Source organism: Cervus elaphus, chromosome 29, assembly GCF_910594005.1.
Source record: "Cervus elaphus chromosome 29, mCerEla1.1, whole genome shotgun sequence".
In the NCBI taxonomy this organism is placed as follows: Eukaryota; Metazoa; Chordata; class Mammalia; order Artiodactyla; family Cervidae; genus Cervus; species Cervus elaphus.
The window spans coordinates 58,821,367-58,882,314 of NC_057843.1; the positions used below are offsets into that span (position 1 = coordinate 58,821,367).

Consider the following 60,948-nt stretch of genomic DNA (forward strand, 5'->3'; position numbering starts at 1 on the left):
CACGACATGTGTATTTACTGTCTAGACCTTTACTCCCCCTGCACTAAATTCATGCTCCTCCTATTATAAGGAGCTGGTGGGATGGCCCTTCCTCAGCTGTTGACTGTATAGCGGGTGTGGGGGGTGCCTACTGGCTGGTCGTACACATTTCCCCTTTTCTCTCCCTTGTTGTAGTCACTGCTCCTCTGTCATAGAAGCACTGAAGTCTTTGCCATCAAATGAGGAGAGCCGAGACCGCCAGGCGCGGTGCATTTGGTACCTGGACACCCTCATCAAATTTCGAGCACAGAAGGTGATTAAGCGGAAAAGTAAGTCCATGATAGACTTTTTTTTTTAATTGAAATACAGTTGATTTACAATATGTTTGTTTCAAGTATGCAGCAAAGTGATTCAGTTACATGTGCAATTATACATATATATATTCTTTACCAGATTTTTTTTCCATTATAGACTATTACTGTATATAGTTCCTTGTGCTATACTGTAGGTCCTTGTTATTTTATATATAGCAGTGTGTATCTGTTAGTCCCAAACTCCTAATTTATCCCTCCCTCCCTTGCTTTTCCCCTTTGGTGACCATACGTTTATTTTCTATGTCGAGTCTGATTTGTATAATTTTCTTTAGATTCCACATAAAAGTGATATTATATTTGTCTCTCTCTGTCTGGCTTAACTCATGATAATCTCTAGGTCCATCCATGTTGCTGCAAAGGGCATCATTTCATGCTTTTTCACAGCTGAGTAATATTCCATAGAAATATATATACTACATCTTTATTCATTCATCTGCTGATGGACATTTAGGTTGCTTCTGTGCCTTGGCTATTGTAAGCAGGGCTACAATGAACATTGGGGTTTATATATCATTCGCGACAACATTGGCATTTTATTCTCATTATTTCCAGTCTGTTATCTGTCTGTAATTATTAGACTAGCGCTAGTGAGAGAAGAAATGGACATGTCTTTCCAGGCCTTCATTTATAACTGTGTAACAGTGGGGTACTGCTGACGTGCTGAGGGGACTCGCCAAGCTCTTTCCTCTGAAAATAAGGTCGAGTTGGATTATACGATTGCTCAGAGCTAACATTCACTGCTTCTGTTCTGTGTTAGGTAAAGTCTAACATCCAGTCCGATCAAGTGAATGTTCCAGGGGATGGTTAGAAATAGCTGTATGGGGAGAAAGGTTGGCCTTGCTTGTGAAGGCCTGTCCACGCCGTTGGGTCAGCTCCTTCTGGCTCGGAGGGAAGTCAGTTTCTGCTGGTAACCCGTGTCGCCTGTCACCGGGGCATGGGTGTCTGCCACACACTCAGAGCCACCCAGAGTTGGAAATCCAGAGAGACACCTGTGATTGGAGGCCTAAGGTGTGTCCAGTCGTGTTCCTGTGACTGGGCACCTGGGGTCTTGGAACACCTCATTCCGCCATGCTTCACAGATACCACGGTCTTTACAAATTGGAGGTTTGCAGCAACCCTGGGTTGACCAAGTCAGCACCATTTTTCCAACAGTCTGCTTACTTTGTGTCTATGTGTCATGTCTCACTGTGAATATTTTCAACTTTTACATTGTTATATTTATTATGATACTCTATGATCAGTGATCTTTGATGTCACTGCTACAACACACTGAAGGTTCAGATGATGGCTAGCAATTTTTTTAGCAGTAAGGTATCTTTTAATTGAAGTATGGACATTGGTTTTTAATTTTAATTATTGGACACTTTTTAAAAAAACGTGATACGCCTGCACACTTAGGAGACGCCAGTGTACTGTGAACCTAACTTCAGGCATTGGGGAACCAGGCAGTCCATGTGACTTGCTTGATTGTGGTGGTCGCGAACCAAGCGTGCATGACTCTGAGCCGTGCCTGCTCTCATGTTTTTCAGAATCTGCTTAGTTCTTGTTTCACATTCCAGTCTCCCCTCCTATCCCTCTCCCTCAGCTTCCTCCACAGTCTGTTTCGCTTTCTAACATCTTTGAATCATGTGTCTCTAGGCCTCACTGGAGTCTGGTTTTCTTGTCACTGCCCCGTCATGAACATCTCTTGCGCACATATGGTCTGCAGGCGAAACACGCCTGAGCCTGTGTTGATTTGCGGCTGTTCTGTTTCATGGGCCCCTTTTTTGTCTTCCTGCATGCCTCTGTTTAGTCCAGGGGCCCACTGTTACCCTTGTCTCCCAGCTCATAGGTGAGGCATGGCCTGAGAGTTTTGAAAGAAAATGATCAAACTCCACTTTGTCTTGTAGGTGCCCTGGGACCTGGAGTCCCCCACATCATCAACACCAAACTACTAAAGCAATTCACCTGCCTGACCTACAACAACGGCAGGTCAGGGGGCTTGACTTCTTGGCTTTCGCCTATAAAGGAGAGAGCAAGATTGCGGGGGAGGGGGGCTTGGATCGCTGTCCATGTTCAGAGACACTGCTGAGGTGGGCACTGCTGCTTGGCGGGGTCTTGGGTGAGTGAGTTTAGGCAGCACTGTAGAGCAGACGGTCCCTCTGGGAGAAGTTCACACCAAGGCTCTGGGAAGTCCTGCAGCAAAGACTACCCCAAACACTTTTTCCAGGGACACCTTCCCAGTGTCCCCAGAACCAGTGTTGTATGGAGAGGTGGTGATGCAGGCAGGGGCAGGCCAGGGGGATGACTTTGGGGAAAGCTCCCTAAGCAGCACACCTGGGCTTCCTTCCTGCTGTTTGCTTGCTGCGTGTGTCCTGCTTGGACTGCTTGAAGAATCATGGGCAGCCAGGTGTGGAATGACTGTTTTCCCAGCAGCCCTGCTGAGCAGGCTGGGAGGATGGGGATGGTCTGTGCCAGTGCAGGCTCCAGCTGTGCCTGGGGAAGGTGGAGATGCAACCTTTTTGTCCTCCCTGGAGGGACACTGGGATTGGCTCCACTGTGTGTGAAGGATAGGGCAGAGCAACAGGACGAGGGATGTTGCTTGGATTCCTTTTCCTCTCCCCGAGATGAGAAGACAGTTGAACCCATATGGGAATAGGCTTGGATGTTTTCCTTTCCTTTTGGAGAAATCATCTTGGAGTTTAATTTTGTCTCTCTGTTTCTACCACTGATTTGCAGTTTGCGGAACTTAATTTCAGACTCTATGAAGGCAAAGGTCACCGCCTATGTGATCGTACTGGCCTTGCACATCAACGACTTCCAGATTGATCTGACAATGTTACAGAGGGACCTGAAGCTCAGTGAGAAAAGGTGAGCAGGACAGAAGAGAAAGCTCTCCTAGGGAGCCTTGATGTAGTTCTGGTACTGCTAGAAAGCATGAGACACAATCAAGGGACCTGGGGGCAATCTTTAGATGAATGAATGATTGACTAAATGGATAGGCAGCCAGACATTACTGTGTCTTCACTATGCTAGGCACAGTGTCAAATCTGCCATGATCTCCCAGTGATTTCTCTTAAGAATCAGTGGAAGAATCTTTGGTTCAGAGAAAGCAGTGACTTTCTCAGGGTCACCCAGTCAAGGGGAATAGTTGGGCTTCAGACCTGAGCCTTCCATTCCCTTGTAACTGAGCAGCCTCCAGTCTCCAAGTTGCTGTCCCTGGAAAGAGGGATTCTGTATGATTCTGATGGGGTAACCTGGGGGTGGAGGTTGCATAAGAGAACCCCAGTTTCAGCTTAGCAGAAAGCACTCTCAGAGTCAGATGGAAGGAGCTGCCAGGGGAGGTGTCTAAGGCAAGGCAGGGCGGGAGTTTGGCAGGGCTGCCACGTTCACTCTTCTCTGACCGAACTCTGACCGAACTGGGAAGGTTGGCGGAAGTGGCGGCCTTTTCAGGCCCTCTCTAGCCTTGGTAGAAGGGATTCAGACTGAGTAGGGAGCACAACCTCCAGGGCGCTGAACCGCAGGGTGTGTTGGCCTCTGTCAGTGATTAAGGAGTATCTGACATCCAAGGACCCTGGTGGTGGTCCAAGAGCGCCTTGAAAAACACCTTCATCTGGACTCTTCCAGTCCGGAGCGGGATTATTCTGAGGGCTGTCCACACATGGCCTTCTCACGGATAGTGAGGTTGACCATACAAGAGAAATAGATTCTTGGAGCCTGTAAAGTTCTGTTAAGTGCTTGATCCTTGTTATAGGAAGTAAACAGTTTATCAATAGGAGCCAGATAACCTGGTTTTCTATCACGTGTATAGGCATTTTCTAACTGCTACACATTGACACGGGAGTCTGATGGCCTTCAGCGATCTTGTCGGTCTCCGCTGGGAGCTTTGCTCCTGCGTCCACCTCTGGGATTCTGTCTTTGAGGCATGGAGCACAAATGTGCCTCCCACTCCTGCCTGCTAAGCTTCTCGGAGCATCACATTGAGGAGACTCTCCCTTGTTTTGTGTGTTTGTTCCTTAGGATGATGGAGATAGCTAAAGCCATGAGGCTGAAGATCTCCAAAAGAAAGGTTTCCCTGGCAGCAGGCGGGGAGGAGGAGCACAGACTGGGCACTCTGTCCATCCCGCTGCCTCCAGCCCAGACCTTGGACCGTCAGTCAAAGCGAAGGAAAATCACCTAGAGGCGTGCTTTCCAGACACAACAATTTGGCCATTCCTTCTGTTCATTTGCATTTTTATTTTTAAAGAAAGAGGATTAAAGAAGCCGCCTTGCTTTGGCATGGGTATGAAGCCAGACGCCAGCCCCTCAGTTGTGCTGGTCTGAAGCGGAAGCATAAAGCAAGGCCCTGTTGGACTCCACCTCTCTGCTTTGGTGTCACCATGACTATAAATGGCAGATGGTTCATGTGTGGGATGTGGGAGGGTCGGAGGCAAAAGATCTCACAGGCTGAACCGTGGGCCACATCTAATGGATAAAGGCTAACATTAAGAGAAATGTGAGGTGCTATGCTTAGGTCTAGAAGGGCCGGGGGCGTCCGTGGTGAGGACAAAGCCCAGCAGGGCTGGGAGAGGAGGCTTCAGGTCACCAGTGTGATGGGGTTGCCCAAACAGGCTAATTTAGTTCTGGGCTGCTGAAACAGAGCAGACCCAAGTCAGAGGAAGTGATTAAATCGGTTGTTCAGCTTGGCTCAGGCCACACACAGGGCAGGGGTGAGCCCTGAAAGCCAGTGAATTGGTCAGAGCCCAGTACAGAAAACAAATGGTCCTAGATGTTCTTAAGGAGAAAGGTGTTTAATGGTACAAAATTGTTAAAAAGTTGCAGGAGCCGGTATTAGGAAGTTGCTGCTAGAACTGCTGAGTTCAAGAACACAGCTTGGGTGGCCAGCCAGGCATGAAGAAGCCACTTGAATTCATGAAGCTTCTTGAATTCAGCTGCTTCCTGAATTCATGGAGCTGGTAACTTGACACTGGAATGCTGGTTCAGCCACCCATGCTTTCAGTATCCAGGCTTCCACCTCCTGGCTTGTCAGCATGGACAGCCCAAAGATCAAGAGGCTGACCTCCATCTTGCTTCCTTCCTCTGTGAGTACACACGTAGGGATCTCATTTCATCCAGGATCCTCGCAGCGAGGGTGTCTTAGAAATAGGTTTCAGCTCTCCAGCCTCTAGTTACAGGAAGCCATACCAGAAGCAGATGGGAAGGGCTGCTTCCTGCCACCCATCTTATCTGCCAGGGGACTGTGGAGAATGGTGTCCAGAGGGTTGTTGTGAGGAACACGACTGTGACGCAGACTCAGGTATATGGCTGATGCTCAGACTCAGCTCTGCAAGGATCTCCTGAGGCGGCGGGAGCAGTGCAGTATGGGGGGCTCATGCTGGGGGCCGGGGACAGTGGAAGAAGGAAGAGAGAACCCCGCTCTCTCTGGAAATGAGAAAGGAAGACATTTACACAGCAGCTAGGCCATCTGTTAGGGAAGACATGGTAGAAATGGGCCTCGGATGATTCATTCAGGGCATGTGATCCTTGTATTTCTTCGAGTACCAGGGTGCGCTTGTCAGAGCCACTTCTAACGCACGGCCAGGCCTGAAGTGCCCATTTTCCGTGTTCTTGTCTGGTTTGTCCCCGTTTGTGTCTGGCCCTGGGAAGCGGGCACTTCCCTCTAGCAGAGGTGTGAGCAGGAAGTCTAAATGCCTGTTGTTTTTCTTTATCTAAGCTGTTGCAAAAATCAGGTAATGTGACTTTGCATCAGAAAAAATAATAATCCTGATCTGACTCTGGGAAAAGAATCCCTAGTGTGTTTGCGGGTGTCATCATGAATACTTTTAGACTCTGATGGTTTTGACACCTTGAAGCTTAATTTCCAGCAGTGATTAGATCACGGCACATGACCTGGCCTCTGAACAGCCTCTGTCCTCATGGGGAAGCAGTCACCGTGTGGGTCACTTCTGTCACTCTCACTGAGGGGCGGTGTGGATGGGGAAAGGCCTCGAGTGGTAAGTATACCGCTGACCTTTGGAAACGTGGATCTGAACTGCCTGGGTTCACTTAGAAATGGAGTTTTTTCAGTAGTAAACACTGCAGCACCACATGAGTGGTTGGTTGAACCTGCAGATGCAGAACCACAGATATAGGGAGCTGGCCTGAATCATGAGGATTTTGCATCTGTGTGGAGGGTCGGTGCCCCTACCTGTTGCATTGTTCAGGGGTCAGCTGTATACTTGTCCTGGGTGACAACAGGTGTACTTTACTAAGTGTAGGCGATGCAAGTTTTTGTACATCAAGGGGTTTGTGGATCACAAGGCTCAAAAGAGGGCCCTTTCCAACAAGTCTCGAGAGAGGGCGCCTAGCAGTGCCCAGTATACAAACAGCAGTGTCTGGAGCGAGCCAGAGCCTTCTTTCCTTGGTAGATCTGTCCGGCAGTCCACACATTATTGTAGAATAATGGATTGCACTAGGTTTTTTCTGGCTCTAAAACCCCATTTATTTACTAGTGCATTCACAGAGGATCCTTGATCTCACCAAGTTATTTGTCATAATGTCACTTGATGATCTCTCTGAATAAAGACAGTCTGTGTGGGCTAGAGGCTTATACCCTTAATAAGGTTTGCCGTTTGTGGAATAACTTATAGAATGTTAACAGAATGAAGTCCGTTCCCTGGAGGGAAGTTTCTGTGGCCCTGACCTGTTGACACTGTTAACAGTAATGAGATCAAAGAAGGAATATTTAACATCCTTGCAGAGGACTCAACCTGGAAATAGCTAATTAGGTAAAATTTTTTAAAGCATCTTCTTTTAAGAACTTCATTTTGATATAATGTCATACTTAGAAAGTAGTTGCAAGAATAAGGATAGTAGTGTTTCCTTTACCCAGGTGCTCCAATGGTTTCTGCATTATCCTATCTATTACTTGCTTTATACACATATATTTCTTTTTGAACCATTTGGGACAGTTTGAGAAAAGCACCCTTTTTATCTTAAGTACTTCAGTGTGCATATCCTAAGAATAATGAGAACTTTCTCTTCCATAAGCGCATTATACTTACCAAAAGCAGGAACTAGAGCAGTGATACTAGGATCTGGCCCACAGCTCATATTCACATCTTGTCCATCACACTTCATTGGTCTTATTTCATCTGAAACAATTCCTCAGTCTTTGCCTTTCCTAACCTTGACATTTTGAAGAATAAATTAGCTATCTTGCAGAGTATCCCTCAACTTGGGTTTGTCTGGCATCTCCTTTATGATTAGATTCAGGATACACATTTTTGGCAGGGAATTCAGAGAAGTGTTGCTCTGCCCCATACGCATCAGTCGCAGCATGTGATGTCGGTTTGTCTTTAAGGTTATAATCTCTCCACTTTGGAGTTACTACTTTTATTTTTGTAGTTAATTTTTGGAGAAGTACTTTAAGTCTCTAAAATATCCTGTTCCCCATATAATTATTACCCATGAGTTTTAGCCTGGATTGATCATTTTTGCTGAATCAATTCCTGTGATGGCTACGAAATGGTGAGTGATTTTCTCACTCTGATAGTTTCTTACACATTTATTGTTGGCATTCTGTTGTTAAGGAGCTTTCTTTTCTCTTACATTAAAATTTTTTGTTCATTTAGTATGGACGCATAGATTCTTATCCTGTGAATAGTTACCAATTATTTTGATAGATTGTACCACATTTGGCCAATCTGAGTTCCTTCAAACTAGCTCCTGTATCCCTGTCTTTTTAAGGATGCTTCCTTATTTTCTGGCACAAGATACTCTAGCCACCTTGTACTTTCCTGCTCTGGCCCTGGAGTCAGCCTGTTATCCAAGGAGCCTGGGTGGATGACGTGACTGATGGGCCCAGACCAAGAAGTGAAATACTGTTCTGACAATCAAGACAGACAGCACAGTCAGGCAAGAACTGGTTTCTAAGCAGGGGTGACAGGTGTGAGTCATTCAGACTGCACTAGAAGGTCATGTTAGGCTTGACTTCCATTTAAAAGGATGATCACAGTGAATGGGCCCAGTGCAGTGGCCATAACTGCACCCTGTGAAAGTTCTGGACAGGAAGGGAGAAGGTACTAGCAGAATGAAGATGTTCCTACTGGGAGACTACTCAGGTTTGGAATAAGCCCAGCAGGCCCCAGGTGAGTCCACCATGAGGACCGTTCAGGGAAGAGAAGGAAGGAGAGGGAAGAAGGTGGGCCCGGGGATGTTGCTGGACAGGTGTCCGCTCATGTGCTGCTCCAAGACCCAACTCTGGCTCTTGTCTGGTCTGGCCACAGCGTGCCCACCATTCACTATAGCCAGGCCCGCCTCTGGCTACAGGGGGCAGTGGCCTCGACCGGACTGGGAGGCCTTGGTGATGAAGCTGTACTGGGTTTTCTAAAGTATAATTGATCTACAGTGTTTTAGGTGTACAGCAGAGTGATTCAGTTATACATATATATCTAGCTGTCTGTTTTTCTGATTCTTCTGCTATAGGTTATAGTTATTCAAGATACTGAAAACTGTTTCCTGTGCTGTTCAGTAGGTCCTGTTCTTCATTTTATATGTCATAGTGTGTATCTGTTATTCCAAAATTCCTCATTTTCCCCCTCCCCCCATATTGGTCTTTGTTGTGCTTATACACTCCCATCAGCAGGCATCAGTATTGGGCCTGACTGGCCAGCAGGGAAGGCTAGGGAGGCCGCAGGGTAAGCTGCTTGGGTGGGGAACAGCCAGGACCTGTGAGGTCCACACAAGGGTTAAACCTTCATCTGTGGCAAGGCACCCTCGGGAGGGGGCTTAGCTGCTGCAGAGAAGCAAGCAACCCCAGGAAAGCACAGCTTCCTTAGAGAACCCTACCTTCTGATCCATGATTTCTGCACATAAGAGCTGGGACATACCTCCTGAGGTGAGAGAGAGGACTCCTAAACTCTCTTCCTTGAGCTTTCCAAGACCCGCCCAGGCCACTGGAGTGGATCTAGAAAAATGACCAGATCGTGAGGAGACAGTCTGCAAACGGCATGCATGAACTGAGGGCAGGAGAAAGTGGACCCGAGGGGGATAAAGATGCTGTCCATAAACCTCTGGAGAGGCGCCACAGAGGGAAGAGAGATCCTTTGGGGGCTCCAGAAGGTAAAAGTAAAGATACTGGGAATGGGGTCAGGCTTGTTTCCTTGTCCATCTATCCATGTGTCCAACGCTTAGGGAGTTTGCTTGGAGTTGGGTATAAAGGACCAGCAGGGCATGACCACACAGCTTGAGAGGGGGAATCATACATATCCGCAGAGTCTTTGAATGCAGAGGATTCAGTGTTACCGTGGGGATAACGTGGGCGGGTAGGAGAGCCTGGAGGAGGGGCAGGTAACTAGGATTTGAAGGGGCCAGGGAATGATGATGAAGTAAGGGTGTGGGTAGGATTTAGCCAGGGTGATAGATTTTGGCTCGTATAAGGAAAAAATACCCAGATAGAATGGGTTCTCTTGGGCAGGTCTGGCCTGTGTGGGAGAGCAAGCCATGCACTTGACCAATGCTAGCTACTCGGAGCAGTCTCCTTCCAGATGCCTCCCCAGCCACGGAAGAGCCAAGACAGGATGGGTGGCCGGTGTCCGCTCATGCCTCCAGACGACTTGGCAGAACATGGGCACTGTCCGTGTGTGTGTCCTGGTTGTTCCTGTTAGGGAAGCCCTAGGTTAACAGCCTTCCCCACGCCTCTCCTCCTTACAGCCGCTTAACACTGGTAGGGAGCCTACTGGGCCTTAACGGGCACCGCCACGCAGAGCACAGGTCCCCGGGGAGAGCAGTCAGGATGGTGAAGTAGCACGACGGGAAGCTCGCCTCCTCCCACAGACACATCAGAATACATCCACATGTGGGATGGTTCTCACCAAACACCTACTGGGCCCTGGCAGAAGACCTCAGACCCCTGAAAGAGTGAGAATCTCCACATAACTGGGTAGGATGAAAGAAAAAAGGGGGGAGGGGAAGGAGTCCGGATGGGACCTGTGCTCTTGGAAGGAAGCTGTGAGAGAGGAAAGGTTCCCGCGCCCTGAAGTCCCTTCATCAGCAGGGACCAGCCAGGATGTAAGGGAGCTTCAGGGCCTCGGAGGAGAGCACAGCCGTCAGTTGGCAGCTGCTGGGACAGATGGAGACCCTACAGACAGACAGTGCCATGGCTGCTCCCCCCAGCCTGACGTGCCCGGGGGCCACAGCCCGGGGGCCGGGTGCAGAAGCCTGGGCTTCGGAGGTCAGACTCCATGAGAGGACTGAGGTGAACTTCGTGGAAACGGCCTGAAGGGGTTGGGGTCTGTTGGCACCGCACCTGAGGGTGTGCTCAGGACGCCTGGGCCACCTTCGAGGGCAGGCACCACTGTGGGCAGTGCGCGAGGGGAGGGGCGGAACCCACCGTTAGAGCCTTTCTCACTGCGTCAGCTCTCAGGCAGCAGGACACCATCTAAAACAGCAGGGTCTGTCACAGACTTCGAAAGCTGCTGCCCCCTTGGATGCGGGAGTCACCTCTAGCTGCTGACTTCCGCCCTTCTGGGCTCCAGGAGACATTTCTCCAAAGAAGAAATGGCCAATAGGCATGTGAAAAGATGCTCAACATTGCTAATTACTAGGGAAATACAGATTAAAGCTATGAGGTACCACCTCACACTGGTCAGTATTCCATTCTTCATAAAACTAAAAACAAGTACCATATGACCCAGCAATCCCATTCCTGGGTAAATATCCAGACAACACTAACCCAAAAAGATCCGTGCACCCTTCTGTTCACAGCAGCACAATTCATGATAACCAAGACATGCAAACAGCCTGAATGTCCAGTGACAGATGAATGGATAAAGATGTGCATATATACAATGGAATACTATTCAGCCATCAAAGAGAACAAAACAATGCCATTTGCAGCAACATGAATGGACCCTGAGATTATAAAGTGAAGTCAGAGACAAATACCCTAAGACATCACTTACACGTGGAAGTTAAAATATGACAAACGAAGGCTGTAGGTCCCTCAGTCGTATCCAACTCTTTTCAGCCCCACGGGCTGTAGCCCACCAGGTTCCTGGGTCCATGGCATTCTCCAGACAAGAGTAATGGAGCGGTTAGACACTCCCTACTCCAGGGGAGCTTCCCCACCCAGGGACTGAACCTGGGTCTCCTGCATCGCAGGCGGATTCTTTACCGTCTGAGCCACCAGGGAAACACCTTATGAGAGAACGAACCAACCTACAAAACAGAAACAGACTCGTGGACATAAACTCAGCCGTAAAAATGAAATTTTGCCGTTTGTAACAAGGATGAATTTGGAGGGCATCATGCTTAATGAAGTAAGTCAGAGAAAGACAAAGGTATGATAGCACTTATATGTGGAACCTAAAAAATAAACTAGTGAATGTAACAGCAAACATACTCTTAGATCTAGAGAATGAATTAGTGGTTACCAGTGGGAGATGGTGAAGGACAGGGAAGCCTGGCGTGCCGCAGTCCATGGGGTCACAGAGAGTCTGACATGACTGAGCGACTGAACAACAAGTGGGGGAGGTAAGGCTAGGAGTTTAAGAGGCGCCAACTACTGTTAATAAACTGCAAGGAGAATAAATGACAGGATTGTGTCCAGCGCAGGGAATACAGCTGATATTCTACAAGTGAAGTGTAACCTTTAAAAATTATGAACCACTATGCTGTTCACTTGAAACATACATCCACTATACCTCAGTTAAAAATATTTAAGAAAAAAAATAAAAATATTTGAGAAAAATTCTAAAACTATCCTAAAAAATAAAAGTCTTTTAATTAAAAGTGCACTTAAATACTAAGTCCTAGCTTTCTACTTAAGTGACGTGTAGATGCTAAATGAGTAAAGCTGAAGAAGACGTGGTCATGGTTCTGAAATCCCCTTGCAGACCATCAGGTCATCCACACCAGGGACCTCACTGTTGCTCTTCAGAAAGCCCATGGGGCAGGCAGGCCTGCACCACGGTCCCTGACCTATGAGGACACAGACCTTAAAACCTGGGATCCTGCGGAAACAAGCTGAATGGACAAGATGGCCCTGGGTCTCCCGCCTCCTTCAGTGGAAGCTGTGGTACCTCTGGGAGGCAGAGAGGTGATGGGCCTGCATCCAGCGCTCAGGACCCCCAGTAGATACCCAGGCCAAGGAAAGGACCCCCCAAAGCGCCTCTTAAAATATAGAACTTTATTTTGGTTGCTGAGATTTTCATAAGCACTTGGTTCACAGAAAAGTCATTTGTTACAAAATAATAAAAGGCAGCATTCTGTACAGCGACTCACAACGGGGCCACAGGTTAAGTGCAAAGAGCAGTGCTGGGGAATGCAGGGACCCACGCCCTGTGCCCCCCGTCCTCAGGGAGACCGAGCCCCTGGCTCCCTCCAGCCTCGCCCTACCACACCCGGGAGAACAGCACCAGGGGCCTGCAGAACCTCCCTGGGACGCCAGCTGCGGGCACACAACCATGACCTCAGCAGGCTGGCGAGGCGCCGCGTGAAGGGCCAGGTTGGCGGGGCACTGTCCAGGCTGAGCCGAGCCTGCGTCAGGCCCCCTTCCTTGAATAGTGGGTCTGAGACCGCCTGGCTCTGGAACCTTCACACAGTCACAGCTGAGCTTAGCAAAGGCTTCCTCCCTTTCCTCAGGCTCCTTACCCTCCCCGTACCCTGGGCTGGGACACAGGCGGTGACCTTCGTGGAGCTTACAGCTGAGTCAGTGGACAGGGACAGACCTGGGCAATTTCTAAGCAAGACAGAGTGCCCCCTGTGGGGCAGAGCAGGCTCAGAGGGCAGAGCGCTGCCATCCGCATGGCGTACTGAGCCTGAAGAACGGGTGGGGCCTGGGCGTGCATAGCTGGCGAGGAGGGCGCGCCCGGAGGGGAGGAGAGCGTGAGCCAAGGCACAGAGTGGGAAACCACAGTAGGGTCTGTAAAGGCAGGTGGTCAGTCATCCATGAGAATGTGGACACAGACAGGGCCCCAGGCACCTCCATCTCCACCTGTCTGGCGCCCAGCGGGGGCGGCTGGTCTGGGTGTGCTTGTGGGATTCGGATCCTCCCTATGCCGCAGGCCCTGAGTCAGCCTTGTCCTCCTGAGTCTGGGGGCAGCTGGAGGGGGGAGCAGTCACGTGAGTCCTTGCACGGCCCGGCCCTCACCTGCACACCTAGCCATTTGGGGGAAGCCTTCTCCACACGCCCCTCCTGCTTTCTGGGGTGTCCCGGGGCAGCCTGCCAAGAGAGGCTCCTTACCTCAAGTCCCTCCTCGCTCAGAGGTCCACGTCCAACTGTGTCCTTGAGGAAACCAGACCTCCAGCCTCCCCCACAGCAGGGTGCGTGTGGCAGTATCCGCGGAGAGTCAAAGTGAGGTCCAGGAGAGGGGATGACTCTGGGGCTCTTTCCCTCTCACTGGAACCACTTCTGTCCCTTAAAAGTACATTCGTCCTTCCCTGAGAAGATTCTGGGTTTGGTGCGTATAGTTCCCTGTAACTCAAACAGAAAACCCTGGCCAAGGTTTCAGAATCAATTTCCCCAACTCTTCATCATCTCTACAAGAGCTCGAGGGACTAGAAACCCACCGACTTCTGTTCCCTTTTTCTCCTTGAAAAATAATTCCATGGTTGGGGAACTAAGATCCTGCAAGCAGCACGCATGGCAGAGCCAAAAACACCAACCAGCCAAACCAACACAGAATCCAAGCTCCTTCCCGCTGAGGGCTGTGGAGCCAAAGGGCTTTGGAGGTACCTAGTTCTCAGCGCCCAGAGGACTCGAGAGCCTGCTTTTCAGGGAGGAGACGAGATGAGCAGGAGCCTTCACAAGCACAGCTTCTTCCATCCGTGAAGGCTGCAACCTCTTAGCTCGGCCCGGCCGGCCCTGAGCCTGACAGCGGGGTATGTGCCTGCCTCCTGGGGTCTTCGGACGCCCCCAGCTGCCTCCTCCCGCAGCTCTGCGTTCTTACAGGATGGTGCAGAAGATGCTGCGTTTGCTGTGGTAACCACCTTCCACGTGGGCTGTGATCCTGGTCGCCATGGCTGTCACCTTCTGCCCACTGTGGGCAGCGGAGGGGCCTCGGAGAGAGTTTTCAAGGTGAGGCCGTGCTGGTGGGTTCGCCAGGCGCCACGTGTCAGACCTGAAGGGGCAAAATGAGAATGCACTCTTTGAGGGTCTAGAGCATTTGCTGAATGCCCCGCACAACCTTACCTTTGGCTCAAGATCCAGGTGTTTAAATTGGGGTATAGGTTGTGTCTTCCTAGTTAAGTGATAGCAAAAGGGGGTGGCATATGCATGCAGCTAAATCTGGTTCCAGCTCTGCCTTCAGTTCTGATGCAACCCTGGACATGTTCCCTCTCGTCCTCTATTCCTCCATCTTTAAACAAGGATCTAGATAAGACCAGTGACTTTCTCTTTTTTCTTTCATTCCCCCAGGCCCCATTTTTTCCCCATTATGTACGACCATGAATGTCATGCAAGCTTTAGTCATTCATTTACTTTGAGTTTTTGGCCGTACCCTGCAGCATGTGGGGGCCTTAGTTCCCTGACCAGGGACTGGATCTGCACCCCCTGCGTTGGAAGGCGGACTCTTAACCACTGAACTGCCGGAGAAGTCCCATACAAGCTTTATTAATCATCAGCAAAAATTAGAAACTACCTAAATATTCCTCAGCTGATGAACAGATGAACCAAGTGGTTTGTACATATTCTGTGGCAAAAAGAATGAGTAACAGATGCGACACCACAGGGGAATCCGGGATACACTGGGCCAAGTCTAAGAAGCTAGGCTCAAAAGACGACACACTATTTTATTTCTTTAGATGACACTCTGGAAAATGCAAATCTACGGAGGGCAGAAACTGATGGGTTTCCAATCTCGTAAGCTTTTGTGGAGGTTATGAAGGGTTAGGGAAAATCAAATGATAGTGATGGTTTGATCAGGACTTTCTGACCTAAGTTACAAGGAATCACCTCTAATACATATCAGATCCTAAACTGCTTAAACCAGCAACACTGTCTTGTATTTTTAATGACAGTATTACAAGTAGGGCTGGCAAGGTGTGGGCAGTGTCAGAGGCTGGCTACCGTGGGGTGAGTAAAAGCCCAGGAGTATTTGTTCAAGGGGCAGCAGCGGCCACAGCAATAAACACTCACGTGATACCTCAGATATGCTACGAGGTCACAGGACCTTATTTTATCTTAAGTTGGTGCTACGGACATTATCAAGTGGATTTTACTAAGGTTCAGAGATGCTGAGTAAATTGCCCAAGGGCACATAGCCAGTAACTGGCAGAGGTGAGATTTGAAACCACATACCCCTGACTCTTTGAAAGCTTATCCCCTCCTAGGGAGTCAGGCTCAGGTCCTCTACCCAGGCCCAACACAAAGGCCAAGCACAGGCCTTTATCTGACCAGAGCTGAAAGCTGGCATGACTAGGGAGCGAGGGTTGCCACAATCACTGGGCCTGGCTTCCCCAGTGACCTCGCTGTGGTTCTAGAAGATTGGTTTAGGCACCCCATGCACTTACTTCTTGAAGACCAAGAACCTGTTGTTCTGTATAACGCATTCTTGGTTGCTCAAGCTCTGCTGGAAGATGGTCTTGTTGGTCTTGCCCTGGAAGATGGTGTTCTCCTGCACCAGGGCCTTGGCGTGGCCCTGCACTGCAATGCCGGAGGCCCGGAATGAATGGATTCGGTTCTTTATTACCTGGGAGAGGCAGCCAGAGCTTGTCACACCTTGGGGACTGGTGCGGAGCCAGGGGACTGAATCACCAATTATAAAACTGAGGGGTACAAGCACGCTGGGTGGGTCAGCACTGAGCCGGGGGAGCTCATGGAAAGGCTGTCAGGCCAGCCAGAGAACCAGAGGCGCTTCCTGGGAAAAGTACTGGGTAAGCTGTGGGAGTTTCTCAGGCACAGAGCAGGGGAGGGTTGTTCCAGGAAGCAGGAACAATGTGAAAAGGGCCCTCAGACTGAGGGGGTGGTGCCAGAAGCAAGGGCCATTGATGACCCACTGAGGCGACAGTGAGCCCTCCTCTGCCTTCCGAGTGCTCGGATGCAGAGCCAAGTTCTTTACTCCTTGCCGACGTCAGGGACTCACGAAGCCACAAAGCCAGAAAGAGGCTCTGGGACCATAATTTCACAAGGGCAGGGACTGGGTCTGCTTGGCTCAACCATGAAACCCTAGCACCCGACCCAGTGCTTTGCATAAAAGTGGAGCTCAGGGCTCAAGGTCCTGTGCGGAAGGAAACCAGGTGAAGGGAGAGAGCACTGAGGGAAGTGCCCTGTGAGGCAGGGGTGGGCACAAACCGTAGAAGTCAAAAAGGGGCACCTCCCTCAGCCTGCGGGATCAGGGAGGGCTTCCAGAAGACAGTGACAGCCAACGGGGACAAGGCTACTCTGGGTAACGGGACAGCGTTGCAAGGCCCCAGGGCAAGACCTCATTAAGCACCCACTGCAATCCAGGTCCTGAGTGAGATTATTCCTCTAGGAGAAGAAAGCTGAAATAGCCCTGATCTTGACCTGAAGACTGTGAAGATACCTCAGGGGGCACCTCCCCCAGCTTCCTGCCAGTACCCCTCCTGTGTGAAGTGCCCCCTGGATCTTGCAGGCAGGGTTTAGGTGGCACCCTTGCAGAGTGCTGAGGGTTTGTGGTTCTGTTTCTCAGCAGAGAGGGCACGAGAGCTCCCCTAGGACTGGCGTAGGCACGCACATCTCACACACACACACACACACACACACACACAGCTCTCCTAGGACTGGTGTAGGCATGCATGTCACACACACACACACACACACACACACACACACGGCTCTCCTAGGACTGGTGTAGGCATGCATGTCACACACACAGACACACACACACACACGGCTCTCCTAGGACTGGTGTAGGCATGCATGTCACACACACAGACACACACACGGCTCTCCTAGGACTGGTGTAGGCATGCATGTCACACACAGACACACACACACACACACGGCTCTCCTAGGACTGGCGTAGGCACGCACATCTCACACACACACACACACACGGCTCTCCTAGGACTGGTGTAGGCATGCATGTCACACACAGACACACACACACACGGCTCTCCTAGGACTGGCGTAGGCACGCACATCTCACACACACACACACACACATGGCTCTCGTAGGACTGGTGTAGGCATGCATGTCACACACAGACACACACAGACACACACACACACGGCTCTCCTAGGACTGGCGTAGGCATGCACATCTCACACACACACACACGGCTCTCCTAGGACTGGTGTAGGCATGCATGTCACACACAGACACACACACACGGCTCTCCTAGGACTGGCATAGGCACGCACATCTCACACACACACACACACACGGCTCTCCTAGGACTGGCGTAGGCATGCACATCTCACACACACACACACACACGGCTCTCCTAGGACTGGTGTAGGCATGCATGTCACACACACACACACACACACACACACACACACGGCTCTCCTAGGACTGGTGTAGGCATGCATGTCACACACAGACACACACACACACACACGGCTCTCCTAGGACTGGCGTAGGCACGCACATCTCACACACACACACACACGGCTCTCCTAGTACTGGTGTAGGCATGCATGTCACACACAGACACACACACACACACACGGCTCTCCTAGGACTGGCGTAGGCACGCACATCTCACATACACACACACGGCTCTCCTAGGACTGGTGTAGGCATGCATGTCACACACAGACACACACACACACGGCTCTCCTAGGACTGGCATAGGCACGCACATCTCACACACACACACACACACACACACACACACGGCTCTCCTAGGACTGGCGTAGGCATGCACATCTCACACACACACACACACACATGGCTCTCCTAGGACTGGTGTAGGCATGCATGTCACACACACACACACACACACACACACACACACACGGCTCTCCTAGGACTGGTGTAGGCATGCATGTCACACACAGACACACACACACACATGGCTCTCCTAGGACTGGCGTAGGCACGCACATCTCACACACACACACACACGGCTCTCCTAGTACTGGTGTAGGCATGCATGTCACACACACAGACACACACACACACACGGCTCTCCTAGGACTGGTGTAGGCATGCATGTCACACACACACACACACACACACACACACACACAGCTCTCCTAGGACTGGTGTAGGCATGCATGTCACACACACAGACACACACACACACACACGGCTCTCCTAGGACTGGCGTAGGCAGGCACATCTCACACACACACACACACGGCTCTCCTAGTACTGGTGTAGGCATGCATGTCACACACACAGACACACACACACACACGGCTCTCCTAGGACTGGTGTAGGCATGCATGTCATACACACAGACACACACACACACGGCTCTCCTAGGACTGGCGTAGGCATGCACATCTCACACACACACACACACACACACACACACACACACACACACACACACCTTTGTGTCAGACGTGGGCAGCAGCTGCAGCCCGCTGCCCTGGTTGCCAATGATGTCATTTTCCATGACGGTGCTGTCCCCCTTGGTGATGATGCCATGGCCTCTGTTGTCATAGATACCGTTGCCCCGGAGCTCCACCTTGCACTGGGCCTCGATCTTGACCCCACTCTGGCGGTTGCAGGAGATGCTGTTGTTGGCCACACGGGTGAGCTGGCTGCTCTGGGCCACAGTGACGCCTCTGCCTCTGTTGGCGTGGATCACGTTGGTTACAACGTGCAGCGCCTCACTGCTCTGGATGTAGAGTCCGGAGGCTGTGGGGGGAGAGGAAGCACAGGTGGCCCCAGGGTCACTGCTAACCAGACCAGGAGGAAAAGCCTTCCCAGAACTGTGCAACCAGGAGAGGAGGTGGGGAGGACAGGGAGAACCAGCGCTGGGGACTTGCATCTTCCAAGCTGGATGACAGAGCAGGAGGGAATGCAGGACCAGCAAGGAAACTCTGCTCCTTCTGAGCCAAGTGCTAAGTGAGGGGGAGGGAGACGTGCTGTGAAGAGGCGCCTGAGACTCAGCTGGTCCTCCGGCCCAGGCGCTCATCCTGCGCTGGAATGCCTCCTACAGTTGCCTCCCCTTACCGGCATCTGTGCCTCCTGGGACGGGGCGCTCATTACCTGATCAAGGCTGCCCATCCCGCCTCTGGACAGATAGACTCACCCGAGCGCAAATTCTGTGGCTTTTGTTCTGCTTCCCATTCTGAGCTAGAATCTGCCTCCCTATTGTTTGGGGAAATTTTCTTATTTCTTAAGAATTAAGAAATTTCTTACAGATGCCGTAGGGGAAAAAAAAAAGCACAAGATCAGCAGGCTGAGAACCGCAGCACGCGGTCAGGAAGAGGCAGCATGGCAGGCGGGCCTGGGGTGAGCAGGACCCCCAGTGGTGACGTCTACCGCGCCCCCCAGGAGCGGGAGGCTCGGGCAGGGGGAGGAGGCTGAGGGAGGGTGGGTGATGACCATGGGTTCTTGTGGAAGCAGTCTGGGTTGTAAGCCCTGCAGGTCTGAATTTTTTGGTGGCACCTGCCTGTTACTTCTCTTGGCTTGGTTGAGAACCGCAAAAACAAATCAAGTGTTTTGAATTTACGTGGCTTTGCTTGTCGAACTGGACAGCGTGGCCACGGGAAGGAAACCCTGAACTGGGAGGGAACAGAACTCATTTTCCAGGTAAGTAAGTGGGCTGGGCCCACTGGCTCCCCACCTCCCTGCCTCGGCCACTCCCAGGGTGATGAGCTTACTCAGGGCCCAGGGGCCTCTCTTTAACAAGCCTTCCTCCACCATTCCCCAGAGTGGTTCTCATAATCAGCCAGGTGTGGGAGCTGTAGAGTTGGATGAATTCCACAATAATGTTTTTTCCCATTCAACAAACATCAAACACCTACTATCCATTTTTATGAAGTTTAAGATAACATGGATTTTAAATATTCTTATTTTCTATATCTCTAAGAAAAAAAAGAAGTGAAGTTGCTCAGTTGTGTCTGACTCTTTGCGACCCCATGGACTATAGCCTACCAGGCTCCTCTGTCCATGGGATTTTCCAGGCAAGAATACTGGAGTGGGTTGCCATTTCCTTCTCCAGGAGATCTTCCCGACCCAGGGACTTAACCCGGCTCTCCCGCATTGTAGGCAGATGCTTTACTGTCTGAGCCACCAGGGAAGTCTAAGAAAGAAAAATCGCTGCTCATTAAACCATGATATGCCATCAACTGTAAGATGCATCTCATCAGAGGTGTGAAAAAAATATGAAAAATGTGTCTCAGAATTCACTGAAATGTATATGCCAGGTGTGGGACTGGTGCCAAGGGGCAGGGCGCACCAACAAGAGTGGGATGCAGTTCCTCACCTCCAGTTCACTGCCTGTCAGAATTGATGAAGCAGCCACAGAAACGAATGCAGTCTCAGCCCCCCTAACAAGCACCGGTGGGGCTGGGGGAGGGCCCAGCTGGAAGGAGGGACGCACAGCGGGTGAGGGCTCTGAGGTCCGAGTTGTTTCGGATGTGTGGGTGGGAGAAAAGGAATTTCGGGCAAGAGAAGGGTGAGCGGTGGTGGTGGGAGAAGAAGAGAATGGATGGACGTCCAGGGGGTGGGGGCACCAGGTGAGTGGCTAAGAAGTGGCCGGTGCGGCTGGAGGGTCTCGGGGCGGGCCCAGCATGGGAGGGGTGCTCACCTCCATTGTGGTTAACACTGTTGGACTCGACCAGAGCTATGGTGATGGGCCGGCGCGGCGGGTCGTCGTCCTTCTCCAGCTCCGTCTCCCACAGGATGGCATCCCCGTCCTCGCTGAAGCTCTCCTGGGCCCCGTGGCCTCCAGGGAGTTCTCCGGAGCCATCCTTCTGGCTGAACACTGCCACGCCGTACAGGCCATTGTAGCTGACGTGGTTGCTGGTGACGTGGGGCAGGCTGGACGCCATCATCCACACACCGCAGCCCTTATTCGCTGTAACAGTGAAAGGCGCTGGTCACTAATGCTGCCGACAGGCGAGGCAGCGCCCGGTATCTCCCCAGGTGGGGAAGCAGAAAGGCACTGGCCTGGGAGACTGGGCCACTGGCTGGTAAATGGCCTCGAACACGTCACTTTAGGGCTTGGCTGCTGCAGGCTTCTCCTTCATACAAGGGGTAGTAACGGTCAGGTTCATCTCACAACTGCCGTCCCTCCGTGGGGTGTAAGAGTGCTCTGGGAACTGCCAAGGCCCCGCTTCCAGATGAGAAACACATGAGCCCATGGTGACAAGTGCCCAGGGGCCCTCAGAACTCATCCAGCCCAACCACACCCCGCACAGAAATGCAGGGTTTGAGTCCCAGCCCTACCACTCCCTACCTGTGTGACCTTGGGCAGGCTACTAACCCTGTGCCTCAGTTCCCTCATCTTTAACACGGGCTGACTGACCGCGCCAACCTCAGAAGGGGTCCTGAGGATTAAATGAGAATGCACAGGAAAGGCCTAGTAAGAGTCCAGGACTGGAACGTAGGTTCGCTATTATTATTATTAGAGACGCAGTCCAGAAAGACAGGTGTGGCCCAAGGTCACAGAATGAATGAGAACCGTTTTCTTTCAATGATTACCCTATTTCTCCATTATATTTTTAGTTCTCTGGATCAAAAGAAAGAGTAAGAGGGGTTAGATGCTCATGCATCAGAAATTAGATGGCCCTGTCCTTACACAAGATCCACTCCTGCCCTTGGCTGTTGTAAGTGGGGATTAAAGCTCTCTGCTTTGCTGACCCCATGGGGTCCCCCTGGATTAGAAGGTGATTTATGAAAGGCTCATGCCTTCTGAGAGGGGCTGGGACCTGAGATAGAGGCTGGTCTTTAAGAGGAGGTACTGGAGGCCCAGGGAAAGGCAGTGACTCTCTCAGTACCCACCAGCTGGAGATGGAGCCTGGGCTTCCCGCCTCCAGGCTGCACTGGCCCCCAAACCTGACCCCGAGGAGGGCGGCTCTCACCGTAGACGGTGTTTCCTTCCAGCAGGCCTTTGCCTTCATCCCCCACGACCACACCATCCGAGTAGCCAAAGCAGATGAGGTTGCTCCTGAGGACGGGGACCCCTCCTCGGCGGATGTCCACACCTCCCCACTGATTCTCTCGGATGACGTTTTCTAGGGAAAGAGGTGGAAAAGAGGGTCACAGGCCACCTATAGTGCTGGCATGAGGAATTGAACAGCTGCCAGAAAACAAGTCTGGACAAGGACGCTGAGGCCTGCACGTCAGGGGTCAGCACCCAGAATCTTGCCTGCTGTGTGACGTTCCAAGGACTTGTCTGCTGTCTGCTTTCCCCAAGGGCAAGGTCTGTGTCTGCCTCGTGGTTTCCTGTATCCCCAGGACCCACCGTATCCAGCGGCCTGGGGGACTGATAACTAAGCACAGGCTGGCTTTAGAGTGCCCGGACCAAGGCCAGGCAGGGCCGTCTGTCCTGGGGGACTGTCTTCGGGAGCACTGACGCAGAATCCAGCCACTCCTCACAGGCCTGGGGAGGTGCGAGCCTGTCCTCCTCAGCCTGTTCTGGACTGACCACAGCCCTCCTCTCCCCTCCACCACGTCTCTGGGAGGGGGCGGGCTGGAGGGCCACCAGTGAGAAGGGGTGTCCTGGGACACGGCTGCCGCAGCTCCAGGAGGGGGCGGACTCTCTGCCTCTTGGGACAGGACTGCAGTGGTTCAGGAGACCCTGTGTGACCAGCTCCTGCCTGCCTCCCATCTCATAGTCCTCGCCCCTTGCTCACCGCACTGCAGTCAAATGGGCAACCTCTGTGCTCCTCGGGCCTGCCAAGTCTGTTCCCGCAGGTGGCCCCGTTTGGAATCCCGGTTCTTTCCTGAGTTCCTTCCCATCCTCCAGCTTCTAGTTTACATGTCACTTCTTTGGAAGGCCTGCACTGACCACACAATCCTAAATACCCACACAGTTTTGTCTATCACCTTATTTTAATTATCTGTAGACCCCCTGGCAGCCAAATGGTTAGGACTTGGCGCTTTCACTGTCAGGGCCAGAGTTCCATCCCTGATTGGGGAACTAAGATCCTGAAGCTGTGTGGTGTGGCCAAAAAACAAAAATATGTATTGCCCTCAGAGATGACTCTTCTTGAAAAAAAAAACAAACACATGCTTTTGTTATTTTCCCCGCCTAAAACATCAGTTCCTGACAGCAGAGATCATCTGTTTTCCTCACTGCCGTATCCCCAGCTCCTGCATACACTGTGCGCTCAAAAAACGTCCAATGAAGAAAGGCAGGATTCAGTCAAGAGGAGTTACTGGCCCAATATTTACTGGATCTCATTAATGTTCTAGGTATGGCTATGCTCTGTGCTGAGGCCACACTGACGTACCAGATGGACATGATCCTTGCCCTACAGAACACAGCAAAGGAGGCTGTCATTAAATGGATCATAAGGAGGCTGTCATTAAATGGACCATGAGAAATTAAGTACAGTGTCCTGCAGAGTAGGCCTATTTGGTGGACTGAGTGAGTGGATGTATGAGGGGAGGTCAGGGCAGGCTTCCCCCAGGCAGAGACAATTGGGCTGAGGCTCAGAGAATGACAGAAGCTGGCCAGGCAGAGGGGGAATGGGGATGGATTGCCAGAGCAGGAACAAACCGATAGAGCCCAGAGAAGGGGTTCAGTTCGTGTGGTGTGAATATTTCTGACAGTGTTCTGTGAGCCACCCGCTCAGATCCTATAAGCACCAGGCCTGGCAAAGGACGGACGCGACCTCCCTGCGTGGTGGGCACGGCCAGGGCGTGGAGCCCGCGTCCCCGAGCGCTGGTCACCATCAGGAGGCCAGTCTGCAGGGGAAGGACGGGGCAGGTGGGAAGCTGCGGACACTGGCTGGGTCGTGGCGGCCTGGGTGGCCACAGCTCCAGGCCGTCTCATGCCGACCTGTGATGAGGCCTCTGCCGCTCTCGCTCACGGCGATGCCGGCCGCGTGGCCCTTGAAGATGTGGTTCCGGCTAGAATGAAAGGAGAAGACAAAAGGTGAGGCCAGACCACCATCATGCATCAGAGACAACACCCACCCAAGGCGCCTCCCCTTCTTCATGGGCTTCCCAGATGGCTCAGGTCCACTGGGGTATGGGGCACCTCTTTGAGGCCCAGAAGCCAGGCAGAAAGCAATCGTCAGTTACCACTGCCCCCAAACCACCTGCAACTACGCCTGTCTCTGCAGCCTCTCTGGACTGTCAGCCACACTCAAGCACCATTTTATTTGTATTATCGTTGTACAGTCTTATATGATTTGAAGGTGTACAACACAGTAATTCACAATTTTTAAAGGTTATACTCCATTTACAGATATTATAAAATATTGACTATATTCCTGATGTTGTACAATGTATCCTTGTAGCTTATTCTATATGTAATACTTTATACCTTTTATACCTCTTAATCACCTACCCCTACATTGCCCCTCTCTGCTTCCTTCTCCCTACTGGTGACCACTAGTTTGTTCTCTATAGCTGACTCTGCTTTTTTATTATACTCACTAGTCTGTTATATTTTTTAGACTCCATGTATAAGCAATATCATACAGTATTTCTTTCACTGACTTATCTCACTTGGCGTAACGGAAGCTCTAAGAAAGCGTGCTCCTGACTCAAGAGACACACATGGCCCTGCTGCCATGGAAAGTCCTCGAGAATGAGTTCCTTAGAGGAAGACACCTGAGTGTGTTAAAGGACCTGCGTCGCTCCAGTCTCTCAACTCTGGTTTCCTGCCTGTAAATACGAGCCACTCAGACACTGGCAGAAGTGGGTTATTTCTGGAGGAGACACATTTGCTGTTTGGTATTTTTACTAACAGGAATATTGTGAGCTCCTTCCATCCTGGAGGAGGACCTGCCCCCTCTCTGAGGAGGTGCCCTCCTACTTCCGACCATGCAGCCAAGGGATTTAGATCCCAATATACAGCGAGCTGTTCAGAGCCTGACATGGGGCCTGGCTCCTCTCACAGAACCTCACGGATCATGAGTTGGCTGCTAAGTCTTCCCATCTGTAGGGCAGGGTCCAAAGGGTTTACTACATTTATTATTGTTTACTTGCTGAGTCGTGTCTGACTCTTTTGTGACCCCACAGACTGTGGCCTGCCAGGCTCCTTTGTCCAGGGATTTCCCAGGCAAGAATACTGGAGTGGGTTGCCATTTCCTTCTCCAGGGGAATCTTCTTGACCCACAGACCGAACCCCCGCCCCCTGCTTGTCAGACAGACTCTTTATCACTGAGCCACCACCAGGGAAGCCCTTACTTCCTTGTGGGGAAGCCAAATGCCAACTGTGCCTACCTTATGCATTTGGAGTTGAATAAGTGAAATTGTCTGTTAAAAAACATCCTTATGTTTTTACTCAGATATGAGACAACTGCTTTGATGTGATTATAATTCAGTCAACTGATGGTTACTCTGGGCTTCTAGAATTCAGGGTCAGATGCAGTCCCTGGGCTCAGGCAAACCTCATTCTGTGAGCTGCGCCACAGAAGCAAATGCATGAGTGTTATACTTTTAACACAAATCTCACTTTCAGAAAGAAAGTAGGTAGGCAGGGCAGGCAGAACAAATATAAAAAAGACATCAGAAAACATGAGGAAAAGGGGACAGAGCATTGTTCCAAGTACCAAGGCTGGGATAGTAACACAGTTTGAGTCCTGTGCTTCCTTGCAGCCAAGGGGAAAAAAAAACACAAAAAACCATAGGTTATGTAACTCTTACCAGCAAAAAAAAATATGCTCAATGGCTTGCCTTAGTGAGGTCACATCAGGGACCTTGAAATTCAGGCACCTCCCACAAATCCCTGTCCTCCATCACAAAGAAACATAAAGGAAAAAAGCACAACCTAATTCTCTCAAAGCAACTGTTTTATTCAAAAAATACTTTTTATTGAAGCATATTTGATTTATAATGTTGTGCCAATCTCTGCTGTACAGTAAAGTGACTTATTATACACATAGAGACATTCTTTTTCCTATTCTTTTCCATGATAGTTTATCACAGGATACTGAATATAGTTCCCTGTGCTGTACGGTAGGACCTTGTTGTTTATTCATCCTGTACATAGTAGTTTACACCTAAACCCAGAATTTTATTGGGGGTGGAGGTTTTTGGCTTGTGGGATCTTTGTTCTCCAACCAGGGGGAACAAAGGCCTTCAGCAGTAACAGCATGGAGTCCTAACCACTGGATCACCAGAGAATTCCCTCAAAGTGACTGTTTTAAAAAGCCAAAAATAAAATAAAATGACAGCAACAACAACAAAGCCAAGACACTGATCTGGTTGTAATAGTCCTTGCTCGAAACCCTTCAACAACTCCCAGGCATCCACAAGGTTTGGGTATATGGCTGCAGTAAGTAATTACCACAAACGTAGTGGTTTAGAACAACACGAATTTATTGTCTTCCAGTTTAGGAAGTCAGAAGTGCAAAATGGGTCTGACAGGGCTAAATCAAGGTGCCAGTAGACCTGCCTTTTTTCTGGAGACTCAGAAAGGATCTGTTTCTGACCTTTCTGGTTCCTAGAGGCGGCCCAGGCTTCCTGGTCTGTGGCCTCATTCCTCTGGCCCGGCCTTCCTTCTCTGACTCCCCTTCTCTGACTGCTCTTCTTCTAAGGACCCTGTGATTACACGGGGCCCACCTGGATCACCCAGGGTCCTCTCCCCAGCTCAGCACCCTTAACTGAATCACATCTGCAAAGTCTCTTCTGCCTTGTAGACAGTCTATGCACAGGTTCCAAGGATTAGAAAATGGATAGATTTGGGGGCCATTATTCTACCTACCACACGTGGTATTCGAGTTCCCCCATGCTCCAGCATCAACCCCACCTTGTAGGCTGACCTTGTGCCCAGACACACCACACTTTTCCCACCACTTTCCCAGGTCATACCCCAAATTTCACTGCCCCAGGCTTGTAACGCCTTTCTGAGGCCATAAAATCCTACCTGTCCTTCAGCAAAAGTAAAGTATTAGTCTCTCAGTCACGTCTAACTCTTTGCAACCCCACGGACTGTAGCCTGCCAGGCTCCTCTGTCCATGGAATTTTCCAGGCAAGAATACTGGACTGGGTTCCCACTCCCAGGGCATCTTCCTGACCCAGGGATTGAACCTGGGTCTCCTACATTGCAGGCAGATTCTTTACCAGCTGAGTACTGCTCAAAGGTCAGCGCCCACGTGCCCTGTCCTGACTCACTGCAATCATGACTGGTTTCCTTCTGCACCTGCATGAAGACCTATAAAAGCGTTCCCTTTGGTGAGTCCTTCCCTTACAGCTCCATCTGCAGAAGGACACCGAACACTCTACAGGGCAGAGACAGTTCACACACCCTTGATGCTGCTAACCCCCTTACATGGAGTAAACACCTAAATGCGTGTTTAATGGATAATACACACACGTGCAAACCCATACTCTTAAGGCAATAATGTAAAAGATGGGAAAACAGCTCCATAATCAGGTGATCACTAATTGTTTTTAGTAAGCTGCCTACTGGAGAAGTAAATGACTACCCACTCCAGTATTCTTGCCTGGGAAATCCCATGGACAGAGGAGCCTGGTGGGCTACAGCCCATGGGGTCGCAAAAGAGTCAGACGTGAGTTAGTGACTAAACAACAAACAAAAACAAGCTGCCTACAACAGTGAAAAAATAGAAGCCTAACAGTAATGGGACTGGTTCAAAAATGAGGGAGTATCAAAACAATGGAATGTTCTGAAACTGACCAAAGTGATAAATATAAGATCCTGCAACAACATGGAAAAGAACACACAGGATAATGCAGGGAAAAACTCTCAGAATATATTTGCTGCACAATAATTCCAGTTATTTTTGTAAAGTGCAGACATAACATGTGAGTCTCCCACTCAAAACCTTTAATGATACCCCCTCATCTAGACAGAATAAATTCCACCTTTCCCACTGGACTACATAAGGCCTTCCTCATCTGGCCCCAGGCTTTCCAGCTCACTGCCTGGCAGAGGTGGACTGCCACGGGGATATAAACACTCAGGCTGCAGTGACCACAGGACCCAAGACAATCTGGGACAGTCCCAACTTGAGATGTTTCACAGCCACGTCACAACTTGTGTGAGACTCTCTCTCAAGCCCCAGGGGCCTGTGTGCTTCCTGACTCTGCTGCGTTTGGCTGCCTCTGGGCACACCGCTTTCTTCTCTAGGAGTGTCTGCTCCCCAGCTCCACGAGAGGCCAAGCCCCACCAGTATATCAAAGTCTAACCCCAATGCCAGCTCCCAAATGAGGCCCCCCGCCGCCCCCTCAGCAGGATAATTCCCCCTCTCTCGGCACCACTCTGACAGCATTTATCACGGCCTGCACCACATGACGGGTGGGAAGGCAGACCCCCAGCCCCAGCACCGACAGCTCACGCCAGCGACGGATCACGGGCATGCTTCCATGCTGAGGTCAGATGCAGCCTCCAATCTTAATACACCAATCCCAGGTAGCCACTAGCAACTGATCAGAGTTGTCAAGTGAGTTGAAATCTCTATGCCACTCCTATCTTGGCATTCTTTCTGGACACACATGTCCTCCTCAAGACTAGAGTCAGCTCCGAGGGAGCAGAGTCTACCTGGTTTACCTTCGTTATCATTATTAGACGTGCCCAATAATGCTTGCTGAATAGAATGGCCCCACGTCATTAACTGGAAGGGAACACAGATAAGGTAACACAGAAGGCTGTGCTGCTGAGGTGGGATTGTGGGTGAAGTCTGTCTCTTCTCTGCTTGCAAGCATACAGTTGCTTCAGTAAACAAAAATGGTTTCAAATGAAGCAAAGACAGGAAGCGGGGAACCAGAGATGAAAGAGGAAGAAAGGGACCATGGGTGAGCAGGGTGGTCCGAGCACAGAGGCACATACATACCTCACGACTGGATTCCCGTGGTACAGGATGTAAATGCCAGCCTCCTTGTTGGAAAAGATCTGATTGTTCCGGATGATGCCTTTCCCATTGCCAAGGACAACAATGCCAGAGCGAAGGCCGTGGTGGATCTGGTTACACTGCAGGTGAACAGGAGAAGGCAGATCAGACATGCCGGGGAGCAGCAGAGGGCTCAGCGCTGCCCCACGGCAGGGCCAGGAGGCATACGCAGAGGAAGATGCGTCACTGCAGGATCCCAGCACAAAACAAAGTGAATGGAGCGGGCGTGGCCCTGCCCTCTCTGCACAGGTGCACACGTGCATACCTGTCAGAGAGACTCCCGAGAGAGGCGTCTACCCCGCCCAGACTCTTGGGATGTATTAATAGTTACATCCTAACACTTAATGCTGAGGGCTCTTGCCTTCATCTGCAATGCACAGTACTGAAAATTTCTGAGCCTCCAAAGAGTCCTCCAAAAATTTCTGAACCTCCAAAGCACATGATCATCATCAAGGCCACGTTACCCCAGGGCCGTGGAGGTGGAGCCCCAGTAGTGGGAACACTGACTAAGCACAGGCCTGAGGGGCCACCCAGGGAAGGTTAGCCCAGGGAGCTGAGGTTTCCCATGAGGCAGAAGGCCACCAGAAGGTATATGGGCTACAAGGACCCTCAGAGGTATTTCTGCCAAACTCCTCTGTGCAAACGGGGAAAGAGGCCCAGGGTCATGTAGTACATTTGTGGCAGAGCCGGATCTGAAACCTAGCTTTTCTGTTTCCCAGTTAGTTGCCTTTTGCCTACTGATTAAAATCTTCAGTTCAGTTCAGTCGCTCAGTCGTGTCTGACTCTTTGCGACCCCATGAATCGCAGCACGCCAGGCCTCCCTGTCCATCACCAACTCCTGGAGTCCACCCAAACCCATGTCCATTGAGTCGGTGATGCCATCCAGCCATCTCATCCTCTGTCGTCCCCTTCTCCTGCCCCAAATCCCTCCCAGCATCAGGGTCTTTTCCAATGAGTCAACTCTTTGCATGAGGTGGCCATAGTACTGGAGTTTCAGCTTCAGCATCAGTCCTTCCAATGAACACCCATGACTTATCTCCTTTAGGATGGACTGGTTGGATCTCCTTGCAGTCCAAGGGACTCTCAAGAGTCTTCTCCAACACCACAGTTCAAAAGCATCAATTTTTCAGTGCTCAGCTTTCTTCACAGTCCAACTCTCACATCCATACATGACCACTGGAAAAACCATAGCCTTGACTAGATGGACCTTTGTTGGCAAAGTAATGTCTCTGCTTTTTAATATGCTATCTAGGTCGGTCATAACTTTCCATCCAAGGAGTAAGCGTCTTTTAATTTCATGGCTGCAGTCACCATCTGCAGTGATTTTAAAAACCTTAGGTTATAATAAATTATAATTGCTTCACTCTGCTAATTTACAGCCTAAATACAATCATATATTTAAACCAGGAAGTTAGCTGTTTCTTTTCCAAAACTATTTCACAAAAACAAAGTTCAAGTTTACTTTAAAGTGTTTCCTGCTATGGGAGCTCCTATTCTTATTGGCTTCCAGATTTTCCCCTGATGGATTAGGCAGACTCACCAGGGTAACCAAGTGTTTTTTCAGGGCAGACATCATGTCTTTATTCTTACTGAACTCAAAACCCACAAGAGCATATCAGGGCTGCAGGAAGGAAGGCCCTGTGAGCTTCCCTGTCTGCTGGGTCCTCATCCTTGCTGGGGGAGACTTCAGGGATGTGATTTATCCAAAGTCACCTTCAACACACGGAGGAAGAGACCAGAGTCACAAGGACACACAGAGGAAAGGACACGAACGACTTGCAAACAGGAAGCAGCAGGAATTCAAAACGGTAGCATTTGCTTAGACACCCTAGCAAAGGTTTCTGAGAACTATGAGCCACCCTGAAAGGGGCACCGAGGTGGAGGAAGTACCAGGATGAGGGGGTTGGACTTCTTCCGGATGTCCACGCCGGCCTCCGCGTTGTGGCAGATGTCGTTGCCGGCGATCAGGCCGCCACCCTCCAAGCGAAGAAAGATGCCCGATGCTCTGCAGTGGTGAATGTGGTTCCTGAGCATGATGATCTAGGCAGAGAAGAGACAGCCATTCGTTTTCTGGCCACAAAGGTTATTTTTTAAAACCTGCTCAGCGGGCACCTGGGTTTCCTCCTTCCTGTCTGATCTGTGCAGATCTGCCCGACGCCAGCTCAGGTGCTCTCTCCACGTGCTCACCAGGAGGGAGCATCTCCACGCCCTTCTGGGTTTGGTCCTGAGGCCTTTGCACCAACCTCATACCTGTCCTTCACTAAACCCTGGATGGAAGCTTGGCCCTGGGCTCTAGATCCACAACCTCGGAGCAGGATGGAAGGGATGCTTAGATGAGATGTGATTAGGCAGGCTGCTAACACCACATGAAGAGTTCCCCAGAGGTCTGAGGACACAGCTACTTCAAATGGAACCAAGGGCCAATTCCACAGGCACTTCTGCTGGACTTCACCTGCCTAAGGAAGTGCTAGAGGGCAAGGTAACTCACAGGTGCTCCTTGCCCACCTTCCCTTTGGCTTTTCACTTCTAAGACAAATACCCATTCTTGCCCGCTCTGCATCTCTCTTAATGTGTTATGTTGGGGTGGAAAACCCACTGGAATTCCAAACTAAGAGACAGTTAAAAATGTTGGTATAGGGATAAGGAAGCCTCTTTAAAACAAGATACCATAACCCAGCACACAGTTTAGTAAGAGGATGTACGGCCACTTACACTTTTTTTTTATATTTAATAATTACATAAAAACTTAAAATATGTCTTTTAAAAAACTGTGTATTAATAATAAAATAGATTATGTGAAGGTAAATTGTGTATTAACAATAGACAATATATTACACTAGAGTTAAATCCTGGGAGGGGTAAAGTATAATGGAAGTACAATTTCAAGGTGATGCTTTCTGCTTATGATGGAGAAAGTTAGAAAGAGTATTGCTCCCACAAGAAGATTCTCTGAATCCATGAGAGCTGAGGTTGTAGGACAACCAACGAGCCTGGAATCTAAGGGAAAAAGGCACCTCCAAGGGCACGAGACGGGAGCGCCTGCTTGCTTGAAAAGACACAGGTGCCATGCAGGCCAGAAAGAAGAGTTTGGCTGTTTTCACAACTTGTTGAAAGCCAAGTGTGAATCGGTGAGAGCACAGAAGCCCCGGGAGTCATTGCATCTATTCACGTCTCCACAGACCATGCCAGGCGCTCACGGAGAAAGGCTGAGGGCCAGACGAGAGGCCGGAGATGCCTCCCTCCTGCTGGGCACTTGGCGGGAAAGAGCAGTCACTTTGGAAAAAGCACTAAGCCCCTCTTGGATTTCCCCAATTTTCCCAGAGAACAAGCTTTAAGCAGCCGGCTGAAGAGCTGCAAACCCTGTGGCTCTCGTGGGGGGTGGTGGAAGACAGAAAAGCAATAAACCCTTTACCCCTTGGGATGTGGGAGGAAAATGTTTTGGGTCTTAAAAGTTAGACTTCCCCTCCTAGTGCAGGAGGTAAGGCAGGACCACTGCAAAGGGCCCACTGCCAAGCTCCTAAACTCATGGACACATCACCTACCCAAGACTAAGGATGAATGGGGATACCAGACACTCCTTACCAGGACAGCTCTGCCTCATTCAAGTCAGACGATGGACATGGGGCCAGTGTGCATTATAAGCTTAAGAGATGATGACTTTTAAAAAAATACAGACTAACTCCATCCAAGCCCTCCTGCGTACAACCACTGAAGCACTCTCACCACTCAAAAATCATGTTCCTGGTGACCCAGTGAGGCCTCATGGGTCTGCACAGTAAGCCTATGACAGCACCTTGCTACTATGTATACACCGCACCGCGTAAGTCAGGTTCCGGAAGATGTTTCCTTCCATCTTGGCTCGGCCGTAAGAGCAAACAAAGACGCCTCCCTTGCCGTCCCGGAAGAGGCACTTGCGGATGAGGCAGCCCTGCACGGAGCTGGCCAGGGCCATGGCCTCCCTGTCCTTCTGCAGCTCCTGCCGCAGGGAGTTCAGTACCAGGCAGCTGGGCAGCTGGATGGAGGCTCCGGGCAGCGGTGGGCCCAAAAAGGAGCCCCCCAGGACCGGCCGTGGGCCCTGCACTTGGTAGGACAGTCTGTACGTGAGCTGGTCCTCATCCTCATCCTCACCGCTGGGACTCAGGCCTCCATCGCTGCTGTCTGGGGTCTGGGCCACCCTTTCCCCATTGCTGCCCACCTCTGCCTCCCGGGAGCCAGCCCTGGGGGAGCCGGTGGCTGGGCTGGTGGGGCTCTGGCTGTCCTCAATGACAATGCCACAGGTCCTCGGGCTCCAGGCCTGGTCCCTGCTCTCCAGGTCGAGGGCCATTAGAGAGTCCGAGTCCTCGGTGGGGAGCACGCCAGGAGAGGACCTGATGAGCCCTAAGAGGTGCGTGTAGGCCCAGTTGTTTTCTGAGGACGGGTGGCCCTCGACAGTCACCGAGTTGTTTTCACTGCCCACGAATTCACAGTTTTCCAGGACACACAGAGGCACGTTGTGCAGAAAGACGTGAGTGTTCTTGAAGGAGCAAAACTTCACTTGACAGGTGCCCGGGCCGTGGACCTGGATGTGCCCATTCTCGAAGTTGCAGTTGTCAAACTGGACGTGACCTGAAGTTGTCTGGGGGATGAGAGAGAGACAGTGGGTGTAACAGGGATAGGATCTGTTTTGCTGGTCAGAGCTCTGACTGCTCCAGAGGGGGTGGCGCCTCGAGAGGCCTCTGTCCTGCTGGTCACGTTCCCTTCCCCACAGGGTGCATGTCTGCCAGCCCCGGAGGAACCGGGAGCTGCTCTGCATGAAGCTGCCTGCCCCTCTCTCCCTCCAGTCCCAAAGGGCGGGGCCGAGAGTGGAAACGGAGAACGGCAGAAAAGTTCACTCTGCAGCAGGGCCCCTCCCCAACCCCTCAGATCTCAAGTAAATCCTACCAATGCTCATGAAGCACTTAGAATAAGGAGTGTTGGGGGGGGACCTGCAGAAGGGGGAAGATGCTGAATGCTCAGAGGGATGATGGGGGAAACGGAATCGACACATGTTAACACTGGAGGTGAACCAGGAAACTATCACTCTAGGGATGATTAGAAATGATGGGGAAGCTTCCAATTTCCACAGACCCAGGAGCTGGCTGGGATGCGAGCCCAACTTTACCAAGCCCTCTGAGGGGTAAGGGTCCCACGTGGGGCCTTGGTTTCACAGAGACTGTGTCCCATCATGGGGCACCTCTCTGGGCCTCACTCTCCAATGCGCTCTCCCGTCCCTGTCATCCTCCCTGGGTCCTGCAAGCCAGCCTCCACCTGAGCCTGCGGACTGCGCTCGCCAGAGGTCAGCCTAGTGTCTGCACTCAGGACGGAGCTGGGCGAAGTGGGAGGGCTGACGGAGGCCCAGGTGGCCAGGAGGGGCTGTGCCGGCAGTGGGAGGGTGCTGGGGGTCTGCATGGGAACTAAAGCTGGTGCGCAGCTGGAGCAGGAGACAGCAGGCCACGTGTCTGAAGAGCCGGCAGCACAGAGGCTAAAGGGCGCGGGCTCTGAGGTCTGGCTGCCGGGCCCAGCCCCCAGCTCTGCCTCTTCCAAGGGTGTTACCTCAGGCCGACATGTCCCTTCTCCAAGCCTCAGTTTCTCTGTCTACAATACAGGGCTCACAAGCTAACAAAGCGCCAGGCATGGAGCCAGGCGCAAAGATGGCATGTGATAAAAGCCAGCTATTATCACCGTGCAGAGCAGAGTCCTCTGGGGCAGGGGAGTGCTGAGCCCTCAGCTCAGTGAGGCCTGACAGTGAGGCCTGGATGCTCTGTATTTCTCAACAAGAACTGTTTCTGGACTTCACACCAAGTTCCACAAGATGTATCTGAACCACAAAAGGAGGGAGTGTCCCATGATCCCATTCAGTAATCCTTGGACAATGTTACATTCTCCAGCAGTGATCTCCCTTGAGAGCTTGTCCCAGAACTTAACTCCCTTCAACCTGTCTAGTTCTTCCCTAGGGCTAACCTAACTTTTTCTTGCTGCGATTGAAGTCTATTTTCTCTTACTGTTTCCTTTCTGTAGGAAAACACTAGCTCTCTAGAGATGCAGAGCCACTGCCAAGGTTCCCCTCAAAAGTCATATAAAACAGCTGTGAAATCACCCTGGCCTTGGCATTTTTTCAGGCAGGGTGATTCTGGCCCCTTGTCCCGTTGTTAGTTAAAAGACAATCAAAGACTGAGCACTAATATATGCCAAGCACTGAGGCAGGAAGTGGGCTGAGCTACAGAGACATCTAAGGCCAAGGCCTACTCCCTGAAGATCTGTGGCTACACTGATGAGGGGAAACAGAGGCTGAAATGAACATCTTACTCCAAGAATAAATGTTTATGAAATGTGAAGGATCTGGAAATGAACAATTCTTCTGGGTCTGTAGATCAGCAGTGGAAGACCTCAACAGTCCTGAAATGTTCTAGGTCTAATTAGCAAGCAGCCTTTCAAGCTTCCAGGAAGACAGCACAATGTAATTTCAAAAGCACTTCGGCTCAAAGGCCTGGATTTGAGGTCTAACCTAATTATCCGCTTGAGAAAGTTACTCACCATCTCTGAGCCTCAGTGTCCCTCATCAGCAAAATGGGGACACATCTCCTCTGTCCACCACAAGTTTGTTGTGAGACCACTGATGCAAAGTCACCTATATTATGATTACAGGTTTTGATCCCTAGTTCTGTCCCTTACGACGTCTGAGACCCTTGCTGAGGCTCCGTTTGCTTGTCTATAAAGCCGGCTGACACTACCCACCTTAATCGTGCTGTAAGGACATGCCTGGCACCCAGTAAGTGCATCATAAATGACCGGTGGCAAAGATCATTACGAACCTGACAGACAATCTGGTTGTTACTGGTAGAATAGTGGTGGTGTAGTTTTTGTTGACAAGGTACAAAATCCATGCACTGGAATCAGTTTCTAAGCAATGTAAAAGCTGCAGACTGTTCTGCCAGGAGCTACCAACAGGCTACCGTGTTTGTCTCTGAAAACAACTGCTCTGTTCCTAGAAGGACTATGTTGTTCTGCTATTTCCCGACTCTCTCTCCAGTCACTCTTGGCAAAAGCCAGACCTTCCTTGACCCTCCCCAGAATGGGGCTAACGTGCTGAAGGTCACTGGCTTGCAGAGCGTCCCCTCTTTGGCCATCTCTCTGGGAATGCTGCCTGCCACCATGCGGCATGCTCCTGGAACCTGGCTTTCCCTCCCAGCTGCTGTACCTGTGGCCCCAGTTGGTCCAGTTTGGAAGGGAAGACGTACAAGGCAATTTTGACCTCCAGGGAGGGAACAAAGCAGAATGTTGATCTTTACTGATCCCCGTGCCTCCTTCTCAACTGGTGTAGAACTCAGAGGACTGTGTTATAGGAATGATGACTGAACTCTCAGTTCCAACAAAAAAAGGGTTATAAACCCGCCGATAAGAGGCCAAGACTCGGGGTCAGGCTGGGAGAGGCTGTCCGTCGGAGGCGGACACCCACCTTAAACATGAAGGGCGAGAACCAGGCCGGCATGAAGACGAGGTTGCAGAGGCGCGTGGTGGAGCACTGCTGGTCAATGCTGGCCAGCAGGGCCACTTCGCCCAGCTTCCCGTGGCCTACGATCTCCACGGGCACCTTCAGGATGATTTCACCCTGCTCTTCATGCAGACCTGGGAACAGCAGGATGCGGTCAAACAGGCTGGACATGGCCAGGGCACTGCCGAGGCTGTGAAACTCGTGGCCTGGCCCAACACTCAGGGTCCGGCGCGTCCTCCTCCGGCGAAACAGAGAGAAGCAGACAGAGGTCTCCAAGATGGCGGCGTTCTTGGTCCAGGTCTTGGAGGCAAGGTAATGCTGCTTGAAGGCCTCCCTCCAAGACTCGGGCTCCACATCGGGCTGGTTGGGCCAGTTGGGGTGGCGGCACTCAGCACAGCCCAGATACAGCTGCCGCCAGCGAGTCCTGTCGAGACTGAGGATCAGTTCACGCCAGGCCCTGCACACCAGGCTGCAGCGGCCCAGGTCGGGCAGGGGCAGGTAGGCCAGGATCATGCGCCACAGCTCCAGGGGGAGGCCGCCAGCCTCCATGGTCACCTGGGACACAGACACAGAACAAAAGAGCTTTTTGTCTACCCTGCTCACGGTCCCCTGTCTTAAAATATCCCCTGACACCACAGAAATACAAAGGATCGTAAAAGGCTTCTACATGCAACTATGCCAATGAAATGGAAAACCTAGAAGAAATGGACAAATTCATGGATAGGAACAATCTTCTAAGACTGAACCAGGAAGATATAGAAAAATATAAAAACACACCAATCACAAGTACTGAAATTGAAACCATGATTAATAAACTTCCAACAAACAAAAGTCCAGGACCAGATGGCTTCACAGGTGAATACTAACAAACATCTAGAGAAGAGTTAACACCTGTCCTTCTGAAACTATTCCAAAAAATGGCAGAGGAAGGAATACTTCCAAAATCATTCTATGGGGCCACCATCAATCTGATATCAAAACAAGACCAAGATACCAAACAAAAGAAGAAAAGAAAACTACAGGGCAATATCACTGATGAACACAGATGCAAAAATGTTTAACAAAATACTAGCAAACTGAATCCAACAACATATTAAAAGGATGACCAAGTGGGATTTATCCCAGGGATGCAAAGACTTTTCAAAAAATGCAAAACAATCAGTGTGATACACCACATGAAAAAATTGAAGGATAAAAGACATATGATCATCTCAAAAGATGCAGAAAAAGCTTCTGACAAAATTCAACACCCAACTGTGATTTAAAAAAAAAAAAAACCCTCTTCAAAAAGTGGGCACAGAGGGAATATACCTCTACATAACAAAGGCCATAGATGACAAACCCAAAGCTAACATTGTCCTCAACAGTGGAAAGTTGAAAGCATTTCCTCTAAGATCAGAAACAAAACAAGGATATCCACTCTTACCGCTTTTATTCAACACAGTCCTAGACAACACAATCACAGTAGAAAAATAAAAGGAATCCAAATTGGAAGGGAAGTAAAACTATCATTGTTTGCAGATGCATGATATTATACTTACAAAATACTAAAGATGCTACCAGAAAAATACTAGAGTTAATCAATGAATTTGGTAAAGTTGCAGGACACAGAAATCTCTTGCATTTCTATACACTAACAACAAAAGATCAGAAAGAGAAATTAAGGAAACAGTTTGATTTACCATTGCATCAGAAAGAATAAAATACCTATTAATAAACTTACCTAAGGAGGCAAAGGGGCTTCCCTGGTGGCTTAGACAGTAAAGAATCTTCCTGCAGTGCACGAGACTTGGGTTTGATCCCTGGGTTGGGAAGATCCCCTGGAGAAGGAAATGGCAACCCACTCCAGTATTCTTGCCTAGAGAATCCCATGGACAGAGGAGCCTGGTGGGCTACAGTCCATGGGTTTGCAAGAGTTGAACCTGACTGAACTACTAACTTCTAATTTTATATGCAGAGTACATGAGAAATGCTGGACTGGATGAAGCACAAGCTGGAATCAAGATTGCCAGGAGAAATATCAATAACCTCAGATATGCAGATGACACCACTCTTATGGCAGAAAGTGAAGAAGAACTAAAGAGCTTCTAGATGAAAGTGAAAGAGGATAGTGAGCTCAGAAAACTAAGATCATGGTATCCAGTCCCATAACTTCGTGGCAAATAGATGGGGAAACAATGGAAATAGTGACAGACTTTATTTTTTCTGGGCTCCAAAATCATTGCAGATGGTGATTGCAGCCATGAAATTAAAAGACACTTACTCCTTGGAAGCAAAGTTATGACCAACCTAGACAGCACATTAAAAAGCACAGACATTACTTTGCCAACAAAGGTCCGTCTAGTCAAGGCTATGGTTTTTCCAGTAGTCATGTATGGATGTGAGAGTTGGACTATAAAGAAAGCTGAGCACCAAAGAATTGATGCTTTTGAACTGTGGTGTTGGAGAAGACTCCTGAGAGTCCCTTAGACTGCAAGGACATCCAACCAGTCCATCCTAAAGGAGATCAGTCCTGGGTGTTCATTGGAAGGACTAATGTTGAAGGTGAAACTCCAATACTTTGGCCACCTGATGCGAAGAGCTGACTCATTTGAAAAGACCCTGATGCTGGGAAAGATTGAAGGTGGGAGGAGAAAGGAATGACAGAGGATGAGATGATTGGATGGCATCACTGACTCAATGGACAAGAGTTTTAGTAAACTCCAGGAATTGGTGGTGGACAGGGAAGCCTGGCATGCTGCAGTCCATGGGGTTGCAAAGAGTCAGACATGACTGAGCAACTGAACTGAACTGAACTGAGCAACTAACACATACAGACATACACACAAGGAGACAGAGACCTGTGCTCTGAAAACTATAGGATCCTGATGAAAGAAACTGAAGATGACACAAACAGATGGAAAGATATACCACGTTCTTGAATCAGAAGAATCAATACTGTCAAAATGACTATACTACCTAAGGCAATCTACAGATTCAATGCAATACCTGTCAAATTACCAATGGCATTTTCCACAGAACCAGAACAAGGAGTTTTAAAAATTCTCATGGAAACATAAAAGACTCCAAATAACCAAAGCAATCCTATGAAAGCAAAATGGGGCTGGAGGAACCAGGCGCCTTGATTTCAGACTATACTACAAAGCTACACTAATCAAAATAGTATGGTAGTGGCACCCACAAAAAAAGAAGTATAAATCAATAAATCAAACAGGACAGAAAGCCCAGAAATGAACCTATGCACCTATGGTCAATTAATCTAAGTCAAAGGAGGCAAGGATATATAAGGGAGAAAAGACAGTCTCCTCAATAAGTGGTGCTAGGAAAACTAGACAGCTATATGTAGAAGAATGAAATCTGAACATTCTCTAACACAATACACAAACTCAAAATGGATTAGACATCTAAATGGAAGACCAGCTACTATAAAATTTTTAAGAGGAAAACATAGAACACTCTTCGATGTAAATCACAGCAGTATCTTTTTGGATCCACCTCCTAGAGTCATGAAAATAAAAACAAAAATAGACAAATGGGACCTAATTCAACACAAAAGCTTTTGCACAGCAAAGGAAACCATAAACAAAATGAAAAAACACTCAAATAATAGAAGAAAATATTTGCCAGCAAGGTGACCAACATGGGATTAATCTCCAAAACACACGAATAGCTCATGCATTTCAGTATCAAAAAAACAAAGAACCCAATCAAAAATGGGCAAAGACTTTTATCCAAAGAGAACATACAGATAGCCAAGAGGCACATGAGAATATGCTCAACATCGCTAATTACTAGAGCAATGCAAATCAAAACCACAGCGCAGTATTACCTCACACCAGTCAGAATGGCCAATGACCATCATCAAAAAGTCAACAAACAATAAATGTCAGAGAGGGTGTGCATAAAAGGAACCCCTCCTACACTGTTGGTAGGAACATAAATTGGTACAACCACTAAGGAGAACAGTATAGAAGTTTCTAAAAAAAACAAACAAACTAAAATAGAGCTACCATATGATCCAGCAATCCCACTCCTGGGTGTATATCCATAGCAAACTGTATTTTGAAGAAATACATGTACCCAATGTTCATTGCAGCTGGTAAGTCTCCCTTCAGGAGCTCTCTGAGCTCAGAGAGGATTTCCTTTCACGCAAATGGCACATTTGCTGTTGTTCCATTTGGCACTATTTACTATATCTTTACAACATTAACCCATGGGGATCCATGCAGCAACAGGGATTTCTATAACCAGGTAACACTTAAAAAAATATATATTCCCACAAGATCATCTCAATATACACAGAAAAAGCATTTGATAAAATCCAACATCTATTCATAATAAAAAATCTCACTAAAGTAGGTATAGAAGGACTATATCTCAGCATAGTAAAAGTTATTAATATTTATGGTAAACCCACAGCCAACAAATAAACAGTAAAAAGTTGAACAGTAAAGAGCTGAAAGCCTTCCCACCAAACTCAGGAATAAAACAAGGATACCCACTCTCACCACTTCTATTCAACATTGGTTGGAATCCCTAGGCACAGAAATCAGACAACAAAGAAAATAAAAGGTATCCAAATTGGAAAAAAGGTAAAACTGTCACTATTTGCAGATGACAAGATACTTTCTCTATACAAAATCTCCACATAAAAACTATTTGCATAAATGAATTTAGCAAGGTAGCAGGATATAAGATTAACATAGGGAAATCTGTTTCATTTCTTTACACTAACAATGAAATATCAGAAACAGAAAGTAACAACCCTGTTTAAAACCATGTCAAAAGCAAACAAAAAACAACTTAGGGATAAACTTAACCAAGGAAGAAAGACCGATATGTTGGAAGCTATCCTACACTGATAAAGGAAAGTGAAGATGATTCAAAGAGAAGAAAAACTATCCAATGCTCTTGGGCTGGAAGAATGAATACTATTAAAATGGCCATACAACTCAAAGCAATCTACAGGTTCAATGCAATCCTTATCAAAATACCTGTGAAAAATTATATTTTTCACAGAACTAGAACAAATAATCCTAAAATTTATATGGAGCCACAAAAGATCCAAAATTGTCAAAGCAATTCTAAGTGAGTGCCAGTTCTGAGGAAAAAAGAACAAAGTTGAAAGTATAACCCTTCCAGACTTCAGACTATATTACAAAGATACAGCAATCAAAACAGTATAGCACTGGCACAAAAACAGCCATATAGACCAATGGAACAGGCTTGAGAGCCCAGAAACAAACCCACACACCTACAGTCAAATTAATTTATGACAAAGAAGCCAAGAATATACAATGGGAAAAGACAGTCTCTTCAACAAGTGATGTGAGGAAAGATGGACAGTAACATGTCAGTTAATGAAACTAGAGCACTCCCTTATACTACATACAAAAATAAACTCAAAATGGTTTAAAGACCTAAAGATAAGACATGACACCACAAAACTCCCACAAGAGAACACAGGCAGAACATTCTCTGACATAAATCGTAGCAAAGTTTTCTTAGATTAGTCTCGCAAGGCAAAAGAAATAAAAGCAAAATCTAACTTTTGCACAACAAAGGAAACCATCAACAAAGTGAAAAGACAATCTACAAAAGGAGAAAATATGTGCAAACGATCTCACTGACAAGGGGTTAATGCCCAAAATACACAAACAACTCATACAACTCAACATTAAAATGAAAAAAAAAAAACTCAAAAAACTACCCAATCAAAAAATGGACAAAAGACCTAAATAGACATCTCTCCAAAGAAGACATATAGATGGTCAACAGGCACATGAAAAGATGCTCAACATTGCTAATTATTAGAGAAATGCACACCAAAACCACAATGATGTTATTATGTCACACAGTCAGAATGGCCATCATCAAAAACTCTACAAATAAAGAATGCTGGAGAGGGTGTGGAAAAAACAGAATCTTCCTACACTGTTGGTCGGAATGTAAATTGGTGCAGCCACTATGGAAAACAGCATATGGGTTCCTTAAAAAACTAAAATAGAGCTACCATATGATCCTGCAATCCCACTCCTGGGTATATATCTAGAGGAAACTTTCATTTGAAAAGATGCATGCACCCCAATGTTCATAGCAGCATTATTTACATTAGCCAAGATAAGGAAGCATTCCAAGTGCCCATCAACACATGACTGGCTTAAGATGTGGTGTATATGGAAAATTCTTGGCCATTACTACTTCCCTGGTAAGGAATCTACCTGCAATGCAGGAGACCCAGGTTCAGTACCTGAGTTGGGAAGATCCCCTGGAGAAGGGAATGGCTACCCTCTCCAGTATTCTTGCCTGGAAAATTCCATGGAGAGAGGAGCCTGACAGGCTATAGTCCATGGGGTTGCAAAGAGTTAGACATAACTGATTAACTATGCAATATTACTCAGCCATCTGCAGCCAGATGGATGGACCTAGAGAATATCATACTTAGTGAAGCAAGTCACACAGAGACAAATATATGATACCACTTACATGTGGAATCTACAAAATAATACAAGTAAATATATAGACAAAACAGAAACAGACTCACACAGAAAACAAGTTTATGGTTACCAAAGGGCAGGGTTGGGGGGAGTAACTTAGGAGCATGGGATTAATAAACTATCAATACTATACACAAAGTGGGCTTCCCAGGTGGTGCTAGTGGTAAAGAACCAGCCTGCCAATACGGAAGACTAAGAGACATGGGTTTGATCCCTGGGTTGGGAAGATCCTCTGGAGGAGGGCATGGCAACCCACTCCAGTATTCTTGCCTGGAGAATCCCTATGGACAGAGGAGCCTGGCAGGCTAGGTCCACAGGGTCACAAAGAGTCAGACACAACTGAAGCGACTTAGCACTCAGCACTCATACATAAAGTAGACAGGCAACGGGAATTTACCATATAGCACAGAGAACTATATTCAGTATCTTACAGCAACATAATGGAAAATAATCTAAAAAATAAATAACTAAGTCACTCTGTATACCTGAAACACAATATTGTAAACCGACTCTATTTCAATTTTAAGAAAAGTAAACACGTTTTGCCCCCTCCCCCTTTTCTTTGTCACTGGGGCTTCTGAGCCATGGAATTAAAAGTAACAAATGTTCCCCAGGGCTTGTGCCTTAAAGAACTGACAACAGCGCGAATCTGTTCAGATGGGAGGGAGCAGGTCCTGAGGCAGGGTTCAAACTGTTCCTTTTTAAATCTGTTCCCAAGAGTGTGAGAACTCCAGGTTTCTGTGAGGTTCCTACCTAACCACACTGGAGGGATCCACATGCCTCTGGGCCACCTGAGTGTCCCCAGACTCAGTGGGGAAGGCAGGGGCCATTCCCTTGGGAGATGAATCCTATGGAACCTGGCTCTCAACAAGTAGACTCTATCCCTTCCTAGCCCCTTGAGGCAAATCCTTTAACATCTGTGAGCTTGTTTCCTTATCTGTAAACAGGCTCGCGATGGCTATCTTGCTATCCTTCATGAGGATTTTGAGAATTTCCAAAGGAAAATAAATCATTTATTCAACAAATATTCATCAATTGTCTAATCTTGTGCTAGGCACTGTTCCAAGTACTGACAACCAGTAAACAAGACCTTCAGGGACAGAAAGTACATTTAAAAAAATAATAACATAAACGCCTCGAAGACAAATAAAGCAGGCTAAGGGGTGTACGTGTGTGCGCCCACGTCAAGGAAGGTCTCCGATGAAGTGACATTTGAACAGAGACCAGAGTGCCATCTAAAGCTATGGCGTGAGATCACCAGAGACGGTGGAGGTGACCAACGCCTCGCCAGCCTAACATCTAAATGGCATGAAGTGGAAAAGGACTTGATAGAGGAGAGACTGGGAGCGAACACCCTGAGAAAACCATACAGAATTCTGGTCAACATAAGGCGCCGGAATTGAGGCACTGCTGTGCCGTCCAGGCTGCCACTGCTTCCAAGAGGGTGGCGGCTGTGCATTTAGATCACTGCATATCACGACGGGTCAGCGAGCTGGGGTCAGGAGTAAAACCTCCAGTGGCATCTCTGCAGCTCACTAATGCTCTTGGGAGAGTGCAGTGTGGGGTGGGAGGAAGTACCGAGTTACAGCATAGGGACTACCCGTGCGAGGAGCGAGGCAACACATGCAGACGCAGGGTGGCCAGGGGACGCGGCATCTGAACACCGGCTGTAGAGCAGTTCACTGCAGCCAGTTAGACATTCTCTGCCCTCAAGGAGCTTATCGTTTTATTTAAGGCTTCAGTGTGCTGCCTGTCTCCCCTGAGAGCTGCTTTGTAAGATGCCTAGAACCATGCCTGGCCCACAGTGGGTGCTTAATAAACACTTACTGAATGAATGAATGATCACCATCATCAGTTATCTGGTGTACAGTATTAGAACAGCCTCAGCTATAGAACCCATACTTTGAGACAGATCCTTGTGGAATTAAAAAAAAAAAAAAGTAAATAAAACCCAAGTATGTGGTCAACACTTGCTATGTAAAGACTGTGGTGAGCACTGTGACAGTCAGAAATAATATAAAGACCTCACCCTCAAGTCCGGCAGGAGACGAAGATAACACTACCACCAGCTTCCCCCACCCCCCAAAAACCACAGTGCAAGGAAAAAAGTGCTCAGAGCCATAAAAGAGGGAAAGTCTGTGTGTAAAGAATAAAAATGTGACCCCTAGCTGGGGGAATCGGCCAGTCATAAGAGCAGGCAACGAAAACAGCAGGAGCGACTGTTTACTTGGCATGACTGTCTGAAGGGCACACCATTAAGCACGCTCCATGCATTATTTCCTTTTATTCTCTCAGCGTCTCCAAAAGCCTTACAACTCAGAACGTTGTTTCTATGACCTATAAGAACTGGTTAGAAATGCCAACGCTTGGGCACCATTCCGTAACTATTGGATCAGAATTGGCATTTTGACAATTTTACAGGGAATTCGTATGTACTGCATGTTTAAGAAGCACTGATTTAAAACTATTATTGTCTTTATCTTACACATAAAGAAACTATGCGAGAGAACTTAGGTGACAAATGGCTTACCCCAAATCACTCTGCTAGAGAGGCACAGAGCCCCCTTTTGGAGCCAGACCTTACCCCAGTGTCTGGGTTTTTAATCATTAAGTTTTATGGAAGAGCTGACGTCGGAGATACGGGGTGATGTTGGGGCATCCAGAGAAAAGATGAATGGGGACTGTGGACAGAGGAGAGGGTCAGCCGAGCCCCCAGGCAGGAAATTTCGGCTGGGGTTCCCTGGCGGCTCAGACAGTGAAGAATCTGCCTGCAATGTGGGAGACTTAGGTGTGATCCTTGGGTTGGGAAGATCATCTGGAGGAGGGCATGGCAATCCACTCCAGGTTTCTTGCCTGGAGAATCCCATGGACAGAGAAGCCTGGTGGGCTATGTAGTCCATGGGGTTGCAAAGACTCAGACATGACTGAGCGACTAATCACAGCACAGAGGATACAGGAAGAAACAGTCTGGCTGAAGCTCCGGGAGTCTAAAGGGGTCAAGGAGAAAGATCAGCTGGTTCAGGTAATGCAGAGTTTTTGTTCACTTGAGGGCAGTAAGGAGCTGCTGTGAGTCCCAGCACAGACGGCCCTACCCATCCTGAGAAGAGTCAGACAAAAAGGACCCAACCAGCTTCTAGTCGGGGTCTGCCTCTCCCTCACTGGAGAGCCTTGAGGGTGGGACTAAACAACCCTGCCTTCCTGTCCCATGTTTGTATAATGAAGAAAATGCACTTACTTCCTACCTAGAGGAGGCCACATCAGTATATCAAAGTGGCAGGAATTTTGCTTTTAACAAAAAAGCAGGGGAAAAGAGCCAAGACAGTTCAGGATTCTAGTATTTCAAAGGAAAAACGAAGAGATTTTCCTCCCCTGTTCTGAAGCATACTAAATACAGACTGTATTAGTTGAGGAACCATAATAGGTTAATGATTTTAGACTTTTCTTCAAATCAAGTACATTTCCTAGAGCTTTGTTGATCTTAGTTTGAAAGAACACAGAGATTAAAACACAGAGAACCATGAACGAGCTCCCTACACATACCTACACTTACACACGTACACACTCTATTGGAAAATAAAACAAAGCTTAAAACTTTGAAGATGACAGATCTCATTTGGGCTTTTTATCATTTCTTCAAACCTCAGTACTCTTCAGCCTGAGAAACAACCAACTGTTTCTTACTTTCTGCTTTGAAATTTGATGACACAGACAAGAATTCTGTGTTCTGGTGCATTTACAGGGCTGAGTGTGGCTGGGAGCTATAAGGACCCGCTTTCTCTACTTCAATGCACTGCCATTTATTCTCACCTAGGAGAGTGCACTGGGTCAGGGAAACCCAAAATCTGGATTTGAATCGGATTCTAGTTCACCGGGTGATCTTGAGGGGGCAGGGAAAGGTTGAGGCTTATTAAACCCCAGGTGCTTTTCATATGTCATCTCAGTAAGCACTTCTAACACCCGAGAGGTGGCAGTCCTCTCATACCCGATTCCAGGAATAAACGTTATCCCATCTTTTATTCAGCAAGCACTACAGCCATTCCCAGCCTGGACTGAGTCCAAAGCCCCTGCCTCCTAGTTCCCTTTCTGAGGTTCTGGGATTCCTAATTAGTGCCATGATGGTAAAGGACCTTCTAACCTCACCATTACGCAAAACTCACAGGTCATGAAATAAGCATGAATTTACTCCTGCAATTATTATGCACTAGAGTATCACACAGTGTCTGAGCAGGACTCAGTTGGGAAGCCTGGGCCAAAGATTTAGGACCTCAAGCCAGTATTTGTGAGAATCAAGGCACCTGTGCCCAGCAGCAGGCCTCTGGCCAGCAGGCAGCAAGTGCGGCAGCAGGAGGAGGAATGAACACAGACCCTCAACTGACCCCAACCAACCCAGATGTTTTGGTGGCAGCCCTCTGGCCTCCTCCCAGGTGGCTTGGTCTGCGGAGGAAACAGATCTTATGTCTCTTTCTCACCACCTCCTGCCTCTCACTTGGCCACATACAGCTTCCCAGAAATTTCTCTTCAATCACTCTCAGCTTGAGACAATTCCACACCAGGTGATTATTATTTTACACCTGAGATCACATGTTCAGTGGAGTCCGAACATCTGGGTCTCAGCTTCCTCATCTATTAAAGTGGGGCGGGGGGATAATAAAACCCTCGGGAGTTGTTGTGAGAATACAATGAGACAATGAATGGAAATCACTGAACACTGCGCCTGACACATAGTAAACACACAATAAATAGTGGTGAATTCCCTCTCTGTTACTGACTCTTTCCTTTCTCTAAATTCCTTTCTCTTTCTGTACTGCCTTTGAAGCAACCCTCCAACATCTTAGAAAAACAAATCATAGTAAGTGATGGTTTTCTGTAGTGAGATAAGATACAAGGAGAACAGAGACGGAGTGGAGGTCATGGCCGCCCTTCCTGGCCTACAAAGCAGACAGGCCCACCAGGCCAAGCGGCAGGTGCAGGGGATTCTTACTGCAACAGAGCTACCTGATGCCACTTGATGGCAAAGAGAATGAGGTTTCTTTTCAGAACAGCATCACTGAGAAAGAGCACAGACAGCAACAGAAATCCACCCATGCCGGCACTGACCCTAAGTTCTGAGTGTCTGTTTTAGCGAGTCTCTTGACTCCAAGAGCTAACAACACAGAGCTTATCACAAGGGTTTATGTGGCATTTGGGGGATGGATTTTAAAGGAAACACAAGAATAGAAACAGAGTAGGTCTGGGTTTCCCAGAGTCTAGAATGGTCTGGATCAATGGCAGCCCCAAGGCCCATAGCACCTGGAGTGTGTGTCTTCACTCTCCACATGACTCCGCCCCTCTTCAAGGATCTCCTCTGTTCTCCTCTGGTTTGGAGTCTGCAAAACATTTCTCTCCTTCATTACTTCTGCTTCCTCCTAAGATCAGCTAGCCAGGGCTCCTCAAAGGCTGGACTCCACCTCATGGCTTCTCTCTCTATGCCATTTCAGCTTCAATTTCTGTAGCTAAGTGTCCTTCTGTATCCCCAGTTTAAATGTCTAAGAGAACACACATCTTCTTTTACACTGGGTCACATCACAGGTCCCCGGTGAGGCCAGCAATTGGCTGCTCTTGGATCTAATGTCCATCTCTGGTTCAGTAAGTTTTGAGCAGGGTGTAGGGGTAGAGCAAGATTTTATGGTAGAAACACAGCTGTCTGGGGCTGCCACTCCATGAACAGGAGTTATGGATGCAGAAGTTTCTCTTAGAAAGGGCTGTGGGAATGGCAAGCACCATGGCTGATGTGTTGAAAACATCTATACACACTAGAGCCCCACACGTCTGCTGTCAACCACCGAGATGTCCTCAACCAACAACGCCAAGGTGCCCAGAGTGAGTAAGGAATTGTTTGACCAGCCCCCTCCTTCCTTGTCAGTGGGCTCGTAAATAGTGATGTCCTCCCACTCTGTTCTTGTAAAGATTAAACGCGTTAATTCCAACTGCAACCTCTCTCACCCTCTTCAGTCTCTGTGTCTGTCCGTCAGCCCTTGCTCAGTACAGTGGACTGTGGCAGCTGTAACTTCCGTCTGCCCGGCACACGTTCCCTCTTCACAATTTGTATTTACTGTTGGTTGTGCTGGGTCTTTGCTGCTGCACACGGGCTTTCTCTACTTGCGGCAGGTGGGGCTACTCTCTGTGGCGGCTTCTTGTTGCAGAGCGCGGGCTCTGAGCGCACACGCTTCGGTAGCTGTGGTGCCTGGGCTGAGCTGGCCCTCAGGATGTGGGATCTTCCTGGACCAGGGATCGAACCTGTGTCCCCTCCACAGGCAGGCGGATTCTTAACCACTGGACTACTAGGGAAGTCTGCACCTTCCTTCTTGTGGTTTTTTTTTTTTTTAGAAGAACCCCACTCCCACTTCATTTAGTCCTGAGTCCAGGGGCTGTCATGCAAAGTGCTTCAGCCCTTCATCACAGAGGATGGATCCCTGGCCCAAAGTAGATGATCAGAATAAACCATCCCCCCTTGCCAGGCATGGGGACAACTCAGATGAGTCCATCTGAGGAACGAAGCCAAACTAAGACAAACAAGGTTAAGTGACTATGAGAGATAGAGAAAGCACCCTAAGAATATTTTTGGGCCCCTGGATCCAGCTAGACAGTTTTATAAGCCAAGAGAGTTTCTTTTTAAAGTTAAGAGTGCCTAAACTGGTCACTTGCAACGAAGAGAGTCCTGACAGGTACACACAGAGTTTTCTCAAGGAAATTCTTTGCTCTCTGACTTTTCTCTTCCCTTATCTCACTTGTTCCATCTCCCGGTCCTGAAATGACTCTAATCAAAGCTGATACACTGTATTATAACAAGTTTACCGTTAAGCGGCAAAGGAAAAGACAGTTCAAGTGGCCTAAGGTCTTGTACCATCCAAAAGAAGAGTAGAGATATTTATCATTTCGATAATTTATCAACTTTGGTTAAATTAAAATTTCAAGGGTAACCACTAAAATAAGAGCAAGAAGAGCATAATGTCCAAACTAGAAAGAAGAGGGGAAAAGTAGTGATTAAAAACAACCTCCCCAAAAGGAAAAAGAGAGCTAAAATAAAAGGAGAACTAGCAGGACAAACACACAGTGAAAGCATAAAATATGACGACAAACTTAAACCTAAATACATCCGTGGCTGTATTAAATGAATACGGAGTAAACGTTCCAGTTAAGAGACAAAAATTATAAAAAACCAAAACCCAACTATATGCTATTTATAACAGGCATCTTTAAAACACCCAGAAACAAACAAAAAAAAAACACCCAGAAACAGAAAGGGTGAAACAAAAAGGACAGGAAAAGATATACCTCGCATAAATTAACCAAAAAAGATGGTATAGCTATACTGGCATCAGATAAAATAGAGTTTAAGGCTAAAAAAGTTTCTTTACTTGAAATAAAAAAGGGCAACTTCATAAATGATAAAAGGTTAGTACACTAGGAAGTATAACAACTTCATATTTGTATGCACTTGATAATTGGGCTCAAAGATATAAAAGCAAAAAATTAAAAGGTAAAACAGACAATTTCATTATCATAGTTGTATATTTTAACACATTTCTCTATAATAGCTAAGATAAGCAAAAAAATCAGTAAGGATCAAGATTTGAAAATAATTAGTAAACCTGATCTAATGGCATTACACAGAACTATTACAGAGAATCCAATAATTAAAGAACACAAATTATTTTCAAGCACACATATAACACTAATAAAAACTCAAAACAGAGCCCTAACAGAAATTTCAACAAATTTAAAAGATTAAGATTATACAGAACAAGCTCACTGACTACAATCAATTAATAAAAGATAACTAATAAATAATTAACTAATAAATAAATAATAATTAAAAGATAACTAATAAATAATTAATAAAAGATATCCTTGGAAGTGAAGAAAACATCTCTAAGATACCTATGAGTCAAAAGGGCAATCACAGTGGGAACTAGAAAGTGTTTAGAAATAAATGACTAAAATACTACATATCAAAACTCATGAGCTCTGGCTAAACAGTATTTGGAGAAAAATGCTTAACCTTAAATGTAAAGAATAAAAATAAAAAGTATAGAACTTAATGAACTAAGCATCCATTTCAAAAAGTTAGAGGAAAAATAAAAAAATATACAAGAAAAGTAAAATTCTTTTTAAAAAAAGCAGAACTTCATGGAATAGAAAACCCAACCATGGAGAAAACCAATGAAGACAAAAGTTGGTTCTTCAAAACGAACCTCTAGCCCAGGTTGGATGCATGAGACAACTGCTCGGTGCTGGTGCACTGGGAAGACCCAGAGGGATGGGATGGAGAGGGAGGTGGGAGGGGAGTTCAGGATGGGGAACACATGTGAATCCATGGCTGATTCATGTCAATGTATGGCAAAAACCACTACAATGCTGTAAAGTAATTAGACTCCAACTAATAAAAATAAATGGGGGGGGGGGGGGGGGGGAAGAAAAGGAACCTCTACTGAAGCTCAAGAAGAAAAAAGAGAAGGCGTAAGAATGAAATCAGATGGAAAGAGGGTATCACTACAGATGTTGCAGACATGAAAAGGGAAAGGAAATATTACAAACTTTATATAAATAAATTTGAAACTTTAAAAGGGACAAACTCCTGAAAACTATTACTTAAGAAAACTATTAAACTATTCTTTAAGAAGAAATTGAAAAACTTGTCCTAGAAGCACTAAAAACATTGACTCTGTAGTTAAAAATAACATAACAAAATAAACTTGCAGATCCAGGTCGCTTTGTCAGAGTTCTCTCTTACGTTCAGGGGACAAAGGAGGGAAACTAATACGGATGGTGGAAGTGGAAGATTACGGGCATGATTTGATCTTTGGACCGACAGTAGTGGCAGGGATTGTAGCTTGTCCCACTAACCTTATACTTGTGAGTTTCCCCAGAAACTGTGACTGACCAGAATCCTGGAGAGGCTGTACCTGGATGGAGTGACGCGGATGTGGAAGGCAAAGGTTTGACTATAGGCAATACCACTGGTGCCCCACCCAGATCCTCTTTACTGCCTAGCGCACCCATCCCCCAGACAGAAGTGTCAGCTGCTAACAACACCCTGATGTCTCTTCTCCAGAAAACTGCCACCTCACCTAGTTATCCTTCTCTTCCTCTCCTCCCTCCATCCTGCTTCCCTCATCCTCCTTTTCCTGACCACTTCTTCCAATGCATCATTTGAGTGTTAATCCCCACTGAGGTCCTGCTTCAACAGAATAGGGTCTAAGATAAGCAGCTAGGAGGATAAAGACAGTCACAGAGCAGAAGGTACTTTTAAAACACATAACTGAGAAGGACCCACTACCCCAAATTTATACAGAACTCGGATAAATCAATAAGAAAAGCTGAAAAACAGGCAAAAGACTGAATAGGCAGCAAACAACAGATGCCATCTGATTAACCAATAAAAAAGTGCTCATCAGTAGTAACCAAGGAAAGAGAATTAAAACCACAGAGATATCAATAAAAACCACCTACAAGAATAGTTTTAAATTTTTAAATTGACAATACCAAGTCATTGCAAGGATGTGAAAAAACAGGAACTGTTATATATTGCTGGTAGCAAAGTAAATTGGTACAATCACTTGGAAAACCGTTTGGCATCATCTAGCAAAGAAATTCTACTTCAGCATATATAACCTAAAGAAACTCGTTCACAGGACTTCCCTGGCTATCCAGTGGCTGGGACTCTGATTTCACTGTAGGGGGTGCGGGTTTGATCCCTGGTCAGGGAACTAAGATGCCACATGCTAAGCAGCACGGTCAAAAATTTTAAATAAAATAAAATGGTTAGATGGTGAATTAAAAAAATAAATACATAAAAAATTAAGAAACTCATTCACCTACACAATAGAAAATGTCTAAGGATGTTCATGGCGGCACTGTTCTTTGCATTTAGAAACTATAAGATAAAATACTTGTAAATACAAGGATGAATAACACTACTGTGACATATTCATATCATGAAACACTGCTAGCAATATGAAAATAAGTGCAATCATCACATGGATTCAGCTCACAAACAAGCTGAGCAAAAGAAGCAAACACAAAAAGCCCACAATATGATTCTACACATATAAAGTTAGAAACCTAGTAAAAAAAGTAACTATCTCTGAGAATGTAAACATAGGTGACAAAACTACAGAGAAAAGCAAAGAAATGATTATCACAAAAGTCAACATAGTTTCTTCTAGGAGGCGGTTTTGATTTGGAAGGGGGTGCTATGGACTACTGGCAATGTTCTATTTCTTGATATAGGTGGTAGTTACATGTGTATTTTCCTTAGAACTGTTAAACTATACATTTATGGATTTTACCCACATCCATTCTTGTTGTATTTCTCTCTCTCTTTTTTAGGCTGTGCCTGAGACATGCGGGATCTTAGTTCCCCCGCCTAGGATTGAACCCGTGCCCCCTGCAGTGGAAGCAAGGAGTCTTGACCACTGGACTTCCTGTGTCACATACTTTTAAAAGTTTAAAACAAAGACAATAAAATAAACATACTGATTACTGTTTGACTCTTACCTATGAAAAGCGAGATGAGTGGTCACCCAAAGTCCTGGAGGAGCTATCTGGTTGAAGGTTGGCATTCCTGAGTATTCTTGGTAGGCAAAATCCTGGGGAGGAATAACAGCGATTTGCCAAAAAGCCATGGGTTAGGGTTAGGACGAGAAAGGATTCAGCTCCCAAACCCTGAGAAAAGTTTTGAAAATACATAACTCGGGACTTCCCTGGTGGTTCAGTGGCTAAAACTCTCTGCTTCCAATGCAGGGGGCCCGGGTTCAAACCCTGGTCAGGGAACAAGATCCCATGTGCTGTAACTAAGACCTCATGCAGTCAAATAAATAAATAAATATATATAAGAAAAAAAAAAGAAAATACATAACTCTACTGGGTGGTCTGAGGTGACCCCGACCGAGGCTGCCTCTATGTGCTTCCCAAATAGGGGAGCGTGGGGGAACCCAGCTTAGTGACAAACTCCACACATGGCCCAGAGTTTGGCCCTTTGGGAGAATGGCTAAGCACAGCGGCATAAATTTAAAAAGCTCCAACCTTGGAATCCAAGCACGGGATCAGCTGGCAGGGCCGTGGTCCAAGAAGGGCAGTGAGCAGCAGTAGACACACTTCCTTAGATGGCGCAGGACAGCTGTTTAACAGTAATACGACACAGCTGTGTCAGAAACCACGTGGGCAGACCTGCTCAGGCTACTGTCCTCTCCCGTCTGGACAGTAAGACTGACTTCTCTGGGCTGTCTGAGCCCCCAGGGGGCTTGCAAGTGGGAGACTTCGTAATTCTCACTAATGGGGGCATTAAGAGACTTGGGAGATTATTTGGAAAAATAAAGAAATATGGGGCTGCTTAGAACCCAACTGGTTTTGAAATGAGATATATGGTTAAACATCCAAAATGAAAGACAAAATCTTAACCAAATGAGTCTGCTTATCTACTTTTATCTACCTTTATGAACATATCATCATATGTACAGGTAGGAACTAACACATCCCTAGGCTAAAAGAAAGACTAACGAGAGAAATAAGGAAACATTTTAAAGAAAGCCCATGATAGGTGACTTAAGAGAAGGTTCATTCATTAAGGTAAGCTGAAAGGACAAAATGCTTCTTGTACTATTATTATTATGTTACTGACACACGCAAAAGGAACTTGTTTCTTTTACATCTTCCTTGAAAAGCATCTCAGTATATATCCTCTTGGTTGCCCAGGACGCCATCCTTACCACCTCTCACTTGCTCCCAATCTCCATCTTTATCAGAGCCCCACTGATTTGCCCCTTCAGATTATCCCTCTAAAGATTCTGAGATACCTAAACCAGGGTCTATACGTGGTGGTGTTGTTTTTTGTTGGTTTTTTTTTTTCTGTTTCTACTTATTACCACTCCTCTTGGCCCTGTCACTGGTAGATGTTTGTTAAAGCAAAGAAGGAAAGAGGCTGGGAGGGAGCAAAGGATATTATGGCTGCACTGCAGCTGAAAAAAAGAGAGAACCACCATCAGAAAACAAACCGCGGGGAACTGGGGCTACCTGACCACATATCAGTTAACAGCTACTTTCTGCTATCAGAAAAACACAATTCAGCTGATAACCATGGAAACCAAAATGCAGGCACCGTGGTGAGGGTGGCTCTTTTCAGAAATCTAAAAACAATAAGAGGCCTGCCTGAAACCAGAAAAAGAAATCCAAGCACTGCGCGGGCCCGAGGAGATCCTTTACTAAAAGGCCTGACAAAGCAGTGTTTTCTCCAGTCTCTAAAAGCTCACCAAGCTTCAACAAGGGCCCTGGGACCGCTGGGGCTGATCATGAAACAATTCAGGCCTCTCTCTGTGCATCGGTCCCTTGGGGCCAGCTGCTATGAGGAAGGCTCACTGGGACCTATTGTTATTTTAAAATGTACTAAGAACTGGCAGAGGAATATGTATGTGTGTATTTTTTCTCCAGATCCTATTAGGTACACAAGCACACAATAAGTGCTCCATATATACTTGTTGAATAAATGAAGAAATCAGGTCCAAATTCAGGGAAAGTACAGCATCTGGTAAACAGGGTGCGTTCTTTCCACCACCCAGGGCCAACATCCTGTCGGGTCCTGAGAAAATCAAAGTCCTGTCCTCAGTTCTGGGGCCAGTTTCTCCCTTTGGCCAAGGAGACACCAGAGCAGATGGTTTCCCAGGCATCTTCCAGCTCTGACAGCCAATCACTGTATTGTGCTTTTTTTTGGTGGCAGCACACGCCTGGCACTTCTCTTTCCCCTCAGAGGGAATCTGATCCCCATCTGCTCCAATACATTAGTGTTCCCATCCTGACTGACTCACTTGGTAGAAACAACAGGTTCACATGCCAACTGCAAATGAGACGGCAAAGGGGGCCCAGACAGAAACGGGGAAAGAACTCCACTTGGCCCCGTTGGTAGGAAATCACTACAGCATTCTTTTTAGGAATATATACACAGAAACGGAAGTGTGATGGTTCTAAACGTGCCTCACCTGAATGACTCTGTAGTTTACTAATGTAATACTTGTACTAGTAGCAAATTATTGAGCATTTCTGTGCTGGACACGGTGCTAAGCCCTGTTACACTTAAACCTCACAACAACCTCATGAGCTAATTACTGTTGTTGTCTTCTAACAGATGGGGTTCTATCCGGCTCGAGGTCGCACGCTAAGTGGCAGAGCTATATGAACCCAGGTGTAACCGACACCCCGAGTTCTGGCTCTTCAAATGGCTTTTCCACCTGTCCTTCACTGTAGTCCTGTGAGCGAGGCAGGGCAGGGGTGATCCCCTTTACTTTCAAGATGGAGAAACCAGTCTCGGGAGAGGCTTTGCGATTTGCACAAAACACAGAAAACATAAAAGGTGCCCCTCGAACACTCGTTCCTGCGTTCCGAGATGAGGGTTCTCTTCCCATCTTCCTCTTCGACTTCACTCACAGACTCGCACAACCTCCAGGCTGAAGGCAAACGCAGAGATCCACCTTCCCGGCCGCGTTTCACAAGCGGGGAAACCAAGGCAGAGGTGTTCTCCGGTGCAGCTGAGCCTCCAGGTGCCCGCAGAGCGCGGGGCCGCGGGCGGCCTGAGGGCAGCCCTCCCGGGGCAGCCGGGGCCAAGTGCTCAGACTCCTCGGCCGGCAGCCTCGCGAAGCGCCCGAGGTCCCCGGGAGGCAGCCCCAGGGCGCCCGAGCCCCCTCCCCCGGGCCGCCCCCCGCTCCGGGGCCAGGGCATCCCGGGGTCGCGGGCTGTCTCCCCCTTACCTCGCCGGGAGCTGTCCGGGGCGCCAGCCCACAGCACCGCGGGCCTCGGGCGCCGGGGCCGCAGCCACCTGAGCGGCGAGGACTGCGGCGCGCGGCCAGGGGCGGGCGCGCCTCGAGCCCCGCCTGGGGGCGGTATTTGCGGGGCTGGGGCGGGGCGGGCGCCGTCACGTGGCGCGCGGGGAGGGGATGCCGGGAGCGGCGGGCGCGGCCGGGCTGGGCTTCCGGACCACCGCGGCGGGGAGGAACCCGGAGTCCCCGCAGGGAGGGTGGGGAAAGGGAGACGTGAGCGGGGCGGATGAGGCTTCAGACGCTACGAAGTCCAGCTCGCGGAAGGACGGTTAAGGCTGGTACTGCATGGCCCCGCTGCAGCAGAAATAGGATCGGTGGGTGGAAATTGCAGGCAGACGACTGGGGTCGTCACTATGAAGAAGATTCTCCCAGTCACCAGTTACCTACCGGTGTAATGGGCTGTTCCAGGAGGTAATGAGCGACTTTGTAGGTGTGCACAGAGGGGCTGGTTCATTCATTCTACTAACTGACCGCTGGCTATGGTCCAAACAATATGCTGGGAGTATATATTAAATAATTTTATGTTTACACACTACCGGTCACAGAGTGTTCGTTGTTGCTGCTGCTGTTATGGGCACAGACGTGAACAAAGCTGATGCGGCTTCTATCTTCCTTAAGTTAATTTCTGAGTGGGGAAGGTAGGCATTAATCAGATACCATTTAAATAATTTGTAGTAAGTGCGTGGAAAGAACCCAGATTTAAAACTCGGGGGCAAGGGAGGGAGGTCAGGAGTTAGCCAGACGGAAGAGAGGCTGGTAAAGCCTGTGTGAAAGCTCTTGGGTGGGGTAGGGCAGAGGAGAGAAGATTGCTCTTTGGGTAAATGGAAGACGTCCAGTTTGTCTGAAGCTTATTGTGTTGACAGAGAACAGTGTAAGTGAAATTAAAGCCGGGTAGGGATCAGATCACGGAACTTTCAGTAAGTCACAATAAGGAATTTAAAATTTTATGTAAAAGGAAGGCAAAGAAGGGGTGAAGGATATGGGTGATTTGAGACCCCCCCCCTCCCTTTTTTGAAGTATGATAAGAGTCGTGGGGAAGATCCCTTGAAAAAGGAAATGGCAACCCACTCCTATTTTCTTGCCTGGAAAATTCTGTGGACATAGGAGCCTGGCAGGCTGCAGTCCATGGGTTCAGAAAGAGTCAGACCAAACCTTTAAAAAAAAAAAAAGTATGCCAGCTACTATGTGGAGAATAGACAAAAGTAAGAGTGGAAGCATGGAGATTGGTTAAAACTTGGACTGGAGTGATGATAGTGAAGATGAGATTCAAAGGACCTTTTTGAGGTAGTCAGCCTCAAGGCTTCATGAGGGAAACTGGGGGGATTCCCCAGTCTTTTAACTTAACGTGACTGGGCCCATGAAAATGCTGTTTTGTGAACTACTATCAGTATCAGTTAGGTTGCTCAGTTGTGTCTGACATTTTGCGACCCCATGAACCATAGCATGCCAGGCCTCCCTGTTCATCACCAACTCCTGGAGTCCACCCAAACCCATGTCCATTGTGTCGGTGATGCCATCCAACCATCTCATCCTCTGTCGTCCCCTTCTCCTCCTTCCCTCAATCTTTCCCAGCATCACAGTCTTTTCAAATGAGTCAGCTCTTTGCATCAGGTGGCCAAAATATTGGAGTTTCAGCTGTAGCATCAGTCCTTCCAGTGAATATTCAGGACTGATCTCCTTTAGGATGGACTGGTTTGATCTCCTTGCAATCCAAGGGACTCTCAAGAGTCTTCTCCAACACTACAGTTCAAAAGCATCAATTCGTCAGCACTCAGCTTTCCTTATAGTCCAACTTTCACATCCATACATGACTACTGGAAAAACCATAGCCTTGACTAGACGGACCTTTGTTGACAAAGTAATGTCTCTGCTTTTTAATATGCTATCTGGATTGGTCGTAACTTTCCTTCCAAGGAGCAGACGTCTTTTAATTTCATGGCTGCAATCACCGTCTGCAGTGATTTTGGAGCCCAGAAAAATAAAGTCAGCCACTGTTTCCCCATCTATTTGCCATGAAGTGATGGGACTCGATGCCGTGATCTTAGTTTTCTGAATATTGAGCTTTAAGCCAACTTTTTCACTCTCCTCTTTCACTTTCATCAAGAGGCTCTTTGGTTCTTCTTCACTTTCTGCCATAAGGGTGGTGTCATCTGCATATTTGAGGTTATTGATATTTCTTCTGGCAATCTTGATTCCAGCTTGTGCTTCCTCCAGCCCAGCATTTCTCATGATGTACTCTGCATACAAGTTAAATAAGCAGGGTGACAATATACAGCCTTGAAATACTCCTTTTCCTATTTGGAACCAGTCTGTTGTTCCATGTCCAGTTCTAACTGTTGCTTCCTGACCTGCATACAGGTTTCTCAAGAGGCAGGTCAGGTGGTCTGGTATTCCCATCTCTTGAAGAATTTTCCATAGTTTATTGTGATTCACACAGTCAAAGGCTTTGGCATAGTCAATAAAGCAGAAATAGATGTTTTTCTGGAACTCTCTAGCTTTTTCGGCGATCCAGCGGATGTTGGCAATTTGATCTCTGGTTCCTCTGCCTTTTCTAAAACCAGCTTGAACATCTGGAAGTTCATGGTTCACGTATTGCTGAAGCCTGGCTTAGAGAATTTTAAGCATGACTAGCGTGTGAGATGAGTGCAATTGTGTGGTAGGTTGAGCATTCTTTGGCATTACCTTTCTTTGGGATTGGAATGAAAACTGACCTTTTCCAGTCTTGTGGCCACCGCTGAGTTTTCCAAATTTGCTGGCATATTGAGTGCAGCACTTTCACAGCATCATCTTTTAGGATTTGAAATAGATCAGCTGGAATTCCATCACCTCCACTAGCTTTGTTCATAGTGATGCTTCCTAAAGTCCACTTGACTTCACATTCCAGGATCCAGGAACTATTATCAGGGGAACATATTGGGGGGAGGGGGGATTGTCAAGAACTCAATGTTGGACTTGTTAAATTTTAAATGCCTGTGTGTCAGCCAAATGGAGATCAAAAGATACTTTGATACAGACCTCTGGATTTTGGAAGAAAATGTCAACTATAGAAATCTAACCTAAAGAACCTTGAAGACCTATGAGACCTTCTAGAACACTAAAAAAAGATGCCCTTTTCATCATAGGGCACTGGAATGCCAAAGCTGAAAGTCAAGAGATACCTGGAGTAACAGGCAGATTTGGCCTTGGAGTACAAAATGAGCCATGGAAAAGGCTAATAGAGTTTTGCCAAGAGAACGCATTGGTCACAGCAAATACCCTCTTCCAACAACACAAGAGACAACTCTACACATGGACATGACCAGATGGTCAACACTGAAATCAGATTGATTATATTCCTTGCAGCCGAAGATGGAGAAGCCCTATACAGTCAGCAAAAACAAGACCAGGAGCTGCCTGTGGCTCACATCATGAACTCCTTATTGCAAAATTCAGACTTAAATTGAAGAGAGTAGGGAAAACCACTAGACCATTCAGGTCTGACCTAAGTCAAATCCCTTACGATTACACAGTAGAAGTGACAAATAGATTCAAGGGATTAGATCTGATAGACAGAGTGGCTGAAGAACTATGGACAGAGGTTCATGACATTTTATAGGAGGCAGTGATCAAGACCATCCCCAAGGAAAAAAAAGGCAAAATGGTTGTCTGAGGAGGCCTTACAAATATCTGAGAAAAGAAAAAAAAAGAAAAGGCAGAGGAGAAAAAGAAAGATATATCCATCTGAATGCAGAGTTCCAAAGAATAGCAAGGAGAGAGAAGACAGCTTTCCTAAGTGATCAGTGCAAAGAAACAGAGGAAAACAAATGGGAAAGACTAGAGATCTCTTCATGAAAATTAGAGATACCAAGGGAACATTTCATGCAAAGATGGGCACAAT

The 60,948-nt window shown here is 47.9% G+C and overlaps 2 protein-coding genes and 1 non-coding gene across 6 annotated transcripts in view; 2 read left to right on the plus strand and 1 right to left on the minus strand.

Moving 5' to 3' along the window:
• POLR1E (RNA polymerase I subunit E) overlaps positions 1-4,688 on the plus strand; it is a 15,390-nt gene extending 10,702 nt beyond the window's left edge. The window contains exons 9-12 of the mRNA XM_043890826.1: positions 175-308; positions 2,243-2,324; positions 3,072-3,203; positions 4,353-4,688. Of these exons, the coding sequence (XP_043746761.1) occupies positions 175-308; positions 2,243-2,324; positions 3,072-3,203; positions 4,353-4,512 (508 nt within the window). The 3' untranslated portion in view covers positions 4,513-4,688. The remainder of the gene's footprint in view (positions 1-174; positions 309-2,242; positions 2,325-3,071; positions 3,204-4,352) is intronic.
• A 7,798-nt stretch (positions 4,689-12,486) lies between these two features.
• FBXO10 (F-box protein 10) lies at positions 12,487-57,142 on the minus strand. 4 transcript variants are annotated; one of them, XR_006338557.1, is made up of 14 exons: positions 57,003-57,142; positions 54,292-54,385; positions 53,764-53,855; positions 36,692-37,282; positions 33,011-33,832; positions 31,108-31,257; positions 29,161-29,297; positions 24,192-24,262; positions 22,267-22,419; positions 20,991-21,260; positions 18,780-19,090; positions 15,825-16,003; positions 13,558-14,434; positions 12,487-13,416 (listed from the first exon to the last, which is right to left on the minus strand). XR_006338557.1 is itself a non-coding variant. In XM_043890827.1 (13 exons), the coding sequence occupies exons 4-13, from the start codon at positions 37,274-37,276 to the stop codon at positions 14,260-14,262; spliced, it is 2,853 nt and encodes a 950-aa protein (XP_043746762.1). In that variant the 5' UTR covers positions 37,277-37,282; positions 53,764-53,855; positions 54,292-54,385; positions 57,003-57,142; the 3' UTR covers positions 12,487-14,259. The 4 variants fall into 4 exon arrangements, 3 of the variants coding, with proteins under 3 accessions (XP_043746762.1, XP_043746763.1, XP_043746764.1); XM_043890827.1 differs by having other exon boundaries at positions 12,487-14,434; XM_043890828.1 differs by lacking the exon at positions 57,003-57,142 and adding an exon at positions 56,238-56,836 and having other exon boundaries at positions 12,487-14,434.
• Positions 53,967-54,039, plus strand: TRNAW-CCA. Its single transcript has one exon. It is a non-coding gene; the product is annotated as a tRNA-Trp (tRNA).
• Positions 57,143-60,948: the final 3,806 nt, after the last annotated feature.

Excerpts from the sequence above, each read along its gene's own strand:
- FBXO10 (XM_043890827.1), bottom strand. The coding sequence starts at position 37,276 with ATGGAGGCTGGCGGCCTCCCCCTGGAGCTGTGGCGCATGATCCTGGCC. Across the intron at positions 31,258-33,010 it reads GGTGTATACATAGTAGCAAG|ATCATCATGCTCAGGAACCA; the intron begins GTGCTGTCATAG and ends TTCTCTGCCTAG. Across the intron at positions 21,261-22,266 it reads GGAAGGAAACACCGTCTACG|CGAATAAGGGCTGCGGTGTG; the intron begins GTGAGAGCCGCC and ends TCACTGTTACAG.